Source organism: Hibiscus syriacus, unplaced genomic scaffold (assembly GCF_006381635.1).
Source record: "Hibiscus syriacus cultivar Baekdansim isolate YM2019G1 unplaced genomic scaffold, ASM638163v2 tig00111783_pilon, whole genome shotgun sequence".
Taxonomy (NCBI): Eukaryota; Viridiplantae; Streptophyta; class Magnoliopsida; order Malvales; family Malvaceae; genus Hibiscus; species Hibiscus syriacus.
Window position 1 is genome coordinate 3,162,016 of NW_024063178.1, and position 72,089 is coordinate 3,234,104.

General features: G+C 34.1%; 1 protein-coding gene and 3 pseudogenes across 1 annotated transcript; 1 reads left to right on the forward strand and 3 right to left on the reverse strand.

The window, feature by feature from the left end:
• Positions 1-18,354: 18,354 nt before the first annotated feature.
• LOC120170695 lies at positions 18,355-19,252 on the reverse strand (annotated as a pseudogene).
• A 1,040-nt stretch (positions 19,253-20,292) lies between these two features.
• On the reverse strand, positions 20,293-20,846 carry LOC120170696 (epoxide hydrolase A-like). The gene has a single exon (XM_039178599.1). The coding sequence runs from the start codon at positions 20,794-20,796 to the stop codon at positions 20,293-20,295; it is 504 nt and encodes a 167-aa protein (XP_039034530.1). The 5' UTR covers positions 20,797-20,846.
• Positions 20,847-41,202: 20,356 nt separating this feature from the next.
• Positions 41,203-53,135, reverse strand: LOC120170697 (annotated as a pseudogene).
• An 8,004-nt stretch (positions 53,136-61,139) lies between these two features.
• Positions 61,140-62,189, forward strand: LOC120170699 (annotated as a pseudogene).
• Positions 62,190-72,089: the final 9,900 nt, after the last annotated feature.

Genomic DNA, 72,089 nt, shown 5'->3' on the forward strand with positions numbered 1-72,089 from the left:
AAAAAGGAAACTAGTTTGGTGCAACAAGAGATATGCTACTAATTAAGGTCTTACACATATAATCCCACAAAGGCAGGGAAAAGTGCCTTGATCCCTCCAATGAACTTGCTTCCACCTTGCCTGGCACAAGCAATCCCACTTAAGCTCCCTCAATGGCTTGAATCTTTAAAGCACAAAACAAGAACATAAGATAAATGTCAGATTATTTGTGTGAACCGCATTTTAACAGCAAGTCGTTACTTTAGAGGATACTGCAAAGAACCTAATAAATTTCATATTACAAGTCTCAGACTAGAGCTAATACAAAATGTGACCAATAGACTGGAACTAAAAACATATCACATATACATCACAAATAGTAAATCTCCTAAGACTCCTATGCTTCCACTTTGCCACTTAACCAGGAAAACATAATTTTGGTTTTTGCATAAACTTAAACATTAAAAACAGAAGTGACATTAAATAACAAAAACTAGAGTACTAGACGCCGGAATTAGAAAGATACGATTTCTTCATATTCTTTGAACAAAATTTCTATAGCTACGGAGACCTTCAAGAAGCCAAACATGCATTATCACCTACATCTGTAACATAAGATGCTTGATACTATTGCAACAAGAATGAGCTTATGATTGCACTGTACAAGATAGATATTTACAAATGAAGCCTTGTACTTTCAGTTTTAAATGTGAGGCTTCATCAATAAGGTTGTTTGTCACTTTGTCTTATTCCTTGTCCTAATTATTAGAGACACTGAAAAGTCAGTCTTTAAAAGTTATTTATTTCTTCACAGGAAAGTTCATCAAAAGAGTTAAAATTGCAAATCCCAAAACTTTACCACTGGGTAGTCAGCTCATAAAACCTTCACTGAATTTTTTTTTGGGAAAAAGTAATAAATTCCGCCGCTTCGACCAAAGAATAGCAATATTTGTTATTAGGGGCATACTTCTAAACTTTAGTTTATTTTCTAAAATTTATATGTTATTATTATGAGTCTAATTTTTTTTAATACTTTTTATTAGAAGTTCATTTTTTTCAATATTTATTATTATGAGCATATTCTGAAAAAATATTTTTTAAATATTTGTTATTAGAGACCAATTTTTTCAATGCTTGTTATATGAAGTTACCCTTAAAATTTATTTTTCTAAATTTGTTATTAGGAACAACTACTTAAAAAATGGTATGTAACCACAACAACAATAATTATGTAGTAGTAACGATATCGTTCGAAATTGCGATATACATAATCATTATGCCCATAATATCATATGCTATTAAAAATTTACAATTACGATATGTACAGGGACTGTAACATCATTCGCTATATCTGTAATAGTGATAAACGCAACGCGATCGAACACAAATTCAAATTGTAATTTAAATATTTGATTAGGGGTCTAAATTTTTTGTTCGCCCTAGGACCATCAAAATCTTAGAAGCGGGCGGGCCTGATTACTAGCTCGGTGAATAATGAACAAACGAGATCAAATTATGACATATCTAGACTCAGTTTTCAATCAAAGAGACGCCATTAGAAACTCAACTCACCAAGCAAACAACTATCAAAATTTATAATTTGCAGTTGAGTTAGGCAAGTTCACCTAATAGCGCCAACCAAGTTTCATATGGCCAAAGGTTACAACACCCGAAATCAACCCCCTTTTTTTAATCAAAATTTAAAACTTATAGTCAGTTTAAAATAAAACTTTACGCGTTAGATGGTCGAAACGATAAAATAATAAAAAACATATACTGAATCACTAAAACTCTAAGCTATTAACGAAACAAAAATTAGCAAAAGAAGACAAATAATTGAAACAACAAAACAGAAATTGACTGAGAATTGGCATTTACAAACAATCCAGAAACAAGTGAAACGAGACACTAACTAGTAATGAGAGCAACAAATCAAAGCCATTACAAACGCACCAAATTATAATATAACCAAAATAATAAATGAACAGTATTAAAGAAATAGATTGCGTCTTCATTGCACTCACTAACTGTATGAAGAATTGCGAAGCTGAAAGCAGAGCAGCCTTTGTTTTATCTGAGAACGAAGATGAAACGATTAAAATGGTAAGCGTCAAGAATGGATCTGACGCCAAAAAAAAAAAAGCAATGATTTGGTGTGTGAATGTTTGTGTGAATGAATGAAGAAATAGACCAAAAAGGGTTCAAGGGAATTGCGAGGAGGCTAAGGGAGGAGGAAGCTCAGGCTTCAGGCTCTGGCTGAGTAGGGAGTCGGAGGTCAGAGCCAGCCAGATTTTTGCATTTACTCCGCTTACCGGTATGCAGGTCTGTATAGTCTTCCCCTATAATTTCCTGGGCTCAATTTTGGGCCTATCATCTTTCTAATCTATTATAGAACATTTATTAAATTTATCAAAAATTTATATTGATTATAAAGTTGTACGATCACAGTGATCATTTTGTAAAAATTTCATGAATTAAAATTTTTTTTTTTAAAAATGTAGTGATCGAAATGTTTATTAAATTATTATTTTTTAAATTTATATTGATTAATGTCACTTTGAATATAACATGTTTAAAACATTTGGAATAAATTTTTAACATGCGTGTACATAATAATACGTTATTTTACGCAGTCATCCCCACACATTGCATACATAAGACTCCATGACCGACGAAATAGCACGAAACAGAGACGAACATCCTTCCCCCCCCCCCCCTTTTTTTTACATATTACATGCAATGGCTACTGCCATATCTTATTTAGTAAAGAAATAAAACATTTTGAATGTGCTTATGTGAAGTCAAAAATGTTTAGAAGCTCCCAGGTTTTGTAGGGATGTTAATTTAACCTGAATTTTACGGGTTTCGACCCGACCCGACCTGATAAGGTCATATTTAGAAAAAAAAAGAGTTCGGATCAGATTGGGTTGAGTTGGATATTTTAAGGGACGAGGACGGGCCGGGTAGAGAGTGAAAAAAACTCTGATTTGACCTTATCCGAGGATAATATTGTAATTTTCTTAAAACTTTTGTTATTTTTTAATTAAATCTTTTTTTATCGGATCGGGTCTAATTTATACTCTAAAATTTCGAGTAGGATCGAGTAGGGTGAAAAATATGTATATATTGGGTTCGGGCCAGGTTGATTGAAAACCCGCCCCGTTGTCATCCCTAAGGTTTTGTTTTGATTTGAGAGAAAAAATACAATAATTTTTTTTCTTTGGTTTTTGCAAGGGTCTTGCCTTGATAGCTTGTCTTCTCGTAATATAGTTGCTAGATTCCGACAACTTTGGGTTATATTATGCACACAAAAAATACCATGGAAACAACACAGCTCATCCTTTTGTACCAAAAACTTAAGCACCTGCCAATTAAAAAACAATCAGAAATTTTTGCAGCTAATCAAACTACGTCAAAAATGAAGTATAGGAACTAAATTTCAAATTTGAATAATATATAGGACCAAAACCATAATTCCCCCATTCATAACAACGTCACATCCATGGCACGAAAAAATATACTAATTTTAAGACAAAAATGTTAATCCAAGAAATAGAATAATAATAATAATAATAATAATAATAATAATAATAATAAAATATTATTACATAAATCCAATGAAATAAAATAAATAGATAGAGAAATGAAATTTGGCTACTCATATATATAAATGAAATCAGATGTGCAAAGTCAGATAAATAGAAGATGAAATTTTCTTTAGGCTTTTATGAACATATTTCTTAATATTGATTCGTCGTCTCCTCGGTATGAACTGAGACAACTCGTATGAGTCAACCCATTGACTTTGACAAAAAAATCAAAATTTTTGAAAAGCCATATTATGTTTTTCGACATCTTGAGTTTGAATCTGAAGTCCGTTTTGCCAAATTCAAATCCGAAAGCTTCGAAATTAACTGTCAAACCCAAATATGCATATGTACTTAAGCATTTTTATTTAAGGATAATTAAATTAAGGTTAGAGACTGATAAGATATTTTGTTTAAAGGTACACGAGACTCTTTCGATCGCTCGACAGATCGACTCAGCTCCTCTCAATTAGTTAGACATCGTGAGCCAGTAGTCACTTGCATGACCCATATATCTTATGATTTCATAGATTAAACATGTTACTTCGCTAGTAACCTAGTTTTACTTTGAATTAGGTTCAAGCACTGCTGCAAAGCATGGAGAGGCTCGTGCTCTGTAGATTTGTTGTCTGATTTCCATTTTGTGAGGTGTGTTCCCTATGTGCTATATGAATGTTTTACCTACTTTGAAATATGTTTCACCGAAATTATGATTTACTGATTTCAAAAATGATTTTCAAAGAAAATCTTAAAATTATTTAAAAGTTTGTTATATCAAAAAGGGGGAGATTGTTGAAAACATTTTGATGTTTCGATATAACAAATTAAGTGTTATTGAATTTTAGGATTTTTAATCATTTTTAAAGTATATTCAATTAAATTATTCAAATATCACAAATATTACTCCAAGTTTTTCAAAGTTTAATTTTGTTTGGAATGCATTTATTAAGGGGGAGCTTTGATTTTTCAAATGATTTTTTGAATGCATTTTGTCTACCGATGCACAGACCATGCATCGATGCACTCCTGGCTCTTTTAAAACATCGAATGTAATTAGTGTACCGATGCACCCCAAGTGTACCGATGCACTAAGTCTTATAACGGTTGAAATATTTGAATTTTACACACAGTGTACCGATGCACACACACTTCCAACCAGATTTTTAAATGATAATTACACAATAACGGCTCTATTGACTTCACCAATGATCCCAACCGTTCAGAATCAATTGAAGGTGTATTTAAACAAGCTTAGGAGCCATTGATCAAGAACAAGAAACAAGAATTGAGAGAGATTCAAAGAGAAAGCATCAAACCTCAAGTTTGAGCATTTTCAAGCCTATTTCATTTAATATTCATTTTTGCTTTCAAGAACACTTATTGTGCTCAATTGTATTATTCTTGAGTGTTATTTCTTTGTTTTAGAATTGTGCAAACATCTTGTCTTGTGAGGTTTTTCTGTAAGTTTGCAACATTTGTATTGTTCTCTTTGGGAGAGAGTGTTCTAAAAAATTTGGGGTATAATTCTTGAGGGATTTGTAAGGTTACTCTTTGTCCTTAAAAGAAAGACAAATTAGTGAATTTGTGGAACATCCTTAGTGTGGATAGCTAAGGTAGTGGACGTAGACTTTGGTTGAGAAAGTCGAACCACTCTAAATCGCTGTGCAATTATTTTCTATTTTCTGCAAAAGCTTCCACCAAATTTTTAATTGCCAATTCACCCCCCTCTTGGTTATTTCGTCGATCGATTAACTCAACAATGGGTATCAGATCCTCTCTCATTTGAAGGTTTAATCGCCTCTTGAGTCGATTCGAGACGAGTTATATCGATATTCAAGTCATCAATGACCTCCACTTCAAACTTTGACTTTGGTCTTGATTCAATGCCCGTCAACAAACCTCTTTTCTTCAATGGAGCTAATTATGCTTATTGGAAGAATAGAATAAGGTACTTCATTCAAGCAAGTGACATGGGATCATGAAACATCATAGAAGACGGATACATCATACATTCCACTAATTCAAGATTGTGGAGTGATGCAGAGACAAGAATGTTCCAGCTCAACTCAATGGCTATCCATATTATATTTTGTTCTCTTGGACCAGATGAATACGGAAGAGTTTCATCTTGTACAACCACCAAGGAGATATGGGATAAATTACAAGTCACTCATGAAGGCACATATGAGGTAAAAGAATCTAAAATTAGTCTTCTAACTCATAGCTATGAAAATTTTAGGATGAAACAAGGTGAAGATATCAAAGCTATGACATATAGATTTTCAACGATTGTCAATGGTCTCAAGGCATATGGAGAGATCATTCCAAACGAGAAGCTTGTAAGGAAGTTAGTTTACTCTCTTCCGAAAGCTTGGCAATCAAAGAAAACGGTGATCATTGACGCTAAGAACTTAAAATCTTTTACTCTTGAAGAGTGAATTGGTTCTCTCCTCATGCATGAAATGATGCTTCAAGATGAGGTAGACCTCGAAAAGACGGACGAGATAAAGAAGGAGATGGAGAAGAAGAAGAACGTTGGAGTTGATCTCAAATCCACAAAAGATGAAAGTGATTCTGATGAAGATGAAGATGACGAGGAAATGACATTATTTTCCAAACGGTTCAGAAAACTGATGAAGCCCAACCGAGGAAGAAAATTCAAAAGAAATGAAGGCTTCAAAACTGAATCGAAGGAGAAAGACCCGATCATTTGCTACAAATGCAAAAAATCAGGGCATGTCAAATATAATTCCCCACAATTGAAGAAAAAGGGTCAATCAAAGAAAAAGAACAAGGCTCACGTGGCTACATGGAGCGATGATGAACAATCCGATGAAGAGGAACAAGAAGTACCAAACTTGTGCTTGATGGCTATCGGGGAAAGCTCTCAGATAACCTCTAGCTCATTTAATTTCAAAGATTACTCTTTTGATGAGCTAATAGAGGAATATACTGGGTTGGCTTCGGATTATGAGAAATTATTTTTAAAATACAAAAATGATATTTCAAAATTAAAAAGCAAAAATAATCTCATATCCAAGACCAACGTTGATCTTGAAAGTAAAATTAAGAATTTGCAAATCAAACTAGATGAGTTTGAAAAGAAAAATATTGTTTTGCATAATTTACTTTCAAGAATAAATTATGATCATCAAAAGAAAATTGATGATCTTAAAGCTTCTTTTGATAAAGTTGAAACAAAATGTTTTGAAAATGGAGAAAGTTCCAAATCCAACTTTGTTAGAAAACGTTTTAAAAACTACAGTCGTAGAGGTCCCCAAAGAACCTCTAATGGTAAAATCATTAGGAAAATATGGGTTACTACTAAAGATAAGGATATCCTACACAAATGGATACCTAAGAGGACTAAGATTTTGGAGACTAATGACTATGGACCCAAAAGACTTTGGGTACCAAAAATAAAAAAATAATCTATGTTTGTAGGAAAAGGAGCATTGCTACAAGGCACAGGAAACAACTTCAAATTCATGGTACCTTGATAGTGGATGCTCAAGATATATGATCGGAGACAAGAGCCGATTCATCGAGCTTAACGACAAAATGGAGGAGATGTGACTTTTGGTGATAATTCAAAAGGTCACATTGAAGGTATATGTACAATAGTTAATACATCTTCCATATAAATTAAAATTGTTTTATATGTGAACGGGTTAAAGCATAATCTATTAAGTATTAGTCAATTATGCGATAAGGGATACAATGTCATATTTGAAACTAATGGTTGTAAAGTAATTGACATTGCATCTAATCGGATTATGGTTGTTGGTCATAGAATAGAAAACATTTACATGATGCATTTAGATTATATAAATATGACTAATTTATGCCTAGTTGCAAATGATGAACATGATAGTTGGTTATGGCATAGGAGACTAGGACATACAAGCAAGAGTGTTTTACAAAGACTAATTCAAGGAGATTTAGTAAGAGGGTTGCCAAAGCTAAAATTTGATAAAGATAAAATCTGTGATTTATGTGCTAAAGGAAAACATCAAAGAGCTTCCTTTAAGTCCATTAACGATGTATCGACTAGTAGAGTATTACAATTGATTCATATTGATCTTTTTGGGCCAATTATGACTGTTAGCTTGGGTGGAAAACAATATTGCTTTGTACTAGTAGATGACTATTCTAGATATACTTGGGTTCTATTCTTAAGTACTAAAGATGAAGCATTAGAAAAATTCATCATGTTTTCAAAAGTAATCCAAATAAAAGGGTTACTCCATAACTAGTGTTAAGAGTGATCATGGTACTGAATTTGAAAATCTTGGATTTACTGAGTTTTGTAATTCTAATGGTATTAGCCATAATTGTTCAGCACCTAGAACCCCTCAACAAAATGGAGTTGTTGAGAGAAAAAATCTAACTTTAGAAGAAATGGTTAGAACCATGCTTTGCGAAAAACAATTTGCCAAAATATTTTTAGGCGGAAGCCACAAATACCGCTTGTTATGTTATTAATCGAGTAATGATTAGGCCTATTTTAAAGAAAACTCCATATGAACTTTTCAAAAATAAAAAGCCTAACATTATTTATTTTCATATTTTTGGATGTAAATGTTTTGTTTTAAATAACAGTAAAGAAAATCTTGGCAAATTTGATGCTAAAAGTGATGAAGGAATTTTTCTAGGTTATTCCTTAAATTATAAAGCTTATCGAGTATTTAATAAAAGAACTTTAGTGGTAGAAGAGTCTATATATGTTGTTTTCGATGATAATTCCCTTATGAGGAAGGATTTTTGTGTTGATGTTGACATAGGTATTGTAAAAGCAAATGACGTTAGACATGACGTTGGCGAACCATCATCAAAGGAAGAAACGAAAGATGAGGAAACTCACGATGTTCTCGAGAATCCAACCATTGAAGAAAAGGAAGTCTCTTACCCAAGAGAGTACAACTATGTCAAGGATGGTGGAATTATAGGTGATCTATCCAAAGGGATAACAACTCGATCTTCTCTTAGAAATATATGTAATTATGTTGCATTTATTTCATGCATAGAGCCTAAGAATATCAAAGAAGCATTAGATGATGAAAGAAGAATTAAATCAATTTGAGAGAAGTAAAGTATGAAAATTAGTTGAAAGGCCAGTAATAAATCTACTGTAGGTACTAGATGGGTATTTAGGAATAAGCTTGATGAAAGTGGTAATATAGTGAGGAACAAGGCTAGACTTGTTGCTCAAGGCTATACTCAAGAAGAGGGCATAGACTATGATGAAACATACACTCCCGTAGTTAGAATGGAAGCAATTAGAATGTTATTAACATTCACATGTTTCAATGAATTTAAATTATATCAAATGGATGTTAAAAGTGCATTTTTAAATGGTTTTATAAAATAAGAAGTGTATGTGGAATAACCTCCAGGTTTTGAAGATTCAAAATTTCCAGATCATGTTTTTAAATTCACAAAAGCACTTTATGGTTTAAAACAAGCTCCTAGAGCTTGGTATGAAAAATTGTCAAATTTTTTAATTGAAAAAGGTTTTTCAAAAGGGAAGGTTGACACTACATTGTTTTAAAGCATAAAGGTAAAGATTTATTAGTAGTTCAAATTTATGTTGATGATATAATATTTGGTTCTACTAATGATGTTCTTTGCCAAGAATTTTCTAAGCTAATGCAGAGTGAATTCGAGATGAGCATGATGAGGGAGCTCTCATTTTTCTTGAAACTCCAAATCAAGCAAAGAAAAGATGGCATCTTCATCAATCAAGCAAAATACGTCAAGGATATGCTCAAGAAATTTGGATTGGAAAATGAAAAACCTCATGCCACTCCAATGAGATCATTTATAAAGCTTGACAAAGATGAAGGAGGTAAATGTATGTATGTTAAATTATATAGGTCAATGATTGGCTCTTTTCTTTATCTAACCGCAAGTAGACCGGATATTATGTTTAGTGTTTGTTTATGTGCTAGATTTCAATCATGCCCTAAGGAATCACATCTACTAGCCGTTAAGAGAATCTTTAGATACCTTAAGGACACTCCTAGTTTAGGACTTTTGTATCCTATAGACTTTAGCTTTAGCTTGCATGCCTTATCTGATGCGGATTATGGAGGATACAAAATAGATAGGAAAAACACCTCTGGTACTTGCCAATTCCTAGGAAATATGATGATTTCATGGTTTTCAAAGAAACAAAATTGTGTTGCATTATCTACCACTGAAGCAGAATACATTTCAGCCGGTAGTTGTTGTGCACAAGTTTTATGGATGAAACAATAACTTTTAGATTATGGAATTGAAGTTAGTACTATACCTATCAAGTGTGACAATACTAGTGTTATTTGTCTCACTAAAAATCCCATCCAACACTCTGAAACTAAGCACATTGAAATTAGACATCATTTCATTAGAGATCATGTCACTAAAGGAGATATGATTCTAGAATATGTTGATACTTTGCATCAATTAGAGGATATTTTTACAAAACCTTTAGATAAAGAAAGATTTTGGACACTTAGAATAGAATTAGGTTTGAGCAACCTACATTGACTTAGTGTTTAAAATAATTTTAGCACTTTTAATTAAAATTGAAAAATGCTCATAAAAATAACACTTTTGATTGCATTCTTTGCTATTAGTTAGGGGGAGTCTATGATTCTTAGTGAAAATTAATTATATGTTCAAATAATGTTTAAGGATAGATTTGATTGGTTGAACATTGTTAATTTTCGATCTATGAGTTGCCAATACTACTAGAGCTAATTTATTTAGTATTTTAAGTGTTTAAAATGGATTTTAACTTTTTTGTGCACTATGCATCGATATACATAAAAGTGTACCGATGCATCCCTTGAATATGAATCGATACACTATAAAGGTGTACCAATGCATTCCTTGAATGTGCATCGATACACTATGTAGTGCATCGATACACCCGTCGGGTTTTAGGCTTAAATCCCTAAAAATCTTCATTTTCTCAAAACTCTAAAACCTAAACACTCCGCCGTTTTCTCTCAAATCACCCCTACTCTCAAACTTTGCTATTTTTCAATGATACAAATCAGAATTCAATTAGTTTTCAACGTACAACCCTGCTACGATAATTAAAAACGTGCAAACATCACTACATTCCACTCAATCCGAAATTTTTCCTTTTCTAAAACCATTATTTTATTGCGTTTGAACTTAGGACTAGTTTTAATTAGTTATAGGATGAATTATATATCGAGCATTACTTACATTATGTTTCTAAACTAGATTCTACAACCAATTTCATCAAAAACACAAGATTTTATCAAAATTTTCTAAATTTCGAAAAACAATGATTTGATTTTAACATTGTTGTTTTTGATTTAATTATGTTGTTTTGAAAAACTCCATATTAATTTTCAAACATTGTTTTCAAACATAATTTTCAAAATTGCCCATTAGGATTTATTTTAGAGAACCTTGAAATATTAAGGACTCATTTGAGCTTTGGGTTTTATATTGTTGCATACATATGTTTTTAAAATTATAGGTATCTATCCTATTCCGATTTCTTAAACCATGTCTCACTCTAAACTCCCTAGGACATCCTCTAGTCGTTCGAGTCAAAACCGACCTCCTATTCCTCCACCCAATCCAAATCCAAACTCGAATGACCTGAATATGACTATTCTAAACCCTATTTCAATGAGCCTGGTCGTAGACAAGATCTATACCATATGTATCATAATTGTTTTGAGTCATACAAAATCCGGGAAGAGCGGATTCCCTCTATGAAAGCAATGGTTGATATAAATTTTCCATATCTTCCTATCCTTACATCCTGGAAAATTGATAAACTTTTTCACCTTAAATCGATTATCTATCATCAATTAGTCCGCATTTTCTATTCTAATGCGGTATGTGTCCAAAACGAGCGTCAAACTGCAACCATAGGAATTTTATCCTATCTTTTGAGTCAATTCATTTATATTAACTCCGACACTATCGCAAACACCTTTGGACTAGACAATGAAGGTTTAGATAACGAGAAAGAGATGGTGGCTACTCCCTATAAAGCGAAGGGTAATGTAAGTACCTTAAGAACTCATCACTAGCGATTCCTTCACTTAACGATCTCTTGGTGGTTTAGACCATCCGAAGGTAGGTACTCCTCCCTTAGAGTCTTAGATTTATGGTGGATATATTATATCCAACATAACAAGAAAATAAATTTGACACATATTATTTTTGGTGAATTAGTAGATACCGTAAACGTTATCCCATCCAAAAATCTCGAAACTTTAGTTTACAGTTGTCTCCTCAGTAATATGTTTATCAAACTTGGGTTTAGGGTTTCATTTGATATTCCCATCCCTCTCCAGAACCAAATAAATCTCACATCCATAAAGAAATCGGGATGGAAGAAGGAAAATGACCAATATGTTCGATCCACTGAGCAAACACCGGGAGCTAGTTCTTCACGAGCTCCTCCGGTACCGACGGATGACGATGATCCAGAGCTTTAACAACTTATGGAAGATATTGACGATCACATACCCGAGGACGAGCCGACACAGCAAGAGGAACAAATGCCTCCATACTTTTGATTGTTTGTGGAGTCATTTGATCTAAGGTTTGCATCCATAGAGTCCCATCTAACTGCTATGGGGGCTCAACAATTGGAATTTCAACGGGAGATACACGAACATTTAGATGCGCTTACACTCGAGATGCAAGTCCACCCTAGGATGATTAGACCTGGCCTTGCTTTGTTTTCGTGGATTGAACTTAGGATTGTTAAAACATTTTGAATGTTTTTGGATTTATGTTTTGGATGTTATGGATGATAGATGATTAAACTTATATGTTTTTATCTGATTTTGGTTGTTTGAATGATTTGAATTTAATGTTTATTTTTAATTTTTCATCATTTATATCATAGTAGAATATGAGCAATTTACCATTACACTTTATCTATGAATAGTGATTTATGGAACTAATGGCTAATCTTTCTCTTGATTGTGATCTTAGCAGCTTAACCTATATTTAAATTTAAATCAATTGACTATTTTTTTAATATTGTTTAAAAATGTTTATAGAGTCTTTTTGATTTAACAAAAAGGGGGAGAATATAGTAAGGGGAGTAATTTTCAAAATTGATTTCAAAAATGATTTTCAAAGAAAATCTTAAAATTATTTAAATGTTTTGTTATATCAAAAAGGGGGAGATTGTTGAAAACATTTTGATGTTTCGATATAAAAAATTAAGTGTTATTGAATTTTAAGATTTTATAATCATTTTTAAAGTATATTCGATTAAATTATTCGTATGTCACAAATATTACTCCAAGTTTTTCAAAGGTCAATTTCAAACCTTACTAAAATGTAAAATTGTGTTTTAAACTTAAAATATTTTTGAAACTTTTGTTACAAAGTATTTCGAACCAAAACCGAGCCAAAAATCAATTTTATATAGGGATGTACCGATGCACTATTTGATATATCGATGCACACCCTATTTCGAATGCATTTTGTGTACCGATGCACAACAATGCATCGATTCACTCTTGAATTTATTGAAACATCCAATGTATTTTGTGTACTGATGCACAAACCATTCATCGATGCACTCCTGGCTATTTTAAAACATCAAATGTAATTAGTGTACCGACACCCCAAGTGTACCGATGCACTAAGTCTTATAACGGTCGAAATATTTGAATTTTACACACAGTGTACTGATGCACCTTGATAGTGCACCGATGCACACACGCTCCCAACCAGATTTTTAAATGATAATTACACAATAACGGCTCTATTGACTTCACCAATGATCCCCAACGTTCAGAATCAATTGAAGGTGTATTTAAATAAGCTTAGGAGCCATTGATCAAGAACAAGAAACAAGAATTGAGAGAGATTCAAATCGAAAGCATCAAACCTCAAGTTTGAGCATTTTTAAGCCTATTTCATTCAATATTCATTTTTGCTTTCAAGAAAACTTATTGTCCTCAATTGTATTATTCTTGAGTGTTATTTCTTTGTTTATAATTGTGCACACATCTTTCCTTGTGAAGTTTTTCTGTAAGTTTGCGAAATTTGTATTGTTCTCTTTGGGAGAGAGTGTTCTAGAAAATTTGGGGTATAATTCTTGAGAGATTTGTAAGGTTACTCTTTGTCCTAAAAAAGACAAATTAGTGAATTTGTGGAAAATACTTAGTGTGGATAGCTAAGGTAGTGGATGTAGACTTTGGTTGAGAAAGTCGAACCACTCTAAATCGTTGTGCAATTATTTTCTATTTTCTACAAAAGCTTCCACCAAATTTTTAATTGCCAATTCACCCCCTCTTGGTTATTTCGTCGATCGATTAACTCAACAATTGGAATCAGAGCCTAACTCATTAGAAGGTTTAACCATCTTGAGACGATCCTAGAAGACGCTCTACCAATTCCTGACACAACCGAGAAGATGACTTCCACCTCTGGCTCGTTTCACATATAAGACTCCCTACATACTGACAAGCCTCCATACTTCAATGGAGCCAACTATCATCATTGGAAGAAATTAATGAATTTATTTATCCAAGCCAATGATCTTGATGCATGGGAGATGATCAAGAGCGGATACTCTTCTCCAAAGAAGAAGGAGAAGAAGTGGTGTGACCAAGAATGGAAGAAAGCTCAACAAAATGCCAAGGTCATGCACATGGTGTTTTGTGCATTTGGTCATGAAATCTATGAAGGAGTTTCTTCATGTTCAAGTGCCAAGGAGCTTTGGAATAAGCTCGAGGAAATCCATGGAAACAAGAAAGAAGAACCAACAAAAGTGGTGTCTTTAATGGCTCGTGAAGAGCCCGAGGTATCTTCTAACTCAAATGAATTAAATTCATATTCTTTTGATGAGTTACAAGATGCTTATAATAAGTTGTATTTGGGATTTGAGACCACGAATTCCAAATATAAAAAATTAATTTCAAAACTCAAAACTGAAAATAAATCGATTTTGAAAGCTAGAGTTGATTTTGAAAATTAAAATGAAATTTTGAAAAATTAGAGCTTTCAAAAATCAAAATAAATGATTTAAAAAATAAAATTTTTGAGTTAGAAGTTAAGTTTGAAAGCTTAACAAAAGAAAAAGAATTAATTTCTAAAAACAACTTATTATGTTTAGAAATGACAAATGCTCACATTTTCATTTTCATGGTCATAAGAAACATACTTGTCCTTTGAAGAAAGGAAAACATTTTAAAATTAGGCAAGTATGGGTTCCGAAAGGATCAAGGGGCATTGAAACTACCGTTCAAGGATCCAAAGCAGTTTGGATACCAATATCTACTTAAATGTCTCTTGTAGGAGTGTGGGAGCAATGGTGATGAAAGTGATGATATTCAAGATGCTCTAGCCACACATGAAAAAGAAAAACGGTTACCTCCAAGCTTAATGCTTTTGATTTTGATTATTTGGTTGTTCATTTGATTTTAATCATGCATGATTTTTTGTTGTAAATGATTATACATTATTGTTTTAATCTCATATAAGATAAAAAGGTTTTATGATGAACATTTTAAAGTTTTAATGATTTTTCAAAATTTTTAGTTCATCATTATAAACTTTTTGTCAAAATTGTTTTTAAATGTAAATGATATCTTTCTAACAATTGATATCAACTTTTCAAATACTTTGATTTTATAAATTTTAAATTTTTGACCAAAATTTGAATGTTTATGCATGTGGTTTAAATGAAAATGATATCTCTCTAACCATTGATATCAAATTTTTTCAAATGCATAACACTTTTAGAAAATTTTTATGCATATGCACTTAATTTCAACAATTGATATTGCATAAAGTATTTTAGACTTGGATATATTGAATTTCATGTACTACTAACATGTTTGTTATTCTTTGTTGAAATTCAATTTTGTTTAAGTGTCAAGTTTTTAAAAGCTTAATTTTGTTTGGAATGCATTTATTGAGGGGGAGCTTTGATATTTCAAATGATTTTTTAAATGTCAAATTTATCATTTACTCTCCAAAGTTATTTTAAACTTCAAAGATTGAATTATTTTTTATATAACAAAAAGGGAGAGAAGTTTGGTTTGAAAAATTCAATTTCTTAATGAAAAAGGATGAGCTTAACATTTTCATATATTTTCCAACAATTAGTATCTTTTTAACAATTGATATCATTTTGTTAGCAATTGGTATCTTTTTCATTAAACATTTTATTAAGGGGGAGTTTTGCCAAAAACAATTTTTCAAATGTTTTGTTATATCAAAAAGGGGGAGATTGTTGAATTATGTTTCGATATAACAAATTTAAAGGCAAAATGTTTTTGGACTTGAATTGAATTTATTCAAAGTTTTAAAAAGGTTTCAAAAATAATTCAAAGTCCATTTAATTTGAAATTGAGCACAAAACTGTTTTGATGAACAGTAATGAACAGTACCGATATTGTGTGAACAATACAAATATTGTGTGAACAGTAATGAACAGTACCGGTGCTCAAAAACATTGAATGTAAAAGGTGTAACAATGGATTGCTACAGTGTACCGATACACTTAATGTTCACACAACCCAACGGTCATAAAATTTGAATTTAATGAAGGGGTATCGATACACCTTGATAGTGTACCGATACACTATGTTTTGGGCAGCCTATTTTTGTAGAAAAATAATCCCCAACGGCTGCATACAACTTCAAACTCATTCCAAGTTATAAATACAAGCTGATGACACTTGAAGAAGTAAGAGAACAACTATCCAAGCAATCAAACACAAGAGAAGAAGTTTTTCATTCTTATTTCATTTTTCTCTTGTAAATATTTGTTCTTGTGAGCTTAATTCTTGTAAACACCTACATTTGAGAGGTTTATTTGTTTACTTCTTTTATCATTTTGTAAAGGGGAAATGTTCTAGCTTAGCCCGTGTAAAAGCTAGGGAAATGTTCTAGTTTATCCCGTGAAAAACTAGGGAGTTGTAAAGGTTATCTCTTTGTCCTTAAAAAGAAAGAACCAATTAGTGAATTTTTTGGAAAATCCTTGGTGAGGAGATAAGGTAGTGGATGTAGACTTGGTTGAGAAGTCGAACCACTAAAAATAGCTGTACAATTCTCTATCTTTCAATCTCCTTACTCATTAAACACAAAAACTGTTCCGACCCCTCTTTGCAAACCGTTCTGGTTGTCGATTCGAGCTTCCGCAAAATCCCAACAGTTCCCTATGTGCTACATGAATGTTTTACCTTCTTTGAAATATGTTTCACCGAAATTATGATTTACTGATTTATTGGTTGATGGGTTATGGACTATAACTGAATGATATATGTTATCTGATTATTTGTTTTCACTAGAAATATGATTATGCCGATTTTGGATCACGGAATTTACTGCTTATTATGTGAAATGTTTTATTGGGATGCTGATTTGGGTAGGATACTGTAGTATGGAGATTGAACTATGATCAAGCTGGTAAATCCTTACAAACCTATGGCGACCCTTGAGTAGACTTTTAGGCCCCGAGAACTTTCTTGGGTAGGCTCTCAGGCCCCAAGATGCTCCCTTAGGTTGGCTCTTTATACCCAATAGGTATAAGGTAAGCCCTATAGATACAGTTCTGGGGAACTGCATATGATGTACGAGAGGTAGGTAAACTATGAGTTTTAAAACTTAAACTTCATTATGATTTTTATGATATTTTACTGAACTATTACTTGATAATTTCACCATTATGATTTATTTGCACTTTTGGGAGACACTGAGCCCTAGCTCATTTTTCAAAATGTTTTACCCCTTTTAGATACTTTTAGATAGGTATCCCGAGTCAGGCACTTGGAGGATCGAAACATTCTTGCAGAACTTTTTGTTGTAATGTTTTTATATTCCGAACTGCTTTCAATTACGATTGCATGTGCCTTTATTTTGAGGTACTTATTTTATGACATTTACTACTTTTGCTATTGTTATTCGAATTACTTTGATATGCAATTATGACATGTTTTATTTTACTTAGTCATTTATAGTTTTATAATTACAAGTTTGGTTTTTATCGTTATCTATTTTATTTTTATAGATTTTAATTGTAATTTTATAAATTACCGAATAACGTTTTGGAAAATATTTTAAAAAAATTAATGTAATCCGTCAGACCTAGTCGTAACACATATGTTGGGTTTAGGGGGTTATATTTAATTGGTATTAGAGCCAAGTTTCGATCTTGAGACCTGTAGGTCTAGGGGTGACATGTGTCTTTATTTTGAAAATACTTATTTTATGACTTTTACTACTTTTGATATTGGTATTCGAATTACCTCGATATGCAATTATGACATGTTTTATTTTACTTAGTCATTTATAGTTTTATAATTACAAGTTTGGTTTTATCATTATCTATTTTATTTTTATAGATTTTCATTGTAATATTTTAAAATTACCAAATAATATTTTGGAAAATATTTTAAGAATTTTTAATGTAATATGTTAGACCTAGTCGTAATGTATATGCTTGGTCTATGGTTTTACTAATATAGCAACAACCGATTACAATAGTAAGCACAACCATAGTGACCAGTCGAACACAATCTTGTCTTTTTCTATAACCGGAAAGAAAGAATTTATTAAGTGCTTTTCTATTCCAAAGTTCTAAACTTGTGTGTTGTAACTTGTGTCATATGTCTCTAAGATTTGTGCCTTAACTATCTTATATATAGAGGAGATGAAATCAATCAAAAAGTTAATAGATATAATTAAATGGATACAACTTTAAACTAAATAATAAGTCAATTCACCAAGTGACATAACTTATTATTAAATTGCATTAATTTTATTCAATTATGTATTAATTTTCCAACAATAGTTTACCTAGAGTAGGCATTAGCAAAGATAAAATTGTAGTCCCTGAAATCTTAAGGAACAATCCGGTCTTCATCATGTCAAAGATATCAATATGCCCTGTGTTGAATCCAACTATATTTGGTGGCGTCCCAGACGGATGCATAAAGGCCAATTGTGACCCAATAGCACCTGGAACCATAAGCATCAGAAGGTGCACGTTCATGGTCCTTACCATTTGACCCAATAACGGAACCATAAGGGTCGACGTCGTATCATTCAACGTTATGAACTCGATAATCACAGCGCATATCAGACAATGATGGGTGTGAAAATGAGATATGGGACGTGTTCAAGAAATACAGATTTTTGGATAACACGTCAGCGAGTTCGCTAGATTGCACGCCGTCGGCTAGAGCAAAACCGACACCTAGTAACAATATTATGTTCCGTGGTAGTTTCTTGCATTCGTTCCAATCCATCAGTTTCTCTCCTTTTTGTTTCCCGTTTGGAATTATGAATTAAAGGGTAGCCACCATTACCTGCATGCATGGTTTAAAAAAATTATTCTCAGTGATACTCAAGTACCTAATTTATCTAATAATTAAACCTATAAGGACCAAAATTACTATTATAAAAAAATTAATTTTAAGATTCTTTAAGTAAAACATTGAATTTCATTGGAAGAACTTTACCCTTGTTTAGGGGTTAATCTAACTCGAATTTGAATATAATCGACTTCCAAATTCCGTAGGTCTGGAACCAGAAGAAAGATTATTGGATCAAATTTGATTTCTAAAGTTATTACTCACACTGACAGTTCCATTTCCTGCACGACCATGGAAGAGAGCTCCCCATCCTGAAATGTTGGCTGTTATGCTTCTGGTCATCCACAAAGCTACCATCAATTGGATTTTACCTTTGTTTAATAATGATTTTAAAGAAATCATCAATGACTAGTGACAACCGTCGTAATTGTCAAATAAATTTAGCTTTATGCTCAAATAAATAAATGAAATAAAAGCGTAGTAAAGAGAATAAGAGTCGATCCACAAAGACTAAGGAACTTCTAATGTTTAATTGCTTTGATCTTGAAACAAAAAATAAAGAAAATAAAAAAAAGAGTTTTACATCGAAAATAAAGAATTCAAGAATTGAAGAAAGAAAAATGAAATGAAGTAAATCTTTAAAGAAATAAAATGAGTAAAAACATTGTCGGAACCGTCTTTCGGGTTGGGCCTCGGAATTGGGCTTCGACTTAAAAAATATGGATTGGAGTCGCCACCGATCATTTATTTAAAAATAAATGGGTTGATCGGATACCCTATTTCTTACCTGATCTGCGTCTTACCAAAAATATGTCGGGCTCGGGAGTCGGTTACGGTTAAGGAAGGATTAGCACCCTTGAACCGCCCTTTCGGTACTACGTAATTTCCAGTTGTCTTAATTGCGAAAATTAAAATTTAAATCGATATTTAAAAATTCAATTTAAACTAATTACCTTTGATCGATTGAAATTATTACTGAAAAATGCAAAAAGAATGTTAAATTGAAAAATAAAAATAATAAAGAAATATCAAATATAAAAAAGAAACTGGGACGAAATTGAGTGTTTACACATAGATACAGGAAAATAAACATCAAATGAATTTTAAACAGACATCGTCTAATAAAAACAATATAACATACTAAACAATTAACTAAAACGCACTGCATATATAAACATAACAAAACCTTTCACGTATATAGGTATGGATGCAAGTATGTACGTATTTCAGTATAGGGTAAAATATTTCAGCAGATACAATTCAACGTTGCAAATAAATAAACATAAATATTGCCTCGTTATGCTTAAGCTTGCTAGAAATATAAAAAGTAAAAGAAAAACATTGGATCTGGGAATTTCAACTGCAAATGGGCAGTAAATACCAATAGATCTAATAAATCAAGCATAAACATTTACGAAAACAACACATTCGCAATGTATCATATCAAACGTAAGCAAAAAATAAAGGAAAATCAGTTCAAAGCGTTTCACCATTTCTCCAACTTCCTGAAACCTCGAGACATAATGATCGTTGCCGTAGATAGCTCTCCAGGCATCAATGGGGTTGATTTCCCGACCAAGCCGAATAAACGACACACTCAAATTCACCACAACTTTCACTTTACCAGGCCTAAACATCCGCAAGTACCAAGCCATGTAAGCTCCCCAGTCATGCCCCACCACAAACACCTTGCGTTCATCGGGAGCCACCAAGTTTATCAGCTCAACCACATCGCCGACTATGTTGAAACAAGTGTAACTCGCCACTGTGTCGGGGGTATCCGAGTCACCAAAGCCTCTTAAGTCCGGGGCAAGGGCTCGGTAACCCATGGAAGATAAAGACACGATTTGGTGACGCCATGAATACCAAAGCTCGGGGAGGTCATGGAGGAGAAGAATCATTGAGCCTCCCCTTTTTCCCAGGAGCAGGTAAGCCTTGAGGGAAAGCTGGGTTTTCCAAGGCACGAGGCGCAGGTGAGAATGAAAAAGATTGAATCAAAGTTCCCCTGATGTTCCCCTCCTTTTTGCTGAAAACTGCCCCCCGTATTTCGTATGTATTTTTCATGTCCTCCTCGGAGATGGAAGAATTATTATCTCCAACGTTTTCACGGTCTAAAACACACGCGGCTGCGTTTGCTTGGAGATTGCAGCGTTTCCGACTATTCTCGGCCTCGGATGGAATGAAACCAACGAATTTAAACCGTCTAAATGTGGTTCTACGTCTCCTAGACGAGAAGGTGGTTGGCACGGTGCTGGTTCTTTGCCTTCGCTCATCACTTCGTCGCTTCCATAGACCTCGACCATCATTGATCATCTCTTAGTTGAACTTCGTTGGAGTTGATCTGCAGAAACGAATAAGAAATCCATTTGGGAAGGGAAACTGAAGTGCTGTAATGCAAAGAGTTGGAAGTCAAAGTAAGGATTGGAAACGGAAATTGCGTGAAAGAAAAGTTCAAAGCAAGGCAGCGTCATTTCCCTTGTTAATCCGCTTTGAAGTCATGAGATTCAATACCACCCGCTCCAAAGTCTCGACCAAACAATAAGACGGGTGCCAAAACTTGAGCTTGACAGAAAGGTAGCCGATTATCCTCAGCCACGCGGCATTCCCTTTTACTCTTTTAGCCCTTCCAGCCTCTTCTTTTTCCCAATCTCCTGTTGAAATAAATAACTCTGCCTCCAGCTTCCCACTTTCCTTTTTGAGAGAAAAAGAAGGAAACATATGTGGATTTAGTTGAGACGTGTGAGGTGGGGTTGGTTATGAGATAATGGTGGGTTAGTGGGTTGTTTTTTGGTTGAGACAATGGTGGGGTAGTGGGGTTGTACATGGTGCCTGTAAAATTAAAAAATAAAAATATTATTAACAATAATAATAATAAGAAAAATAAAACATAATTATACGATAAAATACTTTTTTAGACCCGGACAAAAACGGGTGTCTACAAACATAATTAAGCTTCGCTTCGCCTCAATTCCAATTGACTATCGAAAGAGATTTTACTTCGCATACATGTCGGTTACAGTCTAGAAGGCCCAACCTTTGTAATTTACTGTTCTCTTTGATAAACTAATATTCTCAAGTATATCTTCAAAATTCAGTTCATACTTGAACTAACCACGACTATCGTCGTTAGTAACAATGTAGTTTTAAGTGCAAGAAAAGATCGTGCTTGGTTTATGGTGTCTCAACGAGAATTGAATCAGATCTCGATTCACTTTAGCGGACCTAAACGCTAGACCCAAACTTAAGCTGTCACATAACCTATTCATAGATTCTTTTTATATTTAAAACAACTTATATAACCTTAAAGGTAATATGGAGCAAAATATCGATAATACAAATATATCCAAAACGATAACAAAATACATGTCACCAAATACAACTGGAAAACATATAGAGATATACGTTCATACAAGTAAAAGTAGTTGATCTCCCCTGATGCCAAATCTGCTAGTTTACGGTCTGCTGCTATCTGAAAAGGGTAAAATTTACAAAATGAGTTAAAAAGCACAGTGTGCTTCATACAGTGTAAAAATAAACACATATAAAATATATCAGTAAAAATCAGTTTATTAAACATGTTCTAAAAACATGAACACTATTTCCATCCAATCACTCCGATCACTAGAATTTGTATGTTCTCCAGAACCATACACCCACCTGCACACCAGTAAGGACTTACCCTGAGCACAAAGCCGAGGAGCCTGCGGTAATAACTGATCCATCCAATCACTCTGATCACTAAAATGTGTAGGTTCCCCAGAACCATACACCCACCTGCACACCAGTAAGGTCTTACCCTGAGCTCACAGCAAAGGAGCCTGAAATACTTCTTTCAATAATACCCCAGTGACAATAATAAACATGTACGTATTGGAGTGAAATGATAATGAACCCATATTCAGAAATCAGGTACAAAACACCTTAACCAAAAATCATATCAGAAATATACAGTAAATCAGATATCAAATAAACATTATTCCGGACATCATATATTATTTCATAAAAATATTTAGTATCCTCATAATTTTAAAACAATTCAGATAGATAATTCAAAACAGTAAGGTATCACCGTTAGGAAACACACCTGTAATAATATGAGAAATCGGATAGGGAAGCCTACTATTGGGTCTGTCGATTACGCTCTGCTGCAGTGCTAGATCCTACGAATTGGAAAATCCATATTGGAATCCTAATATAAATAATCTTAATCTTTATTTAAATAATTTACAGAAACCTACGGGTAGTTCTCGTAGTACGTATTTTGGGTTGATTTGACAAACGAACAAAATCGGACCTAACTGATCCCCTCTCAGGTGAAACACGAGTAACTTCATAAAATATTTTACTGAATCAATTCCATAACCATATCTCAAATGATTAATCAAAATGCTAAAATACTAAGCACTTTTGGGTTCACAACCTCGATTCGAGTATTTTGGGTCAGAATTTGGTAAAACGGACTTCAGAATCAGATTCAGGACGTCGAAAAACATAAAATATGACCTTCTAGAAATTTGAATTCTTGGTTAAAGTCAAAGTCAACGGGTTTGACTGACGATTTGGAAACCTTTGGGTTTGAATTTGGTGAAACGGACCCCAAAAACATATTCGAAACGTTGAAAATGTTAGGATAGGTATATTCAGAAAAGGTCAAAGGTCGTTTAATGGTCGGTCAATGCCGGTCAAAGTTCTGGTAAAAGGAGGCCAACAGACGATCAATCATTTTACACAATTATCACCCTTTTAAGAAATATTTACGAAATTAACACCCTTTTAAAAACATTTACGAAACTAACACCCTTTTAAAAATATTACGAAACTAACACCCTTTTAAAAATATTTACTAAACTAACACCCGAGTCAACGGTCAACGGGTCGGGTCGGACTGGTTCAGACCAGTCAAACTGGTGAAAAATCGGTCAATCTGGTTTTCAAGCTGGCAGAGACTTCCCCACGTGCCACCGCTTCTCCGGCGTCGTACAAATTACAGAACAATTTGCAAAAATTATTTTGAGGCACTTACAAAGCTCGGTTCATAATTTTGAACGGTGGAGAGCTCGATTTTAACAAATTCTAAACTTTGACCGCTTCACCTCCTCACGCGCCGCTGCCGCCGGAGACAAGGAGGACACGGGTGGACTCGAAATGGCACAAGGAACACAATGGTGCGGGAGGTGTCGAAAACGAAGCAATGATCAGCGATGAATTTAAGATTTTCTCGGCGATGGTGCTAAAAAATGTCGAGACTTTGACTTGAAATTCACAGCGTTTGGCAGCGTTTCACTTCAATTAATTTAAGGGTTTTGTTCATCGCTCGATGACGAACACGATGGTGGTTTCAAAACGAAAATCGGAAGTCGGATGACGTCGAGATTGTGTTTGGAAGTTGGGCGTTGAATGAAGCAAATTTGTGAAATTGGTTTCTGCAGAAACCAATTTCACGTATTAATAACCAATTTTTTCTCGAGTTGTTACACTAAGTTTGTTCATAGAAAGTTGAATTACGAAAAACATATTCTTCCTCCCAAAATGTAAATCAAAACATCATTCAATCAAACGTGCACTTTTTGAAATAAAATATGTAAAGATTTTTAAAGATAAGGCCGATTGTCAAATCAAGATTTCAAAAAATCAAGAATATAATCCAAATATGTTAAGAGCTTTTCAATTCCCATAAACAGAATTGAGTCATCTCTAAGACTTTAGTTAATTAAAATTTTACCTAAGCATGATTCGAATCATGCTTAGCATTTTTTTGAAAAGAAAGTAAAAAAATCAAAATGAAAAGAAAGGAAAAAAACTTTAAAAAACCTGAGAGAATTTTATAAAAATCGAAAGAAATAAGTACATGTTCAAGCTTGACCTAAATGAGTATTTATAGCCTTGAAATTCACTACAAGTAACATGAAAATTCAAAATAAAAATATCTTAAATATAATCAAAAGATATCCTAGAATTGTTGTCTAATTCAAACTTAATTTCCTAAAACAACTCTTTCTAAGATAACTCTGGCCGTCCACCTTCCAGAGAGTGCTGACTGGACCTTCTTGAAACTGCTACTATTGCAGACTGAACTTTCTATAAATTGCCACATCGAACCACGTCATGCCTCAGTTCATGCTCATGATTCCATCCATGATTTTAGAAAATAAAAAAAATTGTAGAACTCATCCCTTTTAATGAATCAACAAAATAAAATCAGTAGCATAAAAAAACAATGAGGAATAATTATCAACAAAATATGTGCAAATTAAAACACTCATCAAATTTCCCCTCACTTTTTAATGTTTTTCCTCAAGCATGCCTTAATCAAAACATTTTAAAACTTCTATTTATTTTTCTTCATCTCACCTCATATCCAAGAAAAACCAAGTAAGTCAAGATAACAACAATTATCGGAGTCAAAAATAACAATCAAGTGAAAGCTATAAATAGAAATAATTTAAGCAAAACCATGACATCCCATTAATCTATCAATCTCAACGTAAAAAGACTCAACACCCTCACAAGGATACACTCATTTTCAAAGCTTTTAAGTAAAAGAAAACCCTCTTAGCCGGAACCTAACTCAACATTACCATAAGCATGTAAGAAAATTCTAAAATGTTTTCTAATCAAACTTAATTTCCTAAAACAACTACTTCTAAGATAATTATGTTCGTCCACCTTCCAGAGAGTGCTGGCTGGACCTTCTAGAAACTGCCACGTCGGATCGCGTAATGCCCTGGATCATAAATAAAAAAAGTATAGAGCTTGTCCCTTTTAATGTTGTTTATAGAGAATAAGATCATACACAAAAATGAATCAAAACATTCTAAATCAATAGCATAAAATAAACAACAAGGAATAATTATCAACAAAATATGTGCAAATTAAAACACTCATCAAATTCTCACTCACTTATTCAATGCTTGTCCTCAAGCATGCCTTAATTAAAACACGTTAAAACTTTTATTTACTTTCCTTCATCTCACCTTATATCCAAGAAAAACCAAGAAAGTCAAGATAACAACAATTATTAGAATAAAAAATAACAATTAAGTGAAAGACATAAATAGGAATAATTTAAGCAAAACCATGACATACCATTGATCTATCAATCTCAATGTAAGAAGACTCAACACCATCACAAGCATGTACTCATTTCGTTCAAAAATTTTCGGGTAAAAGGAAACACTTTAAGCCATAACCTAACTCAACATTACCATAAGCCTATAAGAAAATGAAGTCTAACACTAAAAATGAACTAGATGCTATAATCAAAGGGTCTTTAAACAAGGTTGTAATGAGACTTGGGTAAAGGTAGGGGAAAAGACAAAAAATATGGGTTAAATGTCAAGACAAGAGATGCATAATTAATAAATTCAAACCCATCTAACAAGTAAAAAGTAATGCAATCAATCAAAAGAAATGTAACAAATGTCAAACGATCAATTTATTCTCGTTTTCTTCTATTTGTTTTTCTTCGTTTTTCTATTTTCTATTTGAACGTGTTATTTTTTTCTTTTTTTCATGGGTCGTAAATATACATTGAATATCTCATTCTCTTGTCCTGACAAGGATAGAAAAAAGAGATAAACAAAAAGGCTTGGGTTAAAAATTTGGAAAAACAAGGAAAGTGGAAAAAGGCTAAAAGAATTGAATGAGTAGACAATTTTAGGTGGAGAAGAGTAAATCCTAAGTGCCCCTATCATGTTAAAACATCAAGTTCAATATGCAATCTCAATATGTATTTAATTATATGTTCTAGAATATCAAAGTTAAGTTAGGTACACTTAATCAAACAAATAACAAGAATGAAAAAGATAACTCGTTTAAGCTCAAAGTCTCACAAGAAAGTGTAATTTGGGTTGAGTCAAATACATGTCAACCAATAAACTCATGGGATATTAATAAAAATTTTCAAGAAAACACTAATCATATCATCTTCACTATCATGTATCCTTTTTCAAATAATAGTATATTCAAGAACTCATATGGAATTTAAAGAAGAAAATCAAGAATCGGGATTGAAAATCAGGATTATCAATAGAAAACTCAATGCAGTTATTCTCTACCCCTTCACTTAAGGGGTATAGTCCCAACTCAAAAAATAAAAACATAGGAGTAATAGAGATACTCCTCTTATTTATTGGCCACCTAGGCCCAAAATTAAATGATAGCTATGAGGGTAGTTTCGAAGAGAAGCTGTCGGAGTATGGATCAATGCCGAAGTTTCCTGAAAAGCCAAAGGGAAGAACCATTAGTAATGGGTAAATAAAATATGCTCGTTTATTTACCTCAAAATTTTTTATTCAACAGTGGGCAATGGATGTGATGGAACGATAGCTGGTATCGACTGTGATGAGCCAATAGTGGGCAGAGAATAAAATAAAGATGACGCCCGAGGATGGAGGGTACTGTTGCGAATGGCTAGGTTCGACAACCTATTGCCACTGCGAAGTACGAGTACGATGGTTGACCGAGGGTGAAGGAACAAGTGGTGCAGTGATCGAAGCATGAAACGGATCGGGTTTGGTGGTGGGAACATCAGGAACTTACTGCCTATATCTCCCTCGACAAACCGAACGCGGTGAAGACTCAGATGCACTCAGGATGTCGACGACCGACGTTGGGGTGCCAAAGTAAACATATAACAGTAAACATATATATTACACAATCAGTAAACAATCAACAAAGTTTTTAGGGGTTTCTAAACATATATATTAAACAATTTCTCATTCATGCAATAAGTAACCAGTAAACCCATATATTTAGGATTTTTAAACAGTAAATAGTAATCAGTAATCTTAAACAATAAACAAAAGAAACCCATATATATCAAACATATATATTTAACAGTAAACCCATATATGCTAAACATATATATAACATTTTAATGGGAGAAACCCCTAAATAGTAAACAGAAGAAAGTCCTAAAGATATACTTAGGGATTTTAACATAAGAAAATTGTAAACTTTTTTCTTTTTTGCAGAAGAGTTTTCAAATTTATTTTTAGGAGTTTCAAAAAGATTTTTTTAAACGGAAGAAGCCCTTAAAGATTTTTTTAGTGCTTACCATATCTCGCATTTGAGTCTTCTTCCTCGTGATGATATCTGCTACCTATTGTGAATTTTCAGCAGAAACCTTTTTCGATCAAGCGAGTGTTTACCCTAAACCCAAAAAATAAGATCTTTTTTTTACTTTCATAATCTTTCGATCAATAGCTATTGTAACAACCCGGAATAAAATTTAGAGAAAAAAAAATTAATTAAGTAATTTGGCAAAATTTGAGGATTAAATCGGAAGTTTTCAAAATTTTAGGCCATTTTAGAAGCTAAAGGAAATTCAGGGACCAAGCCCTGCATTACTCCTTTTAGTTTCGGCAGAAAATTTAATATAAACGTATGAATGGTTTTCTGTTTTCAAAACAGAAAACAATTGTGAAATTCCTCCTCCCGCACTCTACTTCAAAGCCGATTCCGACGCCGTTCGACGTCCAATCGTAAAATTGAAACTACCGTTGTGTTCATCATCAAGCGAGGAACAAACCCTTCAAATTAATTGAAGTGAAACGCTGCCAAACGTCGGGAATTTTCAGTCAAAGCATCGTCGTTTTTTTTAGCTCTATCGTCGGGAAAAACTTAAATTCACCGCCGATCGTTGTTCCGTTTACGACACCTCCTGCACCATCGTGTTCCTTGTGTCGTTGCGAGTCCGCCGGTGTCAACCTTGTTCGCCGTCGACGGCGGCGCGTGAGGAGGTGGAGCAGTCAAAGATTCGGCCGAGTTGAAATACGAGCTCTCCGCCGTTCTAAAATTTGAACCGATCGTTGTAAGTATCTCGAAATCGCTCAAAATAATTTTTAGAAATTTTTCCGAGAATTTTCCGACACCGTGGCACTGTTCACGCGCCGCACGTGCCGCCGCAGGGAGAGTGAGCTGATGGAAAACCGGTTTGACCAGTTTTGAACCGGTTTGACCGGTCTGAACCGGTTTGACCGGTGTGAACCGGTTTGACCGATCTAAACCGGGTTGACCCGACCCGACTGTTAACCCGACCCGACTGTTGACCCGATCCGACCGTTGACCGTTGACCGTTGACCGTTGACTTTCTTTGACTAAAAACTTAAAATGGCTTTGACCGACCCTTAAACGACCGTAAATCTTTTCCGAGTATACCTATCCTGATAGTTTTCGACGTGCCAAATCCATTTCCGCAGTCCGTTTCGCCAAATTCAAACCCGAAGGTCTCCAAATCGACGGTCAAATTGGTTGACTTTGACTTTGACCAAGAATCTGAATTTCCGAAAAGTCATACTTTATATTTTTCGACGTCTTGATTCCGTTTCCGCAATCCGTTTGGCCAAATTCAGACTCGAAATACCCCAAATTGATAGTCAAACTCGAAAAATGCTTATATACTTAAGAAGACTAGCTTTGAACAATTAAATAGGATTTGGGACTGATAGATTATTATTGTTTGAAGGTACAAGAGACTCTCTGGATCGTTCGACAGCTCGACCCAGCTCTTCTAGATCAGTTAAACCACGTGTGCCAGTATTCACCCGTTCGAAAATTGTAGCAGAGCGTGGTGAAACCAGCAATCAGTAAATTTGCTATTTGAACCTATTGTCGAGGTGTGTTCCCTGCTTATTATTGAACTGTTTTATTGGTTTTAATATGTGGTACACCGAATTCATTGGCTATTGTTTTATGGATGCACCAATTTAATGTGACAATTTATGGAATATGGCTGCTATCTAATTTTTGTTTTGAAATGGTATATGATTACCATGTTTTTGGATTGATGGAATTTATGTCACGGTGCAATTGAATTTTGGAATTGAAATACGATGGAATAGCTCTGATCAAGCTAACTGGGCCTAATGTGACTCTTGAGGGCCCCAAGATGTTTCATTAGGTCGGCTTTCCTTTGTTGTGTGCTTAGGGTAAGCTATATGGACTTATTGACTTGGGCTTAAGGATACAAGCTTCAGAGCCTATCCTTAAGTCGGCTTTCTTTTTGCTATGTGCATAAAGTAAGCTATATGGAAAATAATTTTGGCAACTACTGATGGTGTACCAGAAAAGGGTTTAAACTATGATTTTCAAAAAGTTAAACTCTTTTACGAATTTGTGAGATTACTGGACTATGATTTGTACCTATTGTGATTTTATGGAAATGTTGGGACACACTGAGCCTAGCTCACCTTTTGAAAATGTTTTCCCCTTTCAGATACTGTTGGTTAGATACCTTGGTACGAGCACTTGGAGGATCAACATATCTCTTGAAGTAAATCAAATTGTAATGTTTTTATCTGGCAAGTTGACTTTATTTTGGTGACATGGACCTTATTTTAAAATATCAGATTTTATAATGATAACTCTTTTGCTAATACTGCTCGGTTTATTGTGATATTGAATTTGAAGACGTGTTTTAAATTAAATTATTATTTATTGGTACTATATTTACGAGTTGGATTTTGATAGTATAATTTGTTTATAATTTCATGTTATTTATAATATGATTTTATATTGATGGAATAACGGTTTCGAAAAATGTCTTTAATAATCATAATGTGATCCACTAGACTTAGTCGAAACGCATAGGCCGGGTCTAGGGGGTTACATTTATTGGTATCAGAGCTTTTGGTTTTTAACCCTCGGACTGTGTATGAGTCCACATTGAAAATACAGTTTTAAAATATTTTACAAAACGAGTTACTAAGGCCATGTCACAAAGTTATTAAGATTTTAACTATGTTCGAGACTCCAAGTGCTTATCTAACCTTAAGTTTATCTTCTGTAGTAATCTCGAGATTTACCAAAATGAGTGCTAGACGTGGTCGTCGAACTAGTCGTGGACGAGGTCGAGTAACTAGATTTGCAGATCCGATTGATGAGATACGAGTAGATCCCCCACCTCCAATAGGTGATCCTGCTCCTACGACACCAACGAATATGCCACCTACCGATGGTATTGGCATGACTACACCGATCATAGGAGCGACCGATATTGAGTCAGAGTCTACTGGAGTTGCATTGGATGAGAATTTTAGTAGACAGTTTCTGCAGTTAATACAGGGAGCAGTTAGAGCTACTGGTGTTGTATCTGAGGTTCCTATTTCACAGACGTTGATTTCCAATGGAGTTAGAACTTTTGGGGGACAGATTGGTGGAGCTCCTACTGAAGCTGAGGATTGGCTCCAGGATACAGAGAGACGCATGGATCAGTTGGGTTTGGACTCAACTAAGAGATATCTGGGTGCTGTAGCAATGTTAGATGGTAATGCCTACACTTGGTGGGAGTCAGTGACCAGTAGTGTTCCTACCGATCGTTTGACCTGGAATTTCTTTAAGGATCGCTTTCGGAGTCGTTTTCTGGGAGAGCGCTACTTAGCTCTCAGAGACGATAACAGTTTCAAGACCTGGTTCAGGGAGACATGACTGTTTCTGAATATGAGATCGAGTTCCTGAAATTGCTGAAGTATGGATTCAGTATGGTACCTACGGAGAGAGATCGATGTCGTAAATTTGCCCTTGGACTCAGATACGAGCTGCGTAGGCAAGTTGTAACCCATCAGGATGAGATATTTGATATGCTGGTGGGCAGAGCCAAAGATGTGGAAGAGGTGGAGGTTTTAGCTTCTGGTAGAGAGCGTGTTGATCAAGATCGATCTAAGAAATTTTCAGGCCCGATGGAGTCATCAGCACAGTCCGGAAAGAGGACTCGTACTTCAGCCCCTCAGAGAAGCAATACACGTTTCAGGCCTGCAGCATCCTCACCTTTAGCTGTCAGTCGAGGCGGTTCCTCGTCGTATTATAATGGGCCCCTTTGTGAGTATTGTGGTAAACAGCACTCAGGAGAGTGTCGTAAGAAGATGGGTCTTTGCTATCAGTGTGGATCTAGTGGTCATTATCGGAGGGATTGTCCTCAGTTAGTTTCGTTTGAGCAGACCACTACCCAAACTCCTGTGCGTTCGCAGACTACAGTACAGACCCCAATTAGAGATCGTAGTCAAGGAAAGACTCGAGGATCAGCGTCCAGGACAGACAGTAGAGCCCGACCTCAGCAAAATAGAGGGCCAACAGCTTCTGAGGCTAGACAGCCAGCTTTGGTTTATGCAACTAGACGTCGTGATGACAGAGATGAGCCTGAGGTTATTGCAGGTACATTTACTATTTATTCTACCCCATACTTTGCATTATTGGACAATGGTTCCACTCACTCCTATGTATCGAGCTCAGTATCTCGAAACCTTCAGATTCCGATCGAGAACACTGAAAATACTGTTACAGTTACAAGTCCAGTAAGACAAGCGGTATTAGTGAATAAAGTATTCCGGCGTTGTCCTCTCGAGGTTCAGGGAGAAATTTTTCTCGCTGATCTTATGGAGCTTCCTTTAGAGGAGTTCGATTTAATTCTTGGAATGGATTGGTTGAATAAACACAAGGTAAAGCTGGATTGCGAATACAAGCGGGCTACTCTGAAGACTTCAAATGGTCGGACTGTTGTGTTAATTGGTGAACGGCGTGGTTATCTCTCCAATATAGTTTCAGCGATGGAAATTGATCGTATGATCCGGAAGGGATATGAGACCTTCATTGCTTGTATTTTGATCACCAAGGGTGCATTGTCCACGATCGAGGAGATTCGTACAGTTAGCGAGTTTCCTGATGTTTTTCCGGAGGAGTTGCCTGGGTTACCTCCTAATAGAGAGGTAGAGTTCGAGATTGAGACTTATCCGGGATCGTCACCTATTTCTATGGCACCTTATCGTATGGCTCCAAGGGAACTTAAAGATTTGAAAGTCCAATTGCAAGAATTATTCGATCGAGGATTTATCCGACATAGTACTTCACCATGGGGAGCTCCAGTTCTGTTCGTGAAAAAGAAGGATGGGTCGCTAAGATTATGTATTGACTATCGGAAATTGAACAAGATGACGGTCAAGAATAAATACCCACTACCCAGGATTGATGATTTATTTGATCAATTGCGAGGAGCTATTGTATTCTCTAAGATTGATCTTCGTTCGGGGTATTATCAATTGAAAGTTAAAGGATCAGATATTGCAAAAACGGCTATTCGCACTAGATATGGTCATTATGAATTCTTAGTGATGCCTTTTGGTTTGACGAACGCTCCTGCAGCTTTCATGGATTTGATGAATCGGGTGTTCCGACCATATTTGGATCAATTTGTGGTGGTCTTCATTGACGATATTCTGATCTATTCTCGTACTGAGGCAGAGCATGACGAGCATTTGAAGATCGTTCTACGGACTTTGAGAGAGCATCGTCTATATGCCAAACTAAGCAAGTATGAATTTTGGCTTCAAGAAGTGTCGTTTCTGGGGCATATTATTTCTGCGCGAGGTGTTCAGGTCGATCCCAGCAAGATAGAGGCTATTATGAATTGGAAACGACCTAAGAACGTATCTGAGATCCGTAGTTTCTTGGGCTTGGCTGGTTATTATCGACGTTTTGTTGAGGGCTTCTCGATCATTTCTTCTCCTTTGACAAAGTTGTTAAGGAAGAATGTGCCGTTTGACTGGGGCGAGGCACAACAGGAGAGCTTTGAGAAATTAAAGGCGGTTTTGACTCAAGCACCGGTGTTGATTCAACCAGAGTCCGGGAAGGATTTTACAGTGTATAGTGATGCTTCACACTCAGGACTTGGTTGTGTTTTAATGCAGGAAGGTAAAGTGGTGGCTTATACATCCCGTCAGCTGCGACCTCATGAGTGTAATTATCCTACTCACGATTTGGAGTTAGCAGCAGTGATTTTTGCCTTGAAGATTTGGAGACACTATCTTTATGGAGAGAAGTGTTATATTTTCACGGATCATAAGAACTTAAAGTATCTCCTGACCCAGAAGGAGCTTAATTTGAGACAACGGCGCTGGCTAGAGCTTCTGAAGGATTATGATTGTGTGATTGATTATCACCCTGGTAAAGCTAACATTGTAGCGGATGCTTTGAGTCGAAAGACGGTATCGGAGTTGAGATCTTTAATGGCCAGGATGAATTTATATGATGATGGCACTTTGTTAGCAGAATTGCAAGTTAAGCCGACCTTGGTTGATGAGATCAAGGCTAAGCAGCCCTTTGATAGCTCCTTACTTCCCATCTTTGAGCAAGTAGAGCAGGGGACAAGCTCAGATTACGCCCTTGACCGGGATGAAGTTCTATGCTTCAAAGGTCGGTATTGTGTGCCTGATGATGCTGAGTTGAGACAGACTATCCTTACTGATGCTCATAGTAGTCCATATGCTATGCACGCCGGTGGAGATAAGATGTATCGGAATTTGAGAGAGAGGTATCATTGGATCGGCATGAAGAAGGACATCTCAAATTTTGTAGCGAGGTGTTTGACTTGTCAACAAGTTAAGGCAGAACATCAACATCCATCAGGTTTGTTACAACCTATTAAGATTCCTGAATGGAAATGGGAGCGTATTACTATGGATTTTGTTACTAGCTTGCCTATGACTCCTTCGAAAAAAGATTCAGTTTGGGTGATTGTTGACAGACTTACAAAGTCAGCTCACTTCTTTCCTGTGCGAGTAAATTATACTTTGGACAAGCTGGCAAGATTGTATATTTCAGAGATTGTTAGATTGCATGGTGTTCCATTGTCTATTATTTCTGATCGAGATCCGAGATTTACTTCGAGATTTTGGAAGGCGCTACATACGGCTTTGGGAACAAGATTGGATTATAGCACATCCTTTCACCCACAAACTGATGGTCAATCTGAGAGAGTGATTCAGATACTTGAGGATATGTTGCGGGGTTGCGTAATCGATTTTCATGGTAGTTTGGGAGAAATTTTTGCCTTTGGCTGAATTTGCTTACAATAACAGTTATCAGACCAGCATTCGTATGGCACCCTATGAAGCACTCTATGGGCGTAAATGTCGCACTCCGATCTGTTGGACTGAGTTGCGTGATAGGAAAACGTTGGGACCTGAGTTAGTGCGAGAGACGGAGGACACAGTCAGATTTATACGTGACCGTTTGAAATGGGCATTTGATAGGCAGAAGTCTTATGCAGATTAGAGAAGGAAAGATATACAATTTGAGGTTGGTGATCAGGTCTTCTTAAAAGTTTCACCGTGGAAGAAAGTATTGAGATTCGGGCGTAAGGGTAAATTGAGTCCACGATTTATTGGGCCGTATCGTATTCTGAAGAAAGTTGGACCTGTTGCTTATCAGCTTGAGTTGCCTTCCCACCTCAGTCGTATTCATGATGTTTTTCATGTGTCTATGTTAAGGCGATACCGTCCAGATCCAGGTCACATTATTCAGGTTGAAGAAGTAGAGCTGAGACCGGATTTGTCATATGAGGAGGAGCCCATTCAGATTTTAGAAAGAGATGAAAGAGTTCTTCGGAATAGGCGAATTCCAATGGTCAAAGTTCAGTGGAGTAATCGAGGCCCCTCAGAAGCTACTTGGGAGACATTGGAGTCAATGGAGGCTCAGATTCCTCAACTATTCTCATAAGGTAAATTTCGAGGACGAAATTTCTTGTAGAGTGGGAGAATTGTAACAACCCGGAATAAAATTTAGAGAAAAAAAAAATTTAATTAAGTAATTTGGCAAAATTTGAGGATTAAATCGGAAGTTTTCAAAATTTTAGGCCATTTTAGAAGCTAAAGGAAATTCAGGGACCAAGCCCTGCATTACTCCTTTTAGTGTCGGCAGAAAATTTAATATAAACGTATGAATGGTTTTCTGTTTTCAAAACAGAAAACAATTGTGAAATTCCTCCTCCCGCACTCTACTTCAAAGCCGATTCCGACGCCGTTCGACGTCCAATCGTAAAATTGAAACTACCGTTGTGTTCATCATCAAGCGAGGAACAAACCCTTCAAATTAATTGAAGTGAAACGCTGCCAAACGTCGGGAATTTTCAGTCAAAGCATCGTCGTTTTTTTTAGCTCTATCGTCGGGAAAAACTTAAATTCACCGCCGATCGTTGTTCCGTTTACGACACCTCCTGCACCATCGTGTTCCTTGTGTCGTTGCGAGTCCGCCGGTGTCAAACCTTGTTCGCCGTCGACGGCGGCGCGTGAGGAGGTGGAGCAGTCAAAGATTCGGCCGAGTTGAAATACGAGCTCTCCGCCGTTCAAAAATTTGAACCGATCGTTGTAAGTATCTCGAAATCGCTCAAAATAATTTTTAGAAATTTTTCCGGGAATTTTCCGACACCGTGGCACTGTTCACGCGCCGCACGCGCCGCCGCAGGGAGAGTGAGCTGATGGAAAACCGGTTTGACCAGTTTTGAACCGGTTTGACCGGTCTGAACCGGTTTGACCGGTCTGAACCGGTTTGACCGATCTAAACCGGGTTGACCCGACCCGACTGTTGACCCGACCCGACTGTTGACCCGATCCGACCGTTGACCGTTGACCGTTGACTTTCTTTGACTAAAACTTAAAATGGCTTTGACCGACCCTTAAACGACCGTAAATCTTTTCCGAGTATACCTATCCTGATAGTTTTCGACGTGCCAAATCCATTTCCGCAGTCCGTTTCGCCAAATTCAAACCCGAAGGTCTCCAAATCGACGGTCAAATTGGTTGACTTTGACTTTGACCAAGAATCTGAATTTCCGAAAAGTCATACTTTATATTTTTCGACGTCTTGATTCCGTTTCCGCAATCCGTTTGGCCAAATTCAGACTCGAAATACCCCAAATTGATAGTCAAACTCGAAAAATGCTTATATACTTAAGAAGACTAGCTTTGAACAATTAAATAGGATTTGGGACTGATAGATTATTATTGTTTGAAGGTACAAGAGACTCTCCGGATCGTTCGACATCTCGACCCAGCTCTTCTAGATCAGTTAAACCACGTGTGCCAGTATTCACCCGTTCGAAAATTGTAGCAGAGCGTGGTGAAACCAGCAATCAGTAAATTTGCTATTTGAACCTATTGTCGAGGTGTGTTCCCTGCTTATTATTGAACTGTTTTATTGGTTTTAATATGTGGTACACCGAATTCATTGGCTATTGTTTTATGGATGCACCAATTTAATGTGACAATTTATGGAATATGGCTGCTATCTAATTTTTGTTTTGAAATGGTATATGATTACCATGTTTTTGGATTGATGGAATTTATGTCACGGTGCAATTGAATTTTGGAATTGAAATACGATGGAATAGCTCTGATCAAGCTAACTGGGCCTAATGTGACTCTTGAGGGCCCCAAGATGTTTCATTAGGTCGGCTTTCCTTTGCTGTGTGCTTAGGGTAAGCTATATGGACTTATTGACTTGGGCTTAAGGATACAAGCTTCAGAGCCTATCCTTAAGTCGGCTTTCTTTTTGCTATGTGCATAAAGTAAGCTATATGGAAAATAATTTTGGCAACTACTGATGGTGTACCAGAAAAGGGTTTAAACTATGATTTTCAAAAAGTTAAACTCTTTTACGAATTTGTGAGATTACTGGACTATGATTTGTACCTATTGTGATTTTATGGAAATGTTGGGACACACTAAGCCTAGCTCACCTTTTGAAAATGTTTTCCCCTTTCAGATACTGTTGGTTAGATACCTTGGTACGAGCACTTGGAGGATCAACATATCTCTTGAAGTAAATCAAATTGTAATGTTTTTATCTTGCAAGTTGACTTTATTTTGGTGACATGGACCTTATTTTAAAATATCAGATTTTATAATGATAACTCTTTTGCTAATACTGCTCGGTTTATTGTGATATTAAATTTGAAGACGTGTTTTAAATTAAATTATTATTTATTGGTACTATATTTACGAGTTGGATTTTGATAGTATAATTTGTTTATAATTTCATGTTATTTATAATATGATTTTATATTGATGGAATAACGGTTTCGAAAAATGTCTTTAATAATCATAATGTGATCCACTAGACTTAGTCGAAACGCATAGGCCGGGTCTAGGGGGTTACAGCTATTGTTTACCCTAAACCACAGGAAAGAAAAGATCTTTTTTTCCCTCAGAATCTCTCTAAATCTCTCTAAATCGAGTGTTTACCCTTAAACTAATTTGATTTTTAGCACTGAATGAGTTGAGAGATTTCAATCGTTTGAGGATAATGAAATGTGTGAAAGAACTCCCTGAGTTAAGTGTTTCAAAAAATAAATTAAAAGAATTTTTGTGTTTTTCAATTATGTATTAAATAGGTTTTAATACGTGTCTTTTGTTATTTTCTGAGCTGGCATTAATAATTATATAAAAAAGCAATTATACTAAAAAATAAAGTATTAAATCTAATTCACCTCTCCAGTATTATACAAAGTTCCGTCTCCAGTATTATGAGAACATAATTAGAATATTTTAAATTTTAGAAACTAATTTGAAATATAGACAATAGATTAGGGACAATAGATTTGTGCTTGAAACAGAGAGAAGAGATTAAGTTATTGAAGAGTGCAATATTATTACCAGATGCCATGAATTCTCAGCTTCAAGACCTAGTTGACAAGCAAGGCTCTGAGCTGACACAAGCCAAGCAACTGATTCTAACTTTCCAAAGACGGGTCACTTCTCTTACAGGCCAACTCCAATGCCTTGCCGAGGATCTTGCCCAGGAAATCCACACTAGCAAATACTTCATTTGAAGCATTTGGTATCAAAATATTTAGACCAATGTTTGAAACTAATGATGCTATAATTGAAACTTATTCCGTGGCCTATTGTGATGTGTACATCAAATATTTCCTCGCATAGAAGTCTTAATCCTACTCTATGCAAGAAATGCAATGCATTTGGTATAATCTGCTAGCTTAACATGCTTCATGTATGCATGGTATGAACTACGAATATCGACCAACCGATATCTATCAGTAGCAAAGAAAGAAGATCTTTGAAAGTAGTACTTGAAAATCATTAAAAAGATTATTATTTTTTTTATATGCTTGAACAGTGAAGGCAGAAAAGTATTCTTCCAAGGCATGTCGTCAGCAGCATGGCAGCTATACCTGGTCGCCCAAATATGATGGAGATGAACCTTCTGATTCGTTGGTAAGATTTTATATACTATTTCCCGTGTGATTATACACACACACACTAATAATATTACTTGAATATAGTTATAGATTATTTTCTTTGGTTTTTGCAAGGGTCTTGCCTTGATAGCTTGTCTTCTCGTAATATAGTTGCTAGATTCCGACAACTTTGGGTTATATTATGCAAAAAAAAAAAAAAAAACTGAAAACAACACAGCTGAGTTCATTAACTTCCAATAAGTGAAAAATTTTGACATGAAAATGAAATTCAAATAATTATATTGAATCCATCATTACAAATTACAACCATGTAATGAAATATGCAAGAGAATAAAATGATTCTAATTAAGGTTATGAGCTGAACTTATATTTAAGTTATGCGCTTTCAAATTACGTCAAAATATAATTAAGTTATATCGAATCAGGATCCTTACGGAAACAAACATTAAATGCTTAATCAATGAATTAAATTATATTTTTTTTACAAAACTAATATGGTTGGTTGTCCCTTATTCCCATATGTAATGGGGTAAGGGGAAGGTAAGATAGTAGGCTGACCCCAACATCAGGTTGAGAGCAGCTTCCGTAGAAGACCTCCGAATTATGAAATGTCTATATGTATTTAAAATTAAATTAAATTATTTATTTATATTTATTAAATTTATAATATTTATTATAAAATAATAAATAATTACCATATCTATAATGTTAAACGTATGACAAACACAAACAAACTTCATATCAGTAGTATCCCAAATAAACATAAAATTTTGTTCTCAAATCATTATAATATCAAGAGAGATACGAAAACTGAATCCTTTGTATTTATTAATCAAATTAACTCTAAATAGATATAAAGACGATAAGCTTCTTGAAATCCTGTTGTACTTACTCCCACACGACTGCTCGATATTCATTGGTCATGGTACCATCGTTCGCCTTCAAAAGTAGTCGGTAAGTCATTCCTAAAGTTACTTGGGAATCGCCGCTCACCACCGCGACCAACTTTAAGCTTGCCTTGGACTGCTTGTTATATACTCATTGATTGCAAATTCTGCAATTTGGGTCACATGTTGACAGAGGCGGACCCATGACAAAAATTCAAGATTGTACAAAAAAACTCTTCGAATCTTCGATCTAATCTGTTGCCAATTGCCGTATCCCAATTCTCACAAAACTGAAAATAGGTGCTTGATTCCTGTGCTTAAAGTTTGTTTTTTGGGCTTGATCTCTTTTTTTACTTTTAAATAGGATATTAATTTTTTCCTATAATAAAGAGCAAAAGTTACACACAATATTAAGTGTGGCACTTGTATTAATTAAAAAAAATAGAAAAAATTAACACTAAGTAGATAATTTTGAGGGGTTGCCTGGGATACCCAGAGCAACTATAAGGTCCGCCCTTGCATGTGGGTCGTTGAGGTTTTTTATGGTTGTCCGTCCTCCCACGTCTAAAACTCTCACAACGTCAAAGATAATCAAAGAAAGAAAAAGAAGAGATAACCAGAGAAGGAAACGATAAAATTGTTGCATGGCGTCTATTCTCTCCTTTTTTATTTTCTTTGGGTTTTTTATAATAAATAAATCACATTAACAAAGAGTAGAAGCAAAATAACCTGCCATACATGCATTATACTACTTGTATATCAAAATAACCTGCCATCATGCATTATATTACTTGTATATCTTGCCAAATATTGAACAAATACCATTATACTAGCCGTTCATTGTTAAAAATTACAATATAAACCGAATTTTGTATAAAATTAGCTTAATATTGCAGACTTTGGGCTGGAAAGGTATTCTATCCCCGTAGGGTTTGCTTGATTCATTTCCACTTTCATTTTATGAGTAAACTATCTTATCGATCATTAAATTACAAGATTAACTATCATTTGTAATTCTTAAAATTTTAATTAATAAAATAATCATTTCAATATAAGTAAATACTTTTGGTAAAATTTACCCATTAGTTTTCTCTATTAATTTCACAAGTTATATTTTTAATAATCTGAGATGATTACAAACTAGTAAGTATTCAAAAACAAATTAACCTACTAACAAAAAAACACATCATATAAACGTAAATGCTCGAATTCATGGCATATTAGACACTAATATGAACATGACACATTATTGAACACTAATAATTATTAGGATAATATAAAACGAAAATGATAGTTTAAGGGATAAATTAAGAAAAAAAGGTATATTGAAAAAAGATTGAGGTGCAACGTGAAAAATCAAATATACTTCGAAAGCTACGTTAATAGTACCATATATATATATATATATATATATATAGAATCAAACAACACTGTATATCCCACTTTGTCTATTATTTTCAGCTAATTAACTCCTCCTTTTGTCCCAAAAACATAAGCACCTGCCAATTAAAAAACAATCAGAAAATTTTCCAGCTAATCAAACTACGTCAAAATGAAGTATAGGAACTAAATTTCAAATTTGAATAATATATAAGAATCAAAACCATAATTCCCCAATTCATAATCAACGTCACATCCATGGCACGGAAAAATATACTAATTTTAAGACAAAATGTTAATCCAAGAAATAGAATAATAATAATAAACAAATATTATTATGTAAATCGAACGAAATAAAATAAATAGAAAATTAAAGTAAAGAAACGAAATTTGGCTACTCATATGTATACATGAAATCAGATGTGCAGAGTCAGATAAATAGAAGATGAAGTTTTTTTAAGGTCTGTATGAACAATTTCCTTAATACATATTCATCATCTCCTTGGTTTGAACCGAGACAACTCGCTTGAGTCAACCCATTGGCTTTGACCCGTTAACTTTGACAAAAAAGTCATAATTTTTGAAAAAGTCAAATTTTATGTTTTTCAACGTCCTGAGTCTGAATCCGAAGTACTTTTTGCCAAATTCAAACCCGAAAGCCTCGAAATTAACCATCAAACCCGAATATGCATATGTACTTAAGCATTTTATTTAAGGATAATTAAATTAAGGTTAGAGACTGGTCGTATATTGTTGTTTGAAGGTACATGAGACTCTCCCGATCGCTCGACAGCCCGACCCATCTCCTCTCGATCAGTTAGACTTCATGAGCCAGTAGTCACTCGTATGACCCGTAAATCATTTGATTGCATAGATTAAATATTTTACATCGCTAGTAACCCAGTTTTACTATGAATTAGGTTCGAGCACTGCTGTAGAACTTGGTGAGGTCGGTGCTCAGTAGATTTGCTGTCTGATTTCCATTTTTGAGGTGTCTTCCCTATGTTTTACATGAATGTTTTACTTGCTTTAAAATATGTTTCATTGAATTTATGATTTTCTAATTTACTGGTTGATGGCTTATGGACGATGGTTGAATGATATATGTTATTTGATTATTTGTTTTCACTAGAAATATAATTATGTCGAATTTGGATCATGAAATTTACTACTTATTATGTGAACTGTTTTATTGAGATGCTGATTTGGGTATGTAACACCCTTAACCCGTACCCGACCCGGATACGAGTATGAGGTGTCACATTGACTTTTCAAATCATTGATTATTAAAAAGTAAGAAAAATCTAAACTTTTATTCATATTAAAAAGGTGGAACCCTTGAAATAAAGTAATTAATAAAACTCACATTCATACTTAAATAAAATCCTTAATAATTTACATAAATACAAAAGTATGAGTTTACAAAAATAGATCAGAGCATTTCAAATTAAACTTATAGTACATTCCAACAGTTTACAAATTTACAAGAAACCTACATTTAATTTATCTTGATATGATCTTCACGGAAGTATGCTATATTTGACTAGCTTTAATCTTCTAATTTCTTCAAACCTATGTGTGAAACAATCACACGCTAAGTCGATGACTTAGTGAGGCAAATACGAGCTAAAATAAAACTTTATGACGCATTCTTTATGAATTTTATATAAACCTTTCATAAAGGACTCAAATTATTTTTCATAACAAAATTGTAAAACTTTTATACATGGTTCTTTGTTTATAACTTTATTTTCAAATGCCTAATGTATACTACTGAGAACTCTAGGTATTTCAGTACATTGAGGTTGTGCACTAATGATGTCACCACAACTCACATAATTGCACCGAAGTGCCACATATTTGTCCCAACGGATCACATAGGTTTTTTCCCGAAGGACCACATAGTTTTGTCCTAAAGGACCACATAGAACCCTCAACTCTTGGCATGCCAACTATACCTCTAATCCTCATACATATACCTTGAGCTTTTAATCACATAATTATTCCTCTTTTCGTTATTCAAAGTATATCTTATTCACATAGGCACTTTCACATCGAATAATTTCAAATTCACATATTCAAATGTCACATTTTCATAATCATGTACTCATAAACATTAAACATAGATTAATTATAATAACTTGAATAAAACATGGTAAAATAGAACATAAAAGAAATAGAAAGGTTTTTGATCAAAAACTCTGTGGTTGGCTTATCGAAAGCCGCCCTTGAATCTAATATAAAACAAATGAGTTGCACTCACATTTGCCTCACTGAAGTCCTAAACGAAATCCTTAACACTTTTGATCAGTAATTTATAACATCTGATTGTCTGGAATTGGTATTTGTTCAATGTCTACACAAGAACAGTCGAGAATAAATACCACAATTCATAATGCTTATAACCAAACATAACAACTAAAGCTGAAATAACCACTTAATTCATCATTTCAGGTGCACTAGTATCGATACTTCTCTTACAGTACCAATACTTCCCATCGATGGTATCGATACCCACTCTGGTACCGATACCATTTTGGCACTCTGGAAATACAAACTTGATAATGGTATCGATACCTTACCTTTGGTATTGATACCCCAATTCAGTATCGATACCTTCTACAATAAGTATCGATACTGATCTTCGAACTCAAACTAATTTGCCTTGAAGTATCGATACTGTTCTTCCAGTACCGATACCCTTACCCAGAAATTACCATTCTCATTCGAAATTTAACCAAAGTTTACCCAAATCTCCCACTTATATATCCTTTTAAGCCCTTATACTCCACTTCATTCATTAAAACCAACTTATCTCAATTATATACTCCTAAATATCCAAAATCTCACTAGGATACTTGAATCTAAAAATAATACCATATTTTCAAGTATGTTCTTAATCCTTCTTAATACTCCTAACTCTTTAATTAGCCCATTGACAAGTCAAATTTAGCAATAGGACTCCAAAAACTACACCATATCAACAATTCATTTCAAAACCCATTTTACAAATTCATTTATAATTCATTCCTCTTTTTTGTTTTAATCCCCTACAAGCTTTCCTTAAGCTTATATAACACCCAAGCCTTCAACACCAAACCAAAAATTAAAGAAAAAAACAACTTGCATTAACTTACAATTTGATCACTGACCCGATATTTGGGATGTTACAATTCTCCCTTTTAAGAAAATTCATCCTCAAATTTTTATTGCGCAAAGAGGTAAGGATATTTTCTCCTCATATCTTATTCACGTTCCCAAGTAGTTTCTTTTACTTTATGATTTCTCCAGAGAACTTTAACTAGCGGAATTGCCTTGTTCCTTAGCTGCTTGATTCATACTCTAGAATATGTATTGGTTCTTCCTCGTAGGTTAGATCAAATTGAACTTCTATCTCGTCCGGAGTTATGATGTGTGTAAGATTTGATCGATAACTCCGAAGCATACACATAAAAGACATTGTGAATCTTTTCTAACTCTTGTGGCAAGATTAACTTATATGCCACTGGTCTAACTCTTTTCAAAACTTCATAGGGTCCAATGAACCTATGACTAAGCTTACCCTTACGTCCAAAACGAAGTAATTTCTTCCAAGGTGATACTTTGAGGAAAACTTTGTCGCCTACTTGAAATTCAATTTCTTTCCTCTTCAAATATGCGTAAGACTTTTGTCTATCTGATGCCACTTTAAGATTCTGTTGAATTACCTGAACCTTTTCTTCAACTTCTTTAATCAAGTCTGGGCCATGAACTTTCCGATCTTTTAATTCATACCAATTAAGTGGCGTTCTACACTTCCTTCCATACAATGCTTCATACGGTGCCATTTTAATGCTTTATTGGTAACTGTTATTATATGCAAATTCGGCAAGTGGCAAATACTTTTCCCATGATCCATGAAAATCAATCACGCATGCTCTCAACATATCTTTCAGAGTCTGAATCGTCCGCTCTGATTGACCATTAGTTTGAGGATGAAAAGCAGTGCTAAAATTCAATCGGGTGCCCAAAGCTTCTTGCAAAGACTTCCAAAATCTCGAAGTAAATCTTGAATCTCTATAAGAAACTATTGAAATTGGTACACTATGTAGCCAAACTATCTCCTTGAGATATAATTCAGCATACTTTTCCATTGAGTAGTCCGTTCACACAGGAATGAAATGCGTAGTTTTTGTGAGGCGATCCACAATTACCCAAATTGAATCCTTTTTATTTGGTGATAATGGCAATCCTGTTACGAAATCCATCGTAACTCTTTCCCATTTCCACTTAGGAATGGAAATCACTTGCAATAGTCCTGAAGACACTTGGTGTTCACCTTTTACTTGTTGACAATTAAGACACTTTGATACAAACTCCGTAATGTCTCCTTTCATGTCTGGCCACCAAAAATGTCCTTTCAAATCTTGATACATCTTGTTCCCTCCTAGGGGCTTAGTTAATGGACTACAATGTTCTTCATAAAGTATATCTCTTTTCAACCCAATATCATTGGGAACACAAACTTGATCTCTGTAGTATAAGCATCCATTAGACTTTACTTCAAAATCCTTGATTTCACCATTTTCTATTTGCTCCAACCATGTTAAACACCTATCATCCTTCTTTTGCAAATCATGTATTCGTTCTAGTAATAATGATTTTAACTTTAATTTGGCCATCAGCGAACCATTGTCTTTTAACACAATTCGGGCATTCAACATACGCAAAGCGGAAAAAGTATTCCGACTAAGAGTATCAGCTACTAAATTGGCTTTCCTGGGATAATAATCTATAACCGCATCATGGTCCTTGAGTAACTCAATCCATCTTCTTTGTCTGAAATTAAGCTTCTTTTACATCAACAAATACTTTAAACGTTTGTGATCGGTAAAAAAATATAGCAACGCTCACCATATAAATAGTGGCGCCAAATTTTCAATGCAAATACCACCGCGACTAATTCAAGATCATGCGTCGGATAGTTCTTCTCATGAGGCTTAAGTTGTCTTGAAGCATAGGCGACTTATTTTCCATATTGCATTAATACACATCCCAAACCATTAAGGAAAGTGTCACTATAAATTGTATAATCCTTGCCTAATTCTGGTTGCACTAACATTGGAGCCTCCGTAAGAACTTTCTTCAGAGTTTCGAAACTTTTTTGACATTTATCTGTCCATGCGAAAAACATATCTTTTTTTAACAAATTGTATAATCCTTTACGAATCATCGATAGTATCCTACCAAACCTAAAAAACTTCGCACTTCAGAAACATTTCTTGGAACTTCCCAATCCAAAATAGCTTTAATTTTCTGAGGATCGACTCGAATCCCTTATACAGAAATCACGTTTCCAAGGAATGCTTTTTCAGTTAGACAAAACTCACACTTAGAAAACTTAGTATAAATTTTTCTGTCTCGTAATAATTAAAGAATCACACGAAGATGAGCATCATGCTCCTTCATTGTCTTTGAATACACTAAGATGTCATTAATGAAAACGACCACAAATTGATCAAGGTATGGTCAGAAAACACTGTTCATAAGGTCCATAAATGATGCAGGTGTATTAGTTAACCCAAATGGAATTAGTACAAATTCATAATGGCTAACCGAGTTCTAAACGCCATTTTTGGAACATCTTTCTCTTGAATCTTCAACTTATGATAACCGGAGCATAAATCGATTTTTAAAAGCACCGTAGCTCCCTTGAGTTGATCAAATAAATCATCAATTATGGGGAGATGATACTTATTATTTATGGTCACCTTGTTAAGTTGTCGATAATCAATACAAAGATGCATAAATTGTCTTTCTTTTTTACGAATAATACTGGAGCACCCCAAGGTGACACACTGGGTCTGATAAATCCTTTATCCAAAACTCTTGTAACTGATTTTTTAACTCTTTAAGTTCCTTTGGGGCCATCCTATAAGGATCCATTAAAATTGGTGTTGTTCCCGCCATAACTTCTATTTGAAATTCAACCTCCATATTTGGAGGTAATCCAGGTAATTCTTCAGGAAATACTTCTGGGATTTCTCGGACAGTCGAAATATCTTCAAATTTTCTTTTCTTAACTCGAGTATCGATCACATTGGCAATAAAATCTTGACATCCTTGCAGCATTAATTTTCGAGCTGATATCATTGATATCACATTAACTAAAGGATTGATTCTCTCACTGACCACACTAATTTTTAATCCACCGAGACTTCTTAGTACAACACGCTTATGTCGACAATCCACATTGGCGTGGTAATGATATAACCAATCTATTAGTAGGATAACCTAGATTAGCAGGGAATTCAATTCCCCGAATCCTAATAGGACACCCTCTACAAATTTGTCTCACCTGAGCACTATGTCCTAATGGATTAGTCACAATCACCTCACTACTAATAGGTTCTAACTGGATTCTCAAATCTTTCACAACTCTACTACTAACATAAGAATAATTCGACCCTGGATCAATCAAAACAAAAATAGGTTTACCAGCTATCTAAAAAGTACCTGTAATGATTTCAGGATCATCAAAATCTTCACTGGTCTTAAGATTGGACACTCAAGCAGTGGAGCGCACTTTAGGTTGAGCGATCGACTCAGACTGATTCCTTCCTCATCCTCTACCTTTTAAAGGTGTAGTAGTGGATCTTTTTGTTTGAGCAGGTTCTCTGATCATCATTGGGAAGTCCTTAATAAAGTGTCCTGCCTCACCACACTTAAAACAAGCTACAGAGACTCTTCGACATACGCCACTATGATGTTTTCCACAATACTGACATTGATTTGGCTTATCCACTCCTGATTCCACTGATTGAGTCTGTCTACCTCTTCCATGATTGGATCCTCTACCTAAGGATGCAACTGACTCCGATGTAGCCTGAGGTTGAAAACTTAAACCTTAACTATGATACACTAGACGAGGCACCAATTCTCTTACCCCATTGAGTCTTTTTCTCCCCAAATCTCTCATTTTGAGCTCGCTCCAGAGCTTTGGCTCAATTCACTACCTCTTGGAATGAAGAGAGGTTTAGTGCAACAACAACTCTTTCAATCAAGAGCGTAAACCCTCCAAACAAATCGTAAGAGTCTTTTTCCGTAGGGACCAACTCCGTTGCAAATCTACCCAGCTTGTTGAATTCACACTCAAACCCATACACAGTGTGATTCCCTTGCTTTAAACTCATAAATTCTTGCTCCATCTGACGAATGAACTAATCCCCTATGTACTTGTTCTTAAACTCCTCCAAAAAGAATAACCATGTCACTTGGTCCCTTGAAGCTCGTATCATCACATTAGACCACCATATTCTGGCTTGACCTCGCAATAACGAAACTACCCCATCAAGCTTTCTATTTTAGAACAGAGATTCTCTAGCATCATCTTAAGGTCGTTAAGCCACAAATCGGCAACAACTAAAACTTCATCAACTTTACCTCTAAATTTAGGTACTCCCAGACTTCTAAGACTTTAGCCACATTCATCTTAGGAGCTGAGGGAGCCGACGATTGAAAACGCATCAAAATTGCGTCTAACAACTGGAAAAAGGTCCCTTGATCTTATACAGGCACTCCCTGATGTGTCTGTTCCTCACCCTGCCTACTCGGGGCAGGTGAGTTACTACTGCCTTCATTCCTATCTGTCGCTTCACTTCAGGAGGCCTTAAAATCTGACATCTAATAAGACCAGATCACTATTTTATTAGTAAGGACAACATACTAGTTACCTTATCAGATCAGAGAGATTAAAATCATAGTTGGCATGTACACTTTGTAAAATAAAAATGACTTCATTTCGAACTTAAAACCACTTAAACCATAGCTCTGATACCATTAAATGTAACACCCCTAACTCGTACCCTACCCGGATACGAGTCTGAGGTGTCACATTGACTTTTGAAATCATTGTTTATTAACAAGTAAGAAAAATCTAAACTTTTATTCATATTAAAAAGGTGGAACCTTTGAATTAAAGTAATTAATAAAACTCACATTCATACTTAAATAAAATCCTTAATAATTTACATAAATACAAAAGTATAAGTTTACAAAAATAGATCATAGTATTTCAAATTAAACTTATAGTACATGCCAACAGTTTACAAATTTACAAGAAACCTACATTTAATTTGTCTTGATTTGATCTTCACGGGAGTATGCTATCCCCGACTAGCTTCAATCTTCTGATTTCTTCAAACCTATGTGTTAAACAATCACACGCTAAGTCGATGACTTAGTAAGGCAAATACTAGCTAAAATAAAACTTTATGACGAATTCTTTATGAATTTCGTATAAACCTTTCATAAGGGATTCAAATTATTTTTCATAACAAAATTGTAAAACTTTTATACATGGTTCTTTTTTTATAACTTTATTTTCAAATGCCCACTGTATACTACTGAGAACTCTAGGTATTTGAGTACATTGAGGTTGTGCACTAATACTGTCACCACAACTCACATAATTGCACCGAAGTGCCACATATTTGTCCCGAAGGACCACATAGGTTTTTTACCGAAGGACAACATAGTTTTGTCCCGAAGGACCACATAGAACCCTCAACTCTTGGTATGCCAACTATACCTCTAATCCTCATACATATACCTTGGGCTTTTAATCACATAATTATTCCTCTTTTCGTTATTCAAAGTATATCTTATTCACATAGGCACTTTCACATCGAGTAATTTCGAATACACATATTCACATGTCACATTTCCATAATCATGTACACATAAACATTAAACATACTGTAATTATAATAACTTGAATAAAACATGGTAAAATAGAACATGAAAGAAATATAAAGGTTTTCAATCAAAAACTCTTAGGTTGCCTTATCACAAGCTGCCCTCGAATCTAATATAAAACAAATGAGTTTCACTAACCTTTGCCTCACTGAAGTCCTAAACGAAATCCTTAACACTTTGATCAGTAATTTATAACGTCGAATTGTTCAAAATTTGTCTTTGTTCAATGTCTACACAAGAACAATCAAGAATGAATACCACAATTCATAATGCTTATAACCAAACATAACAACTGAAACTGAAATAACCACTTAATTCACCATTTCAGGTGAACTAGTATCGGTACTTCTCCTACAGTATTGATGCTTTCTCATCGATGGTATCGATACCCACTCTGGTACCGATACCCACTCTGGTACCGATACCATTTTGGAATTATGGAAATCCAAACTTGATAATGGTATCGATACCTTACCATTGGTATCGATACCCCCAATTCAGTATCGATACCTTCTACAATAAGTATTGATACTTATCTTCGAACTAAACTAATTTGCCTTGAAGTATCGGTACTGTTCTTCCAGTACTGATACCCTTACCCAAAAATTACCATTCCCATTCGAAATTTAACCAAAATTTACCCAAATCTCCCACTTATATATCCTTTTAAGCCCTTACACTCCACTTCATTCATTAAAACCAACTTATCTCAATTATATACTCCTAAATATCCAAAATCTCACTAGGATACTTGAATCTAAAAATCATACCATATTTTCAAGTATGTTCTTAATCCATCCTAATACTCCTAATTCTTTAATTTGCCAATTGACAAGTCAAATTTAACAATAGGACTCCAAAAACTACACCATATCAACAATTCATTTCAAAATCCATTTTACAAATTCATTACTAATTCACTCTTCTTTTTGTTTTAATCTCCTACAAGCTTTCCTTAAGCTTATATAACACCCAAGCCTTCAACACCAAACCAAAAATTGAAGAAACAAACAACTTGCATTAACTTACCTTTGAAATGGAGCTTACGGGCACAAAGAAGAAGATAAAAACTAGTTCCAGATCTTTCTCTTCCTTTTCTCCCTTTATTCCACGTTTTATATACCTTAAAAAGGGAAGATAAAAATCCTTCTTATAAAAAGACCATAATGCCCTTCTAATAATCCAATTTCGATATCAAGCCCTAAACAAAATTCCACAAAAAATCCTTGAACTTTCAAATTATTTCAAATTAAACCACTTAGTTTTGAATTCTTACAATTTTATCACTAACCTGATATTTGGGATGTTACAGGGTAGGATATTATAGTATGGAGGTTCAACTCTAATCAAGCTGGTAAATCCTTATGGACCTAAGGTGACCCTTGGGTAGGCTCCGAGGCCTCGAGAACTTTCTTGGGTAGGCTATTAGGCCCCAAGGTGCTCCCTTAGGATGGCTTCTTATACCCAATGGGTATAAGGTAAGCCCTATGGATGCAGTTCTTGGGAACTGTATATGGTGTACGGTAATAAGGTAAACTGGGAGTTTTAAAACTTAAACTTTGTTATGATTTTTATGATATTTTACTAAACTATTACTTGATTATTTCACCATTATGATTTATTTGCACTTTTTTGACACACTAAGCCCTAGCTCATTTTTCAAACTATTTTACCCCTTTCAAATACTTTTGGATAGGCACCCCGAGTCAGGAACTTGGAGGATCGACACATTCTTGCAGAACTTTTTGTTATAATGTTTATATATTTCAAACTGGTTTAAATTACGGTGACATGTGCCTTTATTTTGAAGTACTTATTTTATGACATTTACTACTTTTGCTACTGGTATTCGAATTACCTCGATATGCAATTATGACATATTTTATTTTACTTAGTCATTTATAGTTTTATAATTACAAGTTTGGTTTTATCGTTATCTATTTTATTTTTATAGATTTTAATTGTAACATTATAAATTACCGAATAACGTTTTGGAAAATATTTTAAGAATTTTTAATGTAATCCGTTAGACCTAGTCGTAACATATAGTCTAGGTCTAGGGGTTTACAGATATAACAACAAACGATCACAATAGTAAGCACAGCCGTAGTGATCAGTCGAACACAATCTTGCCTTTCTCTATCACCGGAAGGAACGAATTTACTAAGTGCTTTTCTATTCCAAATTTCTAAACTTGCATATTGTAACTTGTGTCATATGTCTATAAGATTTGTGCTTTAATTATCTTATATATACATGAGAGGGAATCAATCAAAATGTTAATAGATATAATTGAATGGATACAACTTTAAACCAAATAATAAGTCAATTCACCAAGTGACATAACTTATTATTATTAAATGACATCAATTTTATTCAATTATTTATTATTTTACCAACAATAGTTTACCTAGAGTAGGCATTAGCAAAGATAAAATTGCTGTCCCTGAAATCTTAAGGAACAATCCGGTCTTCATCATGTCGAAGATATCAATATACCCTGTGTTGAATCCAACTATATTTGGTGGCGTCCCAGGTGGAAGCATAAAGGCAAATTGTGACCCAATTGCACCTGGAACCATAAGCATCAGAAGGTACACATTCATGGTCCTTGCCATTTGACCCAATAACAGAACCGTAAGAGTCGACGTCGCATCATTCAACGGTTATGAACTCGATAATCACAGCGCATATCAGATAATGACGGGTGTGATAATGAGATATGGGACGTGTTCAAGAAAATACAGGGTTTTGGATAACACGTCAACGAGTTCGCTAGATTGCACGTCGTCAGCTAGAGCAAAACCGGCACCTAGTAACAATATTATGTTCCATGGTAGTTTCTTGCATTCGTTCCAATCCATCAGGTTCTCTCCTTTTTGTTTCCCGTTTGGAATTATGAATAAAAGGGTAGCCACCATTACCTGCATGCATGGTTTAAAAAAATTATTCTCATAGATACTCAAGTACCTAATTTATCTAATAATTAAAGACCAAAATTACTATTATACAAAAAAATTAACCATAAGCTTCTTTAAAACATTGAATTTCATTGGAAGAACTTTGAATTTGAATATAATCTACTTCCAAACATCGTAGGTCTGGAACCAGAAGAAAGATTATTGGATCAAATTTGATTTCTAAAGTTATTAATCACACTGACAGTTCCATTGCCTGCACGACCATGGAAGAGAGCTCCCAATCCTGGAATGTTGGCTGTTATGCTTTTGGTCATCCACAAAGCTACCATCAATTGTATTTTACCTTTGTTTAATAATGATTTTAAAGAAATCATCAATGACTAGTGACAACCGTCTTAATTTTCAAATAAATTAAGCTTTATTCTCAAATAAATAAATTAAATAAAAGTGTAGTAAAGAGAACAAGTGTCGATCCACAAAGACTAAGGAGCTTCTAATGTTGAATTGCTTTGATCTTGAAACAAAAAATTAAAGAAAATAAAAAGGGGTTTTATATCGAAAAGAAAGAATTCAAGAATTGTAGAAAGAAAAATAAAATGAAGTAAATCTTTAAAGAAATAAAATGAGTAAAAACATAATTAAGTTTCACTTCACCTCAATTCCAATTGATCGTTGAAAGAGATTTTACTTCGGATACAAGCCAGTTACAGTCTAGAAGGCCCAACCTTTGTAACTTACTGTTCTCTTTGATAAACTAATATTCTCAAGTATATCTCCAGAATTCAGTTCATACTTGAACTAACCACGACTATCGTCGTTAGTAACAATGTAGTTTTAAGTGCTGGAAAAGTTGCTGCTTGGATTATGATGTCTCAACGAGAATCGAATCCGATCTCGATTCACCTTAGCGTACTACCGCTAAGTTTGTTCCTATGAAGTTGAATTACGAAAAACCGATTCTTCCTCCCAAAATGTAAATCAAAACATCATTAAATCAAATGTACACTTTTTGAAATGAAATATGTAAAGATTTTTAAAGATAAGGCCGATTGCCAAATCAATATTTCAAAAAATCAAGAATATAATTCGAAGATGTTAAGAGCTTTTCAATTCTCATAAACGGAATTGAGTCATCGCTAAGCCTTTAGCTAATTAAAAGTTTAGCTAAGAATGATTCAAATCATGCTTAGCATTTTTTTTGAAAATAAAGTAAAAAAAATTAAAATGAAAAGAAAGGAAAAGAAAAAATAAAAAAAATAAAAAAAAAACCCGAGAGAAATTTATAAAAATCGAAAGAAAGAAATACATGTTCAAGCTTTACCTAAATGGATATTTATAGCCTTGAAATGTACTACAAGTAACATGAAAATTCAAAATAAAAATATCTTAAAGATAATCAAAAGATATCCTAGAATGTTTTTGCAAATTCAAACTTAATTTCCTAAAACAACTCTTTCTAAGATAACTCTGCCCGTCCACCTTCCAGAGAGTACTGACTGGACCTTCTAGAAACTGTTATTGTTGCTGACTGAAGTTACTAGAAATTGTCACTTTGAACCACGTTATGCCTTAATTCATGCTCATAATTCCATCCATGATTTCAGAAAATAAAAAAACTACAGACCTCGACCATTTTAATGTTGTTTTTGAAGAATAAGCTCCTACACAAAAATGAATAAAAACAACCAAAATAAGTAGCATAAAAAACAATGAGGAATAGTTATCAACAAAATATGTGCAAATTAAAACACTAATCAAATTTCTCCTCACTTATTTAATGCTTGTCCTCAAGCATGCCTTAATCAAAAACATTTTAAAACTTCTATTTACTTTCCTTCATCTCACCTCATATCCAAGAAAAACCAAGTCAATATAACAACAATTATCGGAGTAAAAAATAACAATTAAGTGAAAGCCATAAATAGAAATAATTTGAGCAAGCCATGAAATCCTATTAATCTATCAATCTCAACGTAAGAAGACTCAACACCCTCATAAGAACGCACTCATTTTGCTCAAAGTTTTTTGGGTAAAAGAAAACCCTTTAAGCCGGAACCTAACTCAACATTACCATTAGCTTGTAAGAAAATTCTAAAATGTTTTCTAATTGAAACTTAATTTCCTAAAACAACTACTTCTAAGATAATTATGTCCATCCACCTTCCAGAGAGTACTGATTGGACCTTCTAGAAACTGCCACGTTGGATCCATAGTGCCCTGGATCATGCTTATGATTCCAACCATGATTTTAGAAAATAAAAAAACTACATAACTCGTCCCTTTTAATGTTGTTTATAGAGAATAAGACCATACACAAAAACGAAAAAAAAAGTCAAAATCAGTAGCATAAAATAAACAACGAGGAATAATTATCAACAAAATATGGGGAAATTAAAACACTCATCAAATTTTCCCTCACTTATTCAATGCTTGTCTTCAAACATGACTTAATTAAAACATATTAAAACTTTTATTTACTTTCCTTCATCTCACCTCATATCCAAGAAAAACCAAGCAAGTCAGGATAACAACAATTATCAGAATAAAAAATAACAATTAAGTGAAAGGCATAAATATGAATAATTTAAGCAAAACCATGATGTCCCATTAATCTACCAATCTCAATGTAAGAAGGCTCAACACCCTCACGATGATGCACTCGTTTCGCTTAAAATTTTTCTGGTAAAAGGAAACACTTTAAGCCAGAACCTAACTCAACATTACCATAAGCCTATAAGAAAATCAAGTCTAACACTAAAAATGAACTAGATGGTATAATCAAAGGGTCTTTAAACAAGGTTGTAATGGGGCTTGGGTAAAGGTAGAGGAAAAAGCCAAAAATATGGGTTAAATGTCAAGACAAGAGATGCACAATTAATACATTTGAGCCCATCTAACAAGTAAAAAGTAATGCAATCAATCAAAAGAAATGTAACAAATGTCAAACAATCAACTTATTCCCTTTTTCTTCTATTTTTTTTTTCTTCTTTTTCTCTTCGTTTTTCTTTTTTTCTATTTGAAAGTGTTATTTTTTTTATTTTTTTATGGGTCGTAAACATACATCTAATATATCATTCTCTTGTCCTGACAAGGGTAGAAAAAAGAGATAAACAAAAAAGGCTTGGGTTAAAAATTTGGAAAAAAACAAAGAAAGTGGAAAAAAGCTAAAAATGGTTAACTAAGGGAAATGAATGGATAGACAATTTTAGGTAGAGAAGTGAGTAAATCCTAAGTGCTCCTATCATGTTAAAGCATCAAGTTCAATATGCAGTCTCAATATGTGTTTAATTACAGGTTCTAGAATATCAAAGTTAAGTCTGGCACACTTAATCAAACAAATAACAAGAATTAAAAAGATTACTCGTTTAAGCTCAAAATCTCGCAACAAAGTGTAATTTGTATTGAGTCAAATACATGTCAACCAATAAAATCATGGGATATCAATAAAAAATTTCAAGAAAACACTAATCACGTCATCTTCTGTATCATGTATCCTAATTCAAATAATAGTGTATTCAAGAACTCATATGGAATTTAAAGAAACAAATCAAGAATCAGGATTGATAATCGGGATTATCAGTAGAAAAGTCAAAGCAATTATTCTCTACCCCTTCACTTAAGGCGTATTGCCCTAATATGAAAAGTAAAAACATAGGAAGAGTAATAGAGATACTCCTCGTGTTTATCGGTGATCTTGGCCAAAAATTAAATGATAGTTATGAGGGTAGTTTGGAAGAGAAGTTGTGGAAGAATGGATCAATGTCGAAGTTTCCTGCAAATAGAACAATTAATAATTGGTAAATAAAATAAGCTTGTTTATTTACCTCAATTTTAATATTCAATAGTGGGCAATGGTTGTGATGAAATGACAGTTGGTATCGATTGTTGTAACACCCATCTTCCGTATACCCTTCCGTACACGAGATATGGATGTCACATCACTTTTAGAATAATGTTTATCATTTGAAAACCCTTAAAATTTGTTTCAATTTGATTAACCACAAAATAGGATATTTCTAAAAGTAACATTCTAAAATTATTCCTTAATTTCATTATAAAATGTTTACCATAGTTTAATTACATGCCAACTAAGTTCTTAAATTGAATAAGATTGTCATAATATTATTGATAAGTCAACCTCTAATTGATAAAAGTTGTTGCTACTGCTACACTCCTTACGCACTAATCTTTGCCTTTACCTACGTATGAAATAAACACACGTTAAGTAATTACTTAGTGAAACATAATATCGTAATGTAACCTTTAAATATACATAAATATGTCACATTTATTTATTTCGTACTAAATCATATATTCTTTAAGTATCTCATACTCCTCCCCATTCAAACCATATTTCATTCACCATTTTCTTAATTCTTTTTCGTATGCCTAGCATACCTATCTTCCTTTATATTTTTCTTTTCCATTTATCTCTTTAGTCATTATTCTTTATTTTCATTGATAACATACATTCATGATTATAATGCACCTATATGCATTTCAATTATGGCATCCTTACATGTCTTTTATACATTATTATACCTTTCATTTATAGCATCCTTTCATATCACAATACATTAAAATTCCTTTATTCTCTTATTCATCAGTGTTTAATGTTCGTCAAACTGGCATAATTGACACCTTTCTGTCATATGCACAGTTACGCCTCTTGATCTTTTATCTTAGAGCAGTCTCTACTATATTAATCATTCATCATATCAATTAACTTTTTCCATCATTATACATTCTATGGTTTATACTCATACTGTCAGCGCAATACTACCTCAATTTTATTTCTATAATTTACATAAATTACTTATCCAATACAATTACGACAATTCACCCTTTTATTATGAACTTATGACAATTTCATCTTTCACAGAATCTTTCAATTCAGTAAGTATTCCATAATCTACATTCCTAGTGCTAATATCATCATTTATTAACCATTTCTAAAATCTATGTAGTTTGCATACCCATTACTAATAAAAGATCCATTTCCTTATTATGTAGTTCTTATGTGTATACCCATATGTTTCCCATACTGCAATTCATACACATAGTATGAATTTCTTGTCCTTTAGCACCCAAGATGTCCAATACAGAAATTCATACACTGAGTATGATTCTTAACATTTTAGCGTAAGAAACAACCTATTTGAAATTTATACACTTAGTATGATTTCTTAACATTTTAGCGTACGAAACGCCCTATCTGAAATTCATACACTTAGTATGATTTCTTAACATTTTAGCGTATGAAACGTCCTATCTGAAATTCAAACACTTAGTATGATTTCTAAACATTTTAGCGTACGAAACGCCCTATTTGAAATTCATACACTTAGTATGATTTCTTAATATTTTAGCGTACGAAACAACCTATATGAAATTCATACAGTTAGTATGATTTCTTAACATTTTAGCGTATGAAACTCCCTATCTGAAATTCATACACTTAGTATGATTTCTTAACATTTTAGCGTACGAAACGCCCTATTTGAAATTCATACACTTAGTATGGTTTCTTAACATTTTAGCGTACGAAACACTTTATCTAAAATTCATACACTTAGTATGATTTCTAAACATTTTAGCGTACGAAACGCCCTATTTGAAATTCATACACTTAGTATGATTTCTTAACATTTTGGCATACGAAACGACCTATATAAAATTCATACACTTAGTATGATTTCTTAACATTTTAGCGTATGAAACGCCCTATCTGAAATTAATACACTTAGTATGATTTCTTAACATTTTAGCATACGAAACGCCCTATCTGAAATTCATACACTTAGTATGATTTCATAACATTTTAGCGTATGAAACGCCATATCTGAAATTCATACACTTCATATGAGTTCTTACCATTTTAGCGTACGAAACGCTCTATCTAAAATTCATACACTTAGTGTGATTTCTTATCATTTTAGCGTACGAAACGCTCTATCTGAAATTCATACACTTAGTGTGATTTCTTATCATTTTAGCGTACGAAACGCCCTATCTGAAATTAATACACTTAGTATGATTTATTAACATTTTAGAATACGAAACGCCCTATCTGAAATTCATACACTTAGTATGATTTCTTAACATTTTAGGGTACAAAATGCCCTATCTGAAATTCATACTCTTAGTATGAATTCTTAACATTTTAGCGTACGAAACACCCTATCTGAAATTCATACACGTAGTATGATTTCTTAACATTTTACACACTTAGTGCCCTTTGGAAATCACCAATTTACATTAATAAGTCATACAAATAGGTCTATCATAACATATACATACATATTTAAATGTACTCACCTGACTTTCCTTGCTAAGCATCCAAAGCGTAAGACGGATTATTTTGCCTTTGCCTTTTGTTTTGCTTGACTCAGAAGCTTGGTTTTGATCTGACTCAAGCATCCATTAAAACTTTTACCATACCCAAAGTTATTATATTTTCTAACCATTATACTTAAACAATACTCAAAAGGACATATCATTAACTTTCTATAACAATATCAACCTATTTTTAACCTTTCTGGCTCTATAGTATCGATACCCCTATAATGGTATTGATACTACTATTCTATGGTATCGATACTCCCTTCTGGTATTGATACCAATTTTTGATTCAATGATGCTTGGTATCGATACCCTTACCATCGTATCGATACTCTTACCATCGTATCGATACTACTATATATTATGGAACCGATACCCCTTCCGGTATCAATACCCATTTTAGATTCGATGTAGATTGGTATCGAAACCCTTACCATGGTATCGATACTACCTTGTTGGTATCGATACTGATTCAAACAGTATCGATACTACTTAGGTATTTCATCCTATTTTAGCCTATAGTATCGATACTGTTCTTAGCAGTACCGATACCCCTGCCCAGAATTTCTAGTTTTCAACTCGATTTTCATCCCAAAGTGGTCAATTCTCGTTATATTTACCCCATACAATAGTATTAAACTCTTCCTTAACTATTGATACTAACATTCCTTCATTTATCCACTTAAAACATCTAAAATCATTCAAGAACATTCAATTCTAATAATCAAACCACTTTTTCTAATATGCTCTTAATCCCATCTAATACTTCTAATCTCTCATTTACCTCTATAAAAAGTCAATTCTACCAATAAACCTCAATAAACACTTATATTTTAACATATCACTTTAAAATCCATTTTCTAAAATTTCCCATATTTCCTCCATTTCATAGTTTTAACCTTCTTTAATCCTTCATTAAGATTACATATCACTTAATGTTACCAAAGCAACCCATAATTTAAAGAAAGAACTAACTAATGGAAGTTTACCTTATACCATGGAGGACAGCACCACTCACGTGAAGGAGAAGAATAAGAAAAGAAATGCTTCACTTTCCTCTTTTTCCCCTATTTAAAATCCCTAACTATGATATATTTTTAAATTCTTTTATCATCTTAAAAGATAAAAATGCCCTCTTACTTTATCAAGTGATACACTTTAGTCTAAACATTATTACAGATCTTTCTCATCTTTAATTATTTACTCGAATACCTCCTCTTATTTTTAAATCCTTTCAATAAAATCCCTAATTCAATATTTGGGGTATTACAATTGTGATGATCCGATAGTGGGTAGAGAATAAAATAAAGATGATGCCTGAGGATGGAGAGTACTATTGCGAATGGCTAGGTTCAAAAACCTACTATCATTGTGAAGTGTTAGTACGATGGTCGACCGAGAGTTAAGGAACAAGTGGTGTAGTAACTGAAGCATGAAAGGGATCAGGTTCGGTGGTGGGAATATCAAAAACTTACTGCCTTTTTCTCCCTCAACAAACTAAACAAGGTGGAGACTCAGATGTACTCAGGATGTAGATGACCAACGGTGGGGTGGCAAAGCGACAGCTTCCATGGTTAACCTGTAGAAGGTAATGATGACTTCTTGGTTTCATGTCAGAACCATGATGAATAGGAGGTGATGGAAATGAAGCGGCGGTACGAGAATGACTTGGGCGGGCAACGAGTGGTGTGACAGTGAACATCAAGTATTGTGAAAAAATAGTTCAAGGTTCGATCGGGGTCGATGACGTTGGGGAGACATAAGAAAAGGAATAGTCGACTGGAAGGGGAAAAATAAAAATGGTTTGAAGTTTATTTTAAAGGTAAATTTTATAAATAGTCCCCAAACTTTTAGAGTATTTTCATTTTGGTCACCCAACTTTTGAAACTTACAATATAATTATCAAACTTTTAGTTCGTTTTCATTTTGGATCCTACCGTTAGCTCCCGTTAGTTTTTCTAATGTGACATTTAACCCCGTTAACTTTTCTGATGTGGCGACAACAACTTTTTATTCCTTCTTCCTTTTTTTTCTTCATCTTATTTCTCTTCCTCCTCCTTTCATTCTCGGGTTCCACATTCTTGGCTCGTATCTCCTCTTCTTTCTGCTCCACCATTGTTTCAACTCAATGTCTCGCCTCGTCCCCCACCCCGACCCTAACCCCTATAATTATTCTCGACTCCACAACCACTGTCGTTAGCAATATTCTTACTCTAATGACTCCATGACCAACTGCTTCTTCTCTAAGGACATAACCACCTCAAACACTAGTTGCAGTTGGTAATCCAAGCTTGAGCAGCTCTCTTTTGGGTGTGGGTTTCAAATCTCTGATCCAAGCATCTCCTGCACTAGATTTAATGGTGCTTATGGAGTAATGGGATTAGGCCGTAGCGTTATTTCCTTCGCTTCTCAACTTAGCCACCATTTCAAAGAAAAGTTCTTGTATTGTCTCATGGACTACACTTTATCTCTACCTTCGACGAGCTATCTCATCATCTGTGATGAACAAAACATAGTTTCAAGTAACCCAAAATGAGATTCACCCTATTACTCACCAACCCATTATCTCCCACATTTTATAACATTGAGATCAAAAGTGTGGAAATCAATAACGCCAAACTAGGGATCAATCATTCCGTTTGGTCCCTCAAAGCGCTGTGTGGACCATCATGGACTCAGGAACCACTTTAACATTTGTACCTGGAGCAGCCTATGTTAAGATATTAGTAGCGATTAAACGAAGAGTGAAGCTACCGAGTCTGGGAGAGACAACACCGAGTTTTGACTTGTGTTTCAATGTAGAAAGTGAGCCAAGGACGAAGCTACCAAGGCTGAGTTTGGAACTGAGTGGAGGTTTCGTGTTAAAGCTACCATCGAGGAATTATTTCATCGATATAGAGGAAGGGATCAAGTGCTTCGTGATGCAGTCAGTTGGTAAAGAAATGGGGTTTTCAGTGGGGGTTTTGTTTGAGTTTAACAGGGACAAGTCACGCCTAACTAAAAAAAGAAGAAGAAATGAAGGAATGAAGGAAAGAGAGTGAGGAAGAAGAAGAAGAATGTTGAAATAAGGAAAAAAATAAGAAGAAAAAACTATTATTTCCACGTCAAAAAAGTTAAAAAGGTTATGTACCACGTCAGCCCTAACTAACAGAAGCTAACAACACGGATCTTATTGAAAACGAATTAAAAGTTTGATGATTTTATTGTAAGTTTTAAAAGTTTGGTGACAAAAATAAAAGTACTCTAAAAGTTTGGGGACTAGTTATATAATTTACCCTTATTTTAATGGATCACGTGAGAATTTAAAATAAAGAAATGGGTGGGATTGGCCATGGGTTTTAAGGAAGATGGGATTCGTTTGGTGTTTGAAATTTAAAAGAAAAAGTAAAAGGATGAGGTGGGGCCTAAAAGAGAAAGTTTGGCCAATCAAAGTAGGGAAAACACAATTGTGGATTGGAATGTTAGTGGAAGAATGGGTGAAACGGGACATGGGTTTTGCTAAAATGCATCTTGGTGGGGACACTTTGCTAACGTACACCGTTTAATGAAATTGTAAACACGAAAAGTATGAGAATTATTTTCTCTATTGCTCATGTGAATCATTACTTCCAAGACTAAATTGTGCACTGTTAAACTAAAAATACTCTGACTCCATTTAAGTTCGATGAAGAATACAGATGTACTTGAAAATTCAAGAAAAATAAAAATAAAATAAATGCTTAATAAAAATGAATAAATAAAAGATAAATAAATCGAACAAACAAAAACAAAAATAGGTTGCCTTCCATTAAAGCACTTTTTTTTAATGTCGTTTAGCTCGACGACTTGATTCAAACTATAGGTTCTAAGAGAGATGCTTCCTCCACTTCATATGTTTTCTCCATATAAGAATTTTCTTATGAGAAATTCTATGATCATAAGGTTCATTCATTTTATACTTTTAGATTCGAACATTCTCATAAGCATTTCTTTAGATCTTTCATAGTTTTAAAAACTTATCCAAAATATTGACCGTCAATACATCTTTTTCACTAAAAAATGAGTTTTGCAAACAATTCAAAAATGGTTTCAGCTCTATTTTTGGTGCCTGCAAAATGGAAGGTAACAATTTTGTTTTTAAAGGAGTTAAGTGTAAATTTTAATTAACAAGCAAAATATTTTTCAATTCCCTTGATTTGTCATCTTCATCCTCTAATTCCCTGCACAAATCATTATATAAGTTAGTGTCTATAAATTCATCAACAAAAGGTTCACAAATATCAACAAAGCTAATGTTTGCCATGGAATTGAGATACTTCATCGCTTTATAAACATAGAATTTAACAATTTCACTGTCAAATTTTGTAGTAAGAATCCTGCTTCTAACATCAATTTTAGTCTGAGTTATGCTTAAGAACAGTCTTCTAATTAGGATTTTAGAAGAGTTATTAGAACGATCATCTTCTAACTTAATAAAATAAAAATCTACCAGAAAAACTAAATCATTTAGTAAATTTTCAAGAACTCCTTTGAGATACACCACAAACATATCAACAAGCTAGATTATTGCACATGTTTTCTTCAAAGGCTCAGTACTAAGTAAGTTATAAATTAAAAGAGGCATAACATTTATAAAAGCACCTAAATCACACAAAGCTTGTTTTATACCTACCTTATCGATTTTACAAGGAATAGCAAACATACCTTGATCCTTGTACTTAGGTGGAATTTTATGTTGAATGACAGCAGAAACATCTTCACCCCAAGTGTACGTTTTTATTCCCGATAAGTTTTCATTTGTTCGTGCAAAGATCCTTTAAAAACCTGACATAATGTGGAACTTTTTTGATAACATCAAAGAGGTGAATATTTATCTCGACCTTTCAAAAAACATCAAGTGTCTCATTCTTCTCGTCTTCTTTGTCATGTTTCACTAGTCTTGATAGAAAGAAAGGTAGGATGTTACATGGGGATAGAATGGATGGTTTCATAGGTGTTTCTGGCTATTTCTTCTTCTTCTTCTTCTTCGATGACGTTTTGCCTTAGATTTAGCTTAATTTATGATGGCAGCTTTCCCTGGGACTCAAATCGACTCACAACTTGTATCAGTTGACTCTTTTGTTTGTCAAGCTCATGAAAGTGAACTTCAGTCTTAATCTGAAATTTCTCTTAGGGTATCGTCAAACGTTCAACAATCATCTCTAAAGATGATTTTTGTAATTGATGTTGCTGAGGTAGGGGTGATCTTTGTTGATATGCTTGATTCGGTCTCGGGTTTGATCCATAGTTGAAATTCGGATGGTCCCTCTACCCCAGATTATAGGTTTTGGTGTGAGGATTTTATGGCATTTGGAGAGGTCCTAAAAAATTCCTACAACATCCACGTGGGCTGTAGAGTTTTCTTGAAGCATCGAACAATAGTCCGTGGGGTGATCAGGCATGGTGCATATTCTACATAATCTAGTTGGTCCTATTTTCCATGCATTAAGAGATTGAAATGTATTAGTTAACTTATTGATTTTATCTTCTAAGGATGGAATACTTATCTTGTGAACCTCTCGAATGGGTTCACTGGATGGGTGAAATTACTAAGAATTTACAGCCATAGTTGAAATCAGATTTCTAGATGCAGCGGGAATCATGTTGACAAGAGCTTCTTCACTTGTTACGTTAATCATCTTTATCTCTATAGGAAACAAGAATTTATAGAAGTACTGGAGAAGATTTTGTTCGATTAAACCATGTTGTGTACAACTAGCGAGAGTTTCTTGAATCGTTCCCAATAGTCATTTAATGACTCATTGTCTTTTTGTTGGACTCCTAAGATGTTTCTCCTTAATTCACTTACTTTTACCGCATGAAAGAACCTATCAAAAAACAATAAAGTCATATCAGTCAGTCCATGTAATAACTAAATTAGTCAATAAATAAAATAACCAATTTTTAGCCAAATCAACTAAATAAAAAGAGAAAGCACGAAGTTTAATTTGATCCTAGGATACTCCCTGTGGTTTCATGCTTGAGCAAGTGAGATGTTTGTGTGGGTTTCCACTTGGCAAACAGAGGAAGGTAGGTAAAAGATGGATTAGACTCGTCTTAAGTTCAAATAATTTTTTGTTATACGGAAATGTGATGCATAAAAATTATTGTACGGCAGATACTGCAGCCAGATCATGTATTGTTTGATCAGCCATCGGAACTGGTTCTTCGTCGTGAAGTATTTTTTGGCATTGGAGGTTGCCCCTGACTCTAGTTCTGGTTGTTGATCTTGTTGTCGTTTTTTCCGGATTTTTCTTAATCATAAATCAAAACAAAACTATATCAGTAACTTTTTCGAATCCCCAATAATTGTGCCAATTTAACCAACATCATAATTGTTAAATAAATTAATCCTTATTCTCAAATAAATAAATGAAATAAAAGTATAATAAAGAGAATAAGTTCGATCCACAAGGACTAAGGAGTTGCTGATGTTGAGTTGTTTTGATCCTGAAACCAAAAATAAATAACAGAAAAAAGGGATTTATAATCGAAAAGAAAGAATTCAAGAATTGAAATAAACAAAAATGGAATGAATTAAATCTTTGAAGAAATAAAATGAGTAAAAATAGCATCAGGTTTTGCTTCGCCTCAATTCCAATTGATCATCGAAAGAGATTTTACTCCGGATACATGTCGATTGCAGTCTACAAGTCCCAACCCTTATAACTTACTTCTCTCTTTGGTAAACCAATATTATGAAGTCTGATGTGATCCTGTCGAGCACCAAGTTCAGACAAAACATGTTCATAACTTTGAAGTTCTTCCAAGATAATTCCAATGATGTCCTTCATTATTTTATTACTTATTTAGTCATTTATGCTTTATATGTATTATAAGCTTGCTTTGGAATTTTAAACTATGCTTGAATATTCATATATTATCTAATCCTTAGCTTAATTATATATTATAAGCTTGCATCCTATATGATATTCATGAATGTCACATCTTTACTTAGCTTAATTAATGCATATGTTTTGTTACACATTCCTTACTTATGTTATCATGTCATTTGCATTATTATATTAGGCATGAAAACATATGTTGCATTATAGTCTTATTTATTTTATTAAGTGATACATATTCATGTATTTATGCATATATGACTTATATAAATTTTGCGTTTGATGCAAGGTACAAATCAAGGCAATTCAATGGATATTTCACGTCTCTCATATTGAAAGCCAATTTTGAACAAGTTCGAAGCATCTTTGGGTTAAGGTGTCTCTTGATATCTAATCCCCTGTCTCTTAACTTTTGAAATTGAGAGCTCGAGATATGCCCAGATTACTAAAGACAGTGCAAGATGGAAACAAGTGACATCTAATCACCTTCTTTGAATTTATGGATGGATGGCATTGATGAAGATAAGCATGGACAAGAAATGGCAATTAAAATGACAGCAAACAAGTGAAGATGGACATTTATCCAATGCAGCCAAGAGTCTTGCTAACACTGAAGGAGGATGAATACATTTAATCCAAGTACATTCACCAAGTAAGTTCATGCAAGTAGCTGAATGGATTGGCACATTAGGGAGATGAATTTGCAACCAAGAGACACTCATGCACCTACAATAAAAAATACTAACCATCTTGTTCATGTATGCAATTAAGGCGAGCACATCAAGCCACCAAGGGAACTGAATTTTACATACAAAATGGGAGCTAAATTTTGAATATTCATTCATCAAATGCATGCAAGAAGATGAAGCAACAAGTTCACACAAAGGGGAATGTATTCGACCAAATAAGATTCAATGCTATAAAGGAGGAACATGCATCCATTCAAGGCCTTGTTTAAGCTCATAATTGTGTGTGATAAACCTACAGGAATGATGAACATTCATCATATGCACTTAGGCCTATAAATATATTAGTATTTTTATTTGTAAATAACAACTTTGTGAGTTTATCTCTCTTTCAAGTTCTTTTTTGAAATATATCGATTAAGCAAGTTCATATACATGTGGTGTCACTTCTATCTACCTTTATACTTTTAATTCCTAGGTTTCTATCTACTGGATTTAAGTCACTTTTACCATCCTCTAAGTAAGTTTGTAGAGAACGGGGTTATGTTGCCCTAGCATAGTTTTTTCTTTGGCATGTTTGAGATACTATAAATATCTCCATATCCATTTCATCCATCTCCAACTAGATTTTCTTTCATCATCATCTCTATTGAAGACCTCATCAACATCTTCATCCTATCTTTCGCATTCATACTTTGATCATCAACTCTATCTTTTCCATTTTCATTTAACTTATCTTTATTTCATTTCAATAGTTATTCTAATCCATTTCACTCTCTTTGTTGTAACCAAAGCTTCAATTATAGTGTTATATTTGTTGTCTTTTCTAAATTGGGAACCAACAAGACTATCTATTCTTCTCATCCTTGGAGGAGTATAAGTCATCTTACATCAAAGTCTATATATGGAATTTAGTTCTTACTTGAACTAACCACGTCTATCACCGTTAGTAACAATGTAGCTTTAAGTGTTGGAAAAACTCATGCTCAGATTATGGTGTCTCAACAAGAATCGAATTTGATCTTGATTCACCTTAATAGACCGCAAATATGTTTTTTTTCATAGGAAGTTGAATTAAGATCAATCAATTCTTCCTCACAAACTGTAAATGAAAACATCATTCAATCCAACTTGCACTTTTTGAAATGAAATATGTATAGTTCTATAAAGATAAGGTTAATTTTCAAATCAAGATTTTAGAAAATTGAGAAAGTAATTCGAAGATGTTAAGTGCTTTATTCTCAAAAACAGAGTTGAGTCATCGCTAGGCATGTGTGATGTGATCCTAATCAGCCCTATCTCTCTTTGTGATATGATCAAATCATTGAAGCTCTCCAAGGTTGATTCTAAGGGAGTTACCTCACTTTATCCTATACTTGCTCATTTATGCACTATATCTTATCATAAGTTTGCATATGCCTCTTAGGATATGCTTATCCTATGATATCATTCATTTCATGATTTTTACTAATGCATGAATATGCATGAGTTTTATTATTTGCATGACATTAAATTTCATGAATAAATAAGAATGCTACTTCATTCAAGCATGCACTTTAATTAGGATCATTTAAGCATGTAGTTTCTTTAAAGCAAGTTACTTCATTCAAGTGTGCTTATTATTCAATAAATTTAGTTCACTAATTAAACTAGTTCATTCATTAAACTAGTAAATTAATTAAACTATTTTCTTTAATGTTTTGCATGACATGTTTATATTTGTTTACTTTTAGCATCAACATTTGCTTGTTTTATCTCTGGGTGTATGAAAGGAGATAAACAGTCACAACACATGAAAGAATTTCAGTCAGAATGTTTTATATTTCTAGATTTCATACAGATGTGTTTGGTTCCTAAAATAAATTGAAAATTATTCCTCTATCTCTTATCTTTCCAACATCTTTTTAATCACCTCAATCCGATATCGAGAACTTGAGATATGAACATTTTATCGAAGACACTACAGGCTGGAATTTCACTACGGGAATTGCATGCAAGGAAGGCTTGAACATCCAAAGGAGTCTCCAAATTCATTCATACAAGTGAATGGACGAATTGGATGAGCTTGAACCAAGGATAAAAAATTTAGTCAGTTTGTTTTCCATTTCTAGATTTGATACATACGTGTTTGGTTCCTAAAATCAATTGGAAATTATTCCTCTATCTTTTAGATTTCCAAAACCTTTTCAATCACCTTAATCCGATATCGGGAGCTTGAGATATGATCATTTTATCGAGGACACTAGAGGTTGGAATTTCACTACGGGAATTGCATACAAGGAAGGATTGAACATCCAAAGGAGTCTCCAAATTCATTCATACAAGTGCATGGACGAATTGGATGATCTTGAACCAAGGAATAGACTTTTCAAAATTCAGTAAGCAAACAAGCAATTGAAGGCCCTCTTTATTCATGCAATCAAGACAATCTTAACTCACCAATTCAAGGCATTCAAGGCTGAATTTATCATCCAATTTCAAGGGTTGTTCATATTCTTAAAGGCAACATGCAATGAAGGCTGAATTATTTCACTTACTATTGCAATTAAGTGTTGTAAATCAGCATGGAATGGGAAGGGACACTCCAAGGTGGACAACAAGAGTGTTACAACAAATTAAAACCTCCATTCAATTACATTTTATCTCATAATCAAGTAAGACAAGGCAGCTCAAGAGTCCTTCACTCCTTGGACGAAATTAAGTTTATGTTCAACTTAAATTAAGTCCAAATTCATCCTAAATCTCTAGAATTTTTGTCCACTTAAAGAGAGAAGAGAAAATAATGCATTCATGAGCATTCACCACCATAAAAATGAGCATTTATTCTCTTTGTGTAAGACTCTTCATATGGTGTCTATGAACACTATAAATAGGCACATTCTCTTCATTTGTAACGCGCAACTTAATTTAAGAAACACCTTTGAGAGTTTCCTTTCATTATATTTCTTTTGAAGAACTTTATCGACTTCAAGATAGTCTTGTAGTCTTCATCCATCCCATTTGCTTATAGCGTTGGTTCCTAGCTAATCTATAACTAGCGGGTCATGTTCCACCTACTTCCACTTCGATTCAATCACTTTATATTGCTAGTTCCTAACTCCGTATAGTTAGAGGGCCAATTTCCATCCCCTATACATATCCCCTTAGTCCACGCCAATACCCTTTCTTCCTACACCTCATATATTTCACTTTTATTCCATCACAACTACAACACTCTTCCATCAACTTCCAACACTATATCAAACATTATTTCTTCCTTTATCATTCTTACATCTTTCAATCTAATTTATAATATGATGCTTGTGCTATTTCAGAATTCAAGTAAAGCACAACCAAAATTCTTGCTAGAATCATAGTCGGGCAACAACATATATGACTCGAACACACAATCGGGATCATATCAATTGATACCAGAGCTAATTGATTCAGTAAGATTGTTAGTTATCTCTCACGGGTTAGTGAAAAGTTAAAAAAAAATTGGGGGGAAAGCTATAATTTTAAAGAGTGGGGGAGTAAATCTTTTCATTTTTAAAAGAAGTTATCTTCAAGAAGGTTATAAATATTTTATTTTCTTATTCTCAATTTACAAAATCTCGGCCAATTCTCACCTTTTTTCTTTCTTGTACCAATTTTCTTTAAATCATTTCAAACATCCTAGCTAAGTTTGTTTCAACCAAATTCTACAAAACACCTTGTAAGCCTTAAGGAAGTTTTAAAATGACTTGAAAAGGGTGCAAGAGTGGAAAAAGGCAAGAGTGAGTGCTAAGGGTAAAAGTCATCCCTAGTGAAACACGATTGAGAGTGAATTTTTCTTTGAAGTGTATCGATGATATTTTAGTGTTGGTGAGGTTTATTTTCATTTTTATTATTACCTTTTTCTTTTCATTATATCTCGAAAGTGCATAAGACCAAATGATTATACAAGAGACAAAGTACGAGATTTTTCATCAAATTCTCAATTTTAAGATTTTGATCAGGAGATAAAGAGTTTGCTCAAAAAGTATCTCAACCCAGTCCCAAAGAAGTTGGATCTAATAATCAAAAGAGTTTCTTGTTCACAAATACCTCTACAGAAGGTCAAAAGGCAAGTAAAGAAGAAAAAATGACACTCGATCCTTTTCTTATTCTATATCCAAACGGAGTGAAAGATCCTACAAGGAGGATTTCAATTTCCAAACAAGAAACAATGTCAGAAGTTCAACACATAGTGAGCCAAGAAATGCCACATTTTCCAATCTAGAAAATCTATCTCGTCTTCAAGAGTGTTTTGACAATTTAGTCAAAGAAACACAATTGCAAGAACAACTAGAAAAAATGAATTGTTTGCAAGAAAGAAAAAGAAACAAGAGTTGAAAAAGACATTGAGAGTGAAGAAAAAGAAATTTATGAAAAGATTGAAAGAGATAATGCAAAAGAAAAAGAAATTGGAGTTGAAAAGATTGAGAGTATGATTGAAAAACTTGAAGTTGAAAAAAAGAATATGAGGATAAAAAATATATTCAAAGGGAGCATAAGAATGAAATGAATGAGTTTGGGGTAAAAAGGGAAAGAAAAAGAAAATTTTATCTAACCAATATTTTCTTCATATTCTTTCTTCCTTTGTTCTGTAAAATTCTCCAAAAGACATACCTTTACAAATTGACGAAACAAGCAACATGTATTTTGAAGAACCAATATGTGTGATCTCTAGTGATCCACAACATATGTCCCTTGAAGTTCAAAAGGATGTGTCAATTGAATATCCAAAAGTTGTGTTTGTTGACATCTCAGGTGCAATGCCAATCTTGAATAAAATCCAGCAACCAACGCCCATTAAACATCCACTCTGGTTTGCTATGTTCATTTTTTTTTGTTATTAGTTTATCACTTTATAACATTGTTTCATTTTATAGCAAATTTATTCACTTAAATGGAGTAATCGGTGATGACGAGTTCCATTATCCTTTTGAGATTATTTGATGCATTAAACTCATGGATATGAAGTCGAAAAGCTACAAGAGCAAAAAGAATTACTGTGAATTATAAGGAACTGTTTATGAGAAAATTTGAATCAATGAGGAAAAATCATGATTCTTCCAATCATGATGATGATTCAAGAAGGTTTTTCATCATCAAGCAACCAGTGCTCATCAAGATCATCAAACATCCTCCATGGTTTGATATTTACATTCTTTTGTTATTGAATTATTTACTTCTAGCTTTGATTTATTTTTCAGAGGGATGGTTCAAAAACAAGGAATTGATGTATTGAGTTATGAGGATAAGTTTCTTTGCAATCTTGAGATGAAATTACCACTTACAATTTCGTAAACAAATAATTTGAAGAAAATGCTCTCCTACTCAAGAGCCATCATATAGAAGGGCACAAAGATTAAAGGAGTTGGTGTAACCA

Excerpts from the sequence above, each read along its gene's own strand:
- LOC120170696 (XM_039178599.1), bottom strand. The coding sequence starts at position 20,796 with ATGATTCTTCTCCTCCATGACCTCCCCGAGCTTTGGTATTCATGGCGT.